Source organism: Protopterus annectens, chromosome 13.part0 (genome assembly GCF_019279795.1).
Source record: "Protopterus annectens isolate FY-2018-M chromosome 13.part0, PAN1.0, whole genome shotgun sequence".
Classification (NCBI taxonomy): Eukaryota; Metazoa; Chordata; order Ceratodontiformes; family Protopteridae; genus Protopterus; species Protopterus annectens.
In genome coordinates this window covers 1298294361-1298366449 of record NC_056747.1, presented here as the reverse complement: position 1 = coordinate 1298366449, position 72089 = coordinate 1298294361, and the positions used below count along the sequence as shown (strand labels likewise).

Genomic DNA, 72089 nt, shown 5'->3' with positions numbered 1-72089 from the left:
GTAAACTATAAAGTATAGTCTGATCGCAGTAAAATGCAAAAATGTCGAATGCAAGTCCCTGACATATATAAGCCAGTTTCAATGTATTTGCAGTAAATGTGAAGAGAATGTATGTGTGTGCGTGTGTGTGTGTGGCGTGTGGTGTGTGTGTGTGTGTGTGTGTGTGTGTGTGTGTGTGTGTGTGAGTAGGTACTTGTATATATGTTTTCTGTAAGAAAATGAAAACAGTTTCAAGTAATACTGGTTTATTAGGAAAAAAACTTTAAAATTCTAGTAATAATAAGACATGGAAGGTAAGTAAAACAGTACAACTACTGTGGGGCTTTCATGCATGCTTAAAATAAAACGATAACAATCTAAAGGAAATCTTATTTTCATCTTGCCAAAGTAAAACTACGAGTTGCTATGAACTTAGGCATAGTGCTATGATTTTGCTCTCAGATTCCATCCTAGATTTTCTGATTTTCTTCATAAAGTTCTACATTTCTAACGACACATATTGGACCAAATTAAGCCGACAGAAGGGGTCCTTATAACTTTTAACTGTATTAGTCTAATAAACGAAGATGATGTGTTTTGAAAAACTGAGAGCACTCCTCTTTCTCAACCTCTGGCATGAATTTTGAAGTCCGGGGCTATGATTTTTTTTAGTATTTGGGAGCACTGAGTCTGAATCATAAAGGAAAATGCAGTCTGATACATATTTTGACAACCTTAAGTCGACTACCATTTAATTCATTACAAAAATCTGTCTGCATACCCCTCAAAATCTTAGCACAAGAAGGGGGACAAAGACCCAAAATAGGAGCAGATATTAAATACAGCTCTTATAAACTTAGAAAGTTGCTAGAATAACAGATTTGTGTTAGCATGTATTTTCTGAATTATATAAAGTATGAAACGTGTAAATGTATGTTATTATTTAGTGATTTCAGTCCTCGTGATTTTCCAGAAAAATACAAGTTTTATGAGGAACAGACCAAAAATATGAGGCAAAAGTCTGGACATTCTGCACAAATCTAGACAATTAAGAGATAGGTGTGTCTGCTACCAAGATAAACACAAGCAGAACTATGAAACATAAACCCGGTGCATATCTGCGCTGGGACGCGAGGGTGCAAGCAGGTTTCTATTCCTTTCCTTGTTCCTTGTTCATCTTCTTCATTTTCATACGACGGTTTTGAAACCATATTTTAACTTGTCTCTCAGTCAAATTCAGTAGCCGAGCCACCTCATTGCGCCGATCCCTAGTGAGGTACATATTAAATAAAAACTCTTTTTCCAGCTCCAACGTTTGGTACTTGGTGTAAGGACACCTCTTCTTTCTGGAAGAACGGGCGTGTAACCAGTTGACTGAAGGGTTATCTGAAGAGAAGAGGAAAATTGTTTTTACTTTAATGCACTGTAGGTATTACTCTCTCATTTGTTTCATATTGTATTAACTGATCGATAGCAGGAGTGTTTCAACGCAAATTGTAGTTTATTTTTTTATATCCGTTTATCCCAAGCACTAGAGTGTTAACACACTTGCATATTCAACACATTTCATGCTTAAATATTCACAATGAAACGCCAGTTATATTTGTTAGATAAATAATGTACTCCACAAACTCTGCAGAGCACATTGCAACAGATTAACAGATGAATGACATATACGTGTGTGTGTGTGTGTGTGTGTGTGTGTGTGTGTGTGTGTGTGTATATATATATATATATATATATATATATATATATATATATATATATATAATGAAACAAACAAAGTTTTTCCTTTCAAAATTTCATCCTGACACATGCATTACATCCTTAACGTGTGTTACACAAGGTATTGTAACTGTATCACGAAAAAGTTCTGGTCTAAAGTAAGATACGTGTGTGTGTGTGTGTGTGTGTGTGTGTGTGTGTGTGTGTGTGTGTATATATATATATCCTATTATAAAGTAGATTTAGCCACAGACCCAAGCCAGAGGCAAATAAATGAATGTCAGTAAACGCTGATCAGCACAGTGAATACTGCATATGTATAATACATTAGTTAAACTAGAGTACACAAAAAAGTATTGGTCAATATCATGTAGCCATAAATGTATAATTTGGACTCAGCTCTAATGTTGTTGCCCCTACCTTCCACCTATCGCTTAAAAATACATTCACCCGTCAAAATGTTGCCCCAGTACACACATTATAAGTAGCAAAAGTTGGACCTAACAGTAACAATACATTAACAGCAGTGCATTTCAACCACACAAACGTATTTTGTATATAGCCTTTAAGGGGAAACATTAATTTACAGAGCCCCAAGCATTTTGTACTGTTGGGGTATAAAGATTACAACAAATTCTCAGAAAAAAATATATACTCATTTGAGTCTATCTACATTCTTGTCATTCGGAAAATGTCACAGCATTAGAGGATATGAATAAATAAAGTGAACCAAACTTAGGTAGTACAACATAAGTATATCTGAAAAGATGCAGAAATAAATAAAATACTTACATTCATAAGGAACCATGGGATAAAAGCTTAAGTATGCATTACTGTGCACTGATGACAGCTGGTAAATATGTGACAATATTTTATTGCTAAAATATTGTGTGAAGAAAACAAGTAACCAGTAACAGTACTAGCTGAATATAGCCTGTTTTACAAAGGAAAAACACACGCAATAAATGGTACAAAACACCTGAGCATTACAGAAAAAAATAAAAATAAACTAGAGGACCACAGAAGCAAGCAGTTGGTGCAAATGCAGTATGTATGTAAAAGTGAAGCTCTGTGTGTGTGTGTGTGTGTGTGTGTGTGTGTGTGTGTGTGTGTGTGCGTGTGCGCGCTTATTTTGCAACTGATTTTAAATCAGTAGTGCATATTCGGTACATACTCGTTGATTGTTGCGCTTTGGTAGGTAGCGTGATTTCTCATTAAATTAATGCTGAATTGTTAACCTAGTATAAATACAAAATGTTCAGACTTAATCAGGTGTCCCTTGAAATAAGCATGGGCATGGACGCTCCCCCCACCATTAGGTAACTATTGACTCAATGTGATATGATTCCCCAGATGCCTGCAAAGTCTGTGTGGCGTTCATACTGTAACACAACGGCATTCCGATTTAAATAGCATGCGATCTTGTGTGTGCGTGCGTGCTAGGTGCCGAGTTGTTATTTCAAATATGTCTATTTTTAATTTGGAGGCCCTTAGTATTTTTATTTCTGATGAACACTCAGTATTTCTCTATGGTTTGAGAGAGAGGTCCACTGTTATAGTGAGTCTGGAAACCTATGCAGGATGGCATGATTATTTAATGTTCAACCAAGCTGTATGGCCCGAAATTGTTCTATAATGAAGCATGTTGTACTTTACGTCGATCAGAAATGTTGCTGTCTATTCTGAAATGCAAGAGTCGTAAACAGTCTGGAGCAGACATGATATATAAAACCATGAACTGCTTGGAAGCACTCTGAAGGTTTTAAAAGAAAGGTTCACAGTAATACTGCATACAGTGGCACTTTGGAACTGCATTAGAGGCATTTGCTTGTATTAATTAATTAGTCCGTGATTTGATCTAATTCTAACCGCACTTTTTATTAATGGTCGGTATAAAAACCTTATTCATCGAAAGCAGATTATCACACATTCAGTTACCCATAATCTAGACTTTAAACCTTTCTGAATAACATTTTGACCACTTGGGGGGGGGGGGGTCTTATCTGAAAACGAGGCACAGTTAAAATGTCAGCGAAACCAACAGTTCAACAAGCAAACGGCAGAATTAAGGAAATTATTTCTTATGGCCTAGATGGCTTTCCTACAACCTTAAAACTTTAGTAAAAACAAATCCTTTACTTATAACAGGATCAGCTCCATACTATGACCGCATCTGCAAGTAATGGTTCTTCTTTTTTGTTAAAAACACTTGGCAGTGTAGTTTGTATGACAGCATAGTTTGTATGTCTAATTGTTTTTTTTACGTTTGATATGTTTCTATTATGTTTGATGAAAGTTGAATGCTTGTATTACTTTAATGCTTCTAATGTATTAGTTTGTTTAATTTTGTGCTTCTCATAATGACATGTACGTTTCATGTACACTTGTACTTTATTGTTATAACCAATATCTTTAGATTTGCTTTTATTGTTTATACTTTTAATTACTACTACTAATATTAATAGTACTGATTTGCGTTTACTCTTCTTTTTTGTCACATATTATTGCTAGATTTTCTCCACCAGTCCTTTTTGTAAATAGCCAGGGCCAGATAGAGGTAGTTCGGTTAAAATGGTTAAAATAAATAAAACATGACCAAGGCAATATATTTAAATAGGATATTTATTAGAGACCCGGGTTTGCTTCTCACAACCTCCACATGGTATTCTGCTCGGAGTAACTCCTGAAAATTGTTCATCCTGGTGGATCTCGCTGGCTATCCACAACTCAGAGAAGAGGAGATGATGTCTAGTTAGGCTGTCTGCCTGCTCACTACATAAACAATGGCACGAGACAAGCTCGTTGAATGCAAATGAATGGAAGCATTGCGCGCAGCTTTGGTCAGTTTCCCTGCTGCAACACAGCAGTAAAAACCAAAAGAAAAACCCAGCCACGCTAGACTTTCCATTGTGTGATTCCTTAAAGCCGCTTGTATTAGGGGTAACATGGGATATATGCAAATGATTGCTTAAGGACGTCAGGTGCTTCAGCTATATGGCAGTTTTGAATGCACATGACTTTATTCCTTTTTCAGTCTGCTACAGACAAACTCAACCCATAAAATCAAACAAATGTTTGGAAGTATGGGTTGTCGTACAAAGAACAAGGTCAGACTGAAAAAACAATCAGTAAAAACTAAAAGAAAAACCCAGCCAAGCTATATTTTCCACTGTGTGATTCCTTAAAACCTCTTGTATTAGAAGTAACATGGGATATACGTTACATACATGGGATATACCTAATGAGGTTCCCCATTGTTTAGCTCTGTTGCAATACAACAGTAAAGCTAGGTTTGAAAACGTACTGCTACTACAGTACATTAATGCAATGAGAAATTTTTAAATACGAAACACGAGCATGATGCTGTGTCCCAGAGTGTGGTTTGCAAAGTATCCTAAATCGCACAAAGTTGAAATAACACAATGTTGTTATTATGAGCCGGTACAGAAAGCTATGTAAATGTGCGTGTAATCACTACACTAGTAATGTGATAGTTCTGCATGTAGCTTCCATTTATATTAATTTCCTAAAAAGAAACCACAGATGAAAATACAGGGAGTAAAAATGCCCTACTAGTATTACATTTTATCTAGTGAATCTTTGGATGAAGAATCGAATAGTACAAGTACAGTACACAGTAATAAATTTAATTATCTTAGATACTTTGTGCGCCATTCATATGGAGTTGTGAAATGAGCAAAAGGTTTAGTCAGTCGCTGCATCAGTTTATCCCCTCCCCATTTAACAAGCAAATAAAAGATGCAAACCATTACTATATCCTCATAACTGACGATATTCCACACAAATATTGTAAATCCAATCATGATTATTTTAACACAGTGCTGTGTCAAAATTCTGTCACAGAAGGCTCTATAACGTTAGTGTAAAATAAATTGCAAAAGCATGCATTTTAAATATCATTATAAATAACCGGTTTGATCCAACAGTTTCATATGATGACACATAACTACTTTAACTGGATTCCCAAAACACATTCTTTATAAAATGTGCAGTCTGCTTGTGTAGCACGATTCCTAATTTAATGACCCTGCAGACTAAGGGATTATTCCGCCTATTTACACTTACTACTTCTCAGTGTGGGCATTTACCTTCTACAGTAACACAATAAGGATTTTGGCTTGGTCTATGAATAGATTGTGTTAGCTATAAGGTTACGTAGACAGTTCTAAACAGTTTGAGCTCTTGGAGTAATATATAGCTGCCAACAAATGCTCAGAAAAAAATGCGGTCATTGAGTACAGAGAGTATATTCAGCGACATCTGTCCACCAGCAAAGAACACGACATAAGATGGTATAAACAAATAAAGCAAATGCATCTGTCTACACAATAAAGTAAAAACGAAGACAAATACATACAAATCTATGCTCATTATATTTAAACCTGTAAAAACTCCAGAGTTCACTAGACATAAGCTGATTAGTAAATTGATAGTTCCAATTATTTAATGGCAATTAACTGTTCACAATCATTGTGTATAACAGCAGGCACACTGAATTTGGGTTTGGTATCAACCGAGTTTATGAGTCCGACACGTATAAGGAAAGGTCCCTAAATATCTTTAAGTAGCTTTGGACTTGTGCAAACTATGGATAAACTGGTAACTGGTAACATGGTTCTGACTGGATCTCTACCTGACCCCATGTGCAAACATGGGAAAAAAGGGACTGTAGATGGGTGGATGGAGGGATGGGTCTCCGCCTGGACCGTTGCTCTTACTGTTTTATTAATCTATGCTAGCTGTTTCAAAAAAGCCTTGGCTTTGCAATTTAGGACAATTAGCTTAAAATTATCCCAGCCCCCACACACGCATAATACCCTGACAAACGCTGAATAAAGATGAAACAGACTGCAAAGTTTTCAACGTGAGCTCCCAGGACTAAACATCACTTGTGTGTGTGTGTGTGTATATATATATATATATATACATATATATATATATATATATATATGTGTGTGTGTGCATATATATATATATATATATATATATATATATATATATATATATATATACAAACAAACACTACTTTTACACCTACGTTCCCATGTATATCAGATTGGTTTGTAACACTTACGAGAATCTCGAACCTTCTAGGGGTTAAGAAAAAGAAGTATCTTTTAGAAACAGGTTTGCTTACGTGTCTGCCGTGTAGTTCTTGGCTTGCCAATATGTAAAACTTTAAGTGTGATGTTAAGTCAACGAAGTTAATGTTCTTAACTAAAGTTTGCAGTATTTAATTAGTATTTTTAAGAAGAAAACACATGCTTTACGTGCAACAAATACAATCGTCATCCTTCTATGTGTTTCCTGACTTACTGTCACCCTATATGTTTTAGTGAGGATACTAAATGCATGGTTCTCCGCCACTGCAGGGTAAGTATTATGTGAGAAATCCGTTATTTATTAAAGACCCAAGCTGTAAAAAAAGAAATAAAGAAAGAAAAAGATTGCCTCACCATTACCACACGCACATTATAAAGGCCTGCCTGAACTACTTCGAAGTGTAAAGCTTTTACAGCCTAATTCTGACTGAAAATAAAACTTTACGACTTTGGAAAATGGCTGAAACTTGAAAGCAAGTGTGGACGTTTCTGAGGTCATTGACGTGGGCACGCAGAGGCTTTTTAGTGCAGGTTTGCCTTACAGATTGTAGGACATAGCTTTCGTTTTATGGCATTCGGAAGCATTTGTTCTGCTTTCTTCCTCACTTTATAACTTACTTTGATCTTGCTTGTCTTTGTCTTCACTTCCTTTGCAAACTATATTGTCCTGGAAGCTGGGCCCCAAGTTCGAACCGATGTGGTCTGTTGCTGCTGACTGGTCTAAGCTGTACTCCTGGCTCCTTGGCTTGGATATGTCTCCTAGGACAGGCTCTGTTTTAACAGCCCCGTGGCCATGTAGGAAAGTCTCTGATCTTGGCACAGGGTCCAACCAGCTCCGCAAGTACCTGTTGTCTGAAGGAGAAATGCTCTGTTGTATATAAGGATGGTAAACTGAAGAAAGCGCACCGACAGAATGGGGGTTTATGGTCGTCCAAGAGGTGCTGAAAACTGGCGATTTCGGCTGAAAACTACAAGAAGGAAAATCTAAATGGTCAGCTTGGACAGGTGGTCTGGGACTAGCATACTGTCCTGACGAAAACTTGGCAGAAGACGTTTCTTCACTCTCATGACTTATAATCGAGTCGACATAATAATTGCTGAGAGCTCCAGAAATGGACATTCTCAGACATCATACAAAGCACGGTTCACTGAAGGGAAAATATATAGGACATATCTAGATTTGTACTCTACCCTTCTCAACTTCCTAGCCAACAAAAGTACAGTCTGGCTGTTGTGTTGTGAGCTTCTTGCAAAATGATTGGTCAAACTTTCTTTCCGTGCGCCTGATAAAGCGTCAGTGAGGCGTAAATCAATGGGCCGAGGGGCTGCGCAATGCTGCCCCCCACCCTTTCCGCTACATTCTGTAACAAGGAGCGGCGGAAAGTGCCCGCAGCATTCCGACTACCCCTCATGGGTACCAAATACAAAAGTGCCCGCAGCATTCTCACTGCCCCTCAGGGGTACCAAATACAAAAGTGCCCGCAGCATTCTCACTGCCCCTCAGGGGTACCAAATACAAAAGTGCCCGCAGCATTCTCACTGCCCCTCAAGGGTACCAAATACAACGTAGCGCTCCTGTCGGTACTGAGTACTGACAGCTTTACTGCTTACCGTGCTCATAAGGACCAGGTAAGCATGTCATTTCTTTATTCTCCTCTTAACAGCAGTTTAATCATTGATATTGGCAAACGCCTCATTTTAGAAACATCATTCGTTTTGATTTTTAATAAACATTTTTATAATGATTTTTTCGTGTAAAGAAATGACATTACGTAACACGATGTTGGTCTACTCGTCAAATGATATATGCATTTACATATTTGCACAACAGATCTATAGAGTTTGACAAAGGAAATCAGTGGATGGGGATACCAGACCTAATGCGCTATCCGTTTTTGAAATACAATCATGTAGTTCCTATACTACTGTGTAGCAGTACTGGTACAATGTCTTAAGCTGAAAAGTGTACCCTTACACACACACGCACACACGCACACACACACACACACACACACACACACACACACACACACACACACACACACTACAGAATGATAGCATGGAGCGTTCGTGGGACGGCATAATATTTTATTATGGAATTAAAAAGTGCACTTTAAGTTCCAAACATCAAAACAACATTGATGAACAATTAATTCCCCTGTCTCTTGCTACGTAGTTTAAACGAATTTTCTATTTACACGGGTTATTTTGCAACTGCTTGCTGATGCTTTACCCCCACCTAAATGCATGCTGCCCCAACATCACTTTAACAGTACCATACTCCTGTTAAAATTGGTGCAAAACTTGGAAACAACAGAAGATAAAAATCAAGGTTAGGAAAGGTGTTCATTTACTTACTTAATCGCAGTGTGTGCGTGTGTGTGTGTGTGTGTGTGTGTCATAAGCTCGAACTCTCAAAAGACTGAAATTCCAAAAGCTCTGAAACGAAAAATCCTGAAAACATATTAATGCGTGGGGCAAGCCCGCCTGCATCCACACCCCATGTTAATCTGTTAGTTACGTTTACCAACTCGGAGATCGCACAACGGTGGAAAAGGGCAAATTCTCATTTTCAGGATTTTGAGTTTTAAAGCTTTTGAGTTTCAGTTTTCTCAGACATCATGCTTATGACTTAGACCATTAAGTGAAGAATGGAGTTTGTTACTTGACAGTTCGTGTCTTCGTATATTTTTGTTTTATATTTTCCAGTAATGTGGTATAATGATGTGTTGTTTCTGTCGGTGTGACACAACACAACACAAACGATTAGCTCTTTCTTTATTTCTCTCTCTTACAGTTAAATAAACAAAGAAGTATATGAATATACCAGGCGGCGCAGTGGTGTAGCAGTAGCCTTGTCGCCTCCCAGCAAGAGGTTCTCTGGTTCGTTTCTTGGCTGGGATGTCTGCGTGTCCTCCCTGCGTTCGTGTGCGTCTGCTCCGGTTTCCTTCCACGTTAGAAAAACATTGATCTGGAGCGGTTATCCCCTGCCTCCACTGAAAATTGGCTTCGTTCCAAGTCGGACTCTCCCGGTTAACAAATGTAAAATAAAAAAGTAATCCATTTTCTGCGAAGAACTAGATTTGTTTGGTGGCTGGGGGCATTTTTGCAAACAAATTGTAGGTTGATGTCCAACACTGGTGACATTGTATGTAATCATTGACGTTTGAAGCAAAATCATGTCCTTCTTTGATAATTAAACCCCGTGATGCAGAGGACAGTAGTTTAAAGTTAGATTCTGAACTTTGACAAATGAACTCAAATTATAATTTGGGGGTACGCAGTCTTGTGAAAGGATAAGCTATGCCACAAAGCTGTGTGCGCACGATGCTGTTCCCGTTTGTAATAGTTTTCTCTTTGAAGGAATTGTTTGAATACACAGAAATCAACACTCTTCAGAACTCTACTTAAGTATTACAAAAACTTATAATCTTTAATCTATACTCAAAACTTTCTCACGTGTCACCTCAAAAAAAAGGAACAACGAATTTTATCGAACAACTTTATATGACTTTTCTTTTATTTTTTATTTTTATTAGATTTTTAAAATTTAGATTTTACCCAATTTTCTATCCCCAGGGGAAAGATAACAAGGGTCAGAAAGCGTGGTTTTGACAATTTTTATAGACTGCCTCTGTCCATAAAACCACACCAGGAGGAAGTTTTACTCAACAGAAGATTTAAACAAAATAACACTCAAGTAAGTATATAATCCTAGAACTCAAAGCGAGTGTGTGTGTTGTACTACACATCTGAAATAACGTCCATTAAAGAAAGTGGTTGTACTGCGAAATCAGTGTATATGAAAATAACAATAGAAATATACTGACAGAAATATTCCACAAAAAAAGAATCGCATGTAATATTTACAGTGCCCTGCCTTAAGAGTGTAGAAGGAATTATATTATTGTGTTGTGATAGGCACTAAGAAAGTAACATTATATATATATATATATATATATATATATATATATATATATATATATATATATACATAAATATACATATACATACACACACACACACACACACACACACACACACACACACATTATATATATATAAATACATATATATATATATATATATATATATATATATATATATATATACATACCTGAGTCACTCCTCTCACGTGTGTGTGTGTGTGCGCGCACGCGTGTGTTTTTGGGGGTGGGGTGGAGATGGAAGATGGAGGAATAACGACCTGTCCTTGCAGATTAACAGTAAAGGAATGTATAGGTATGTCGTACCTCTCAACTGTCCAGAATTTTGCAGAATGTGCAGATTTTTCCTCATTTTTTTGGTTTGTTCCTCATAACATTTGTGGTTCTCTAGCAAATCGTTGAGGTTTGATCTCAGTAAATAATGCTAAATAATTACAGATGTCCGAGTTTCAGACTCCATGTCCTTCAAAAAATACGCAGTAATACAAAACCCGTGAGTCTATCAACTGTCTAAGCTTGTAAGAGCAATTTTTTAAAATCTGTCCCTAATTTGGGACCACCATTGCCCCCCTCCCCCCATTATTTCTGGCTTTGTCCATACTTCTTACGCCGAGAGGGTGGTAGATTGACACACAGATATCAGCCATCTAGCGTTCGACTTGGGGCCATCCTTAGCTGTGCTGTAAATGTTTATCTTCAGGTAGCTGATGTACCTCACGTCTTCAGACTTTCAGTTATGTAATAACTTATTGCCTTCTCTTTTAAAGAAACACTATCTCCATTCATTTACACTCTTTTCACACGAACCTTATCTTATATGAAAAATAATCGGCCATCAATTAGTTTGCCCTGAAGGACCCGGATGCAGAATGGGGGACTTTTTATAGTCGTGCTCCTATCCTTTCTTGTCAAGTAATCAGGAATTCTTGGAGTCTCCGTATTTAGTAATTTCATCTCAACAGGTCGTACACTCGCCATTAGTATTGGCAAGTCATTTGTAGTATGTGGGTTCTATTCTCACACCTGGTAATTTGATTCATTTTTTTTTCCAGTACTGACGCTTCAGTGCAACATAAAAGGGGTGCTGCACCCCTGAAGGGGACATTCTTTGGAGAAGACGTTAAACCGGGGCTACATCTCCTCTAGCTGCTTGTAGCACAGGTAGATGTAAACGATCCTACTGCACTTACCGAAAAATGAGTAGGGTAAGTCCCCAGTGCCCTCGCCGAATTTCCCCAACTCAGTATGAATACCACATCGAGTCTCCACTGAAAAGAGGCATTTAGCCTCATAGCACCCAGTCCTATACTTTAACTGTCCAGATTTCCGCAGTGTCCATATTTTTGCCTCATATTTGAGGTCTTTTCCTCATAAAAATTGTGATATTTCTGGCAAATCACTGGGATTGATTGGAGGGTTGAAGTCACTAAATAATGACATGCATTTAAGTTTCAGACTTCAAACCCTTCAGAAAATACACGTTACACAAACTCTGCTACTCTGTCAACTTTCTAAGTTTCTAAGAGCAGTATTTTAAATCTGTCCCTATTTTTGGGCCTTTGTCCACCTATTTTGTCAGGCTTTGTCCAGATTTCTAGCACCAAGAGGTTGAGACATATGCACACATCATTCACATACATTTAAACACAGGCAAACTTAACCAGTCTAATATAACCACCTTCAATAGCAAAACGGTTTACACTAGTGCGTTGTATAACCTTTTATTTATTTCGTCTTTGCAAGATAAGCTAATTCATTATGCATGCACAGAGTTTTTACGCTAATGCGTCTATTAAAAGTGTAAGTTAGTCCAACACCCATAACTCAATATTTTCCCTTTGACGCTTAAAGCAGTTGTCTCAATTTCATTTATGCATCACAAGTCTGTTAATTATGTTAGCAAATTTATATGGATTTATATATTTATTTATTTTCATTTTTAATCACCTTTCTTATTATTGTCAAAATGCTTGTCAACTTTTTTGATCAATAATTCTGGATGAAGCCAATAATATTGGGATTGAAGGCACAACATCAAAACGGTTTTTAAATATTTTTCTGAACGACTTATAAACATTGTAGAACAATGTGTTTTACATCAACATGCATTTTAACAGTTTTACGAAACTTTAGCCACTGGTTTATGAACTTAACTGTAACCTTCACTGATTTACCGGTAATCAAAGATTGTATGAGGTTCAAGGAAAAAGTATGAGGTAGAAAAGAATCTGAGAAGTCCTTCGAAATCAGGTATGAATAAACATCCCAAGAGCAGTAACTGATCTTTACTTTCACATGCCAGAACAAGTGTATTGAATAAAACAGAATGCTTATTTATAACAAAATATATTAGACCAGAATACCCGAGTCTTGAAATTGTTTGCAAAGTTTATTAATAAGTTCACAGTCATAAAATGCATGAAACATGTTAATTTAATTACCCATTTTAATATTACTTAAGCACTTGTTTCATTAAAGTTTGACGAATCTGTCCGCATTAGAAAGTTCCAATATGATTTGGGTTTTTTTGTTTTATAGGATGCAATTAACAAGTCTGACAGGTTAAATTTAGAAGGCGTACCTTTATATTTCATATTATATTTCACAGCCGTTTCTCTTCCATCCAGTAACTATCCCCTTTATGCCATCGATTGACTAACCCCATTTACTGCTAAGAATATAAAACGTTCAGCTTACATTAGCGTTAAATAAACTCGACTTTATCAGTACTCAATAGTTATAACAAATGCAATAACAAATTCTATTTAAATACATAATTTCCATGCCATATACGTTAATAACTGTATGTAAAAACACATACTAAATTTCCATAGACTGTGAAATGATCGCGTAGATCTCAAAATCACTTCCAATTACTGTCCCAGTAGAAGAAAAAGATAGGCTACAGTTCATCTTTGGCGTTGTTATGTTTTTCCAGTTATGACGATTGATTATACTAACGTCTACTGACACCAACAAGTTTTGGTTAGAGGCAATATTTTTTTTAATGAATGAATGAATGAATGAATAAAGTTAGTTGTGCTAAAATATTGTTAATACAAAAAAGGATGAAAGCAAGCGTATAGATAGATATCAGGGGCTTTTCAGTTAGTGGAGAGCTTGTCCTCATCTTCCTGCAGGGGCATGTTTCTGCAATATTTATATTCGTTTTTGAATAATTACTACAAAGCAGTGTCAAATTTTAAGTAAACTCTTAAAACATTGGCAGATCGATTTAGTTAGTACAGAGTTTTCATATACCGGCCCAAATTTGAAACTAGGATTGCATTTCACAGAATATCCGTAATTAATTGCGTCTAAAAGGTCCCGCATTAATTTACTCCAACAGAAAGGGGCACTAAGGTAAAACATAACATCTAAGTAAATAAATAAATAAGATAGATAGATATATCGATCAGGGTCATACAATCTCAGAAATGGAAGAAATGTGACCTGCAGACATACAATATATAAAAATAAAATATTTTTACAGGTGACAGCTGTGTTTTAGTTACATAAATGTGTATGTTAAATAAACAAATTAGACAGTTATATAAGACTTTTGCAATGTATAACTAGCTTTCCTCTCCTTTATGAGGTATTTTTGCTATCTCTGCCATGCATTCCTTTGCATACCGACTGGCTGCCTTTATGTTTTAAGGGAGCGGGGTCGCGGTGGTGTACATAAAGTTCCTATGTTCTACCTTTATTTGTGAGGGGCGTGTCACAAGTTGTCTCCTGTCATCTCACAGTTGTAGTTCAGTGCTGGACCTGTTCTGGAGAACCTGCTCATCCGCCTGGGATGAAGACACAGTTTTGAAATTTTGTTTTATATTCCAGAGCGTGTGTGTGTGTGTGTGTGTGTGTTGGGAGGGCACTACTCCCAGACTCGGTATTTATTTCTAAAGCTTGGCCCCTTTGGAACATAATTACATTAGGTTACAAGTGCATCACTAAATGGAAGTGTATGGATCCCTTAGGTGTTTTGGGGTCATAATTTCTGCGGGGAAATTACTGCACGATGAAGATTGTTAACTCCCTGGGAATGAAAACCCCTCAGTTGTCCAGATTTTCGCAGAACGTCCACATTTTTGCATCACGTTTTGGTGTGTTCCTCATAAAATGTGTGATTTTCTGGCAAATAACTGAGAATTGAAGCCAATAAATAAACCATATATTTGAGTTTCAGATTTCAACATCTTCAGAAAATGCAGGCTAACACAAATACTGTTGAACCAGCAACTTTCTAAGTTTATGAGAGTAATATTTAAAATCTGTCATTATTTTGGGCCTTTGTCCTCCCATTACTAAAGCTTTGTCCAGATTTCTTGCGCTAAACGGTTGAAAGGTAAGAATGAATCTTTAACAGAACAAAGGGTTCATGAATCACCTTAAAAACCAAGACACTAGAGTCTATATTTTGTGAGATATACAACAAGGCTATCACCTAGGAATATAGATGGTCACAACCCTTACTTTTATTGATAGATGTTTGCATACTCTCCCAATTGCCCAGATTTTCGCAGAATGCCCAGATTTCTGCCTCATATTTTTGGTCTGTTCTTCATAAAATGTTGTGGTTTTATGGCAAATCACTCAGGATTGAGGTCACTAAATAAAACCACACGTTTGAGTTTCAGACTTCATATCCTTCAGAAAAATGTAGACTAACAGAGCTCTTGTTATTCTAGCAACTTTCTAAGGTTATTAGAGCTATGTTTAAAGTCTGTCCCTATTTTTGGGCCATTGCCCCCCCCCCCATTATTTTATGCTTTGTCCAGACTTCTTGTGCTAAGGGGTTGAGAGGTATGCATGTTTGCTTAAAGTATACCCCCGCGCTAGGGTGGAGCTGGCATCTTCTTTTTTGTTCTAGCTTACCCTCTTCTTTTGCTTCCGTCTTTATTGCTTGGTGTTTTAATAAGTAATACCTATAAACAATATTTTGATTCTCCTTATATCTACTTATGGAAATGCTAAGTTTATGCTAACTTTATACACTTTAAATAGCAAAGCAACGTGGTGCGTTTAACAAAAGGGCGAAGCCAGAACACTGCTTTTGGATAGGTTGAACGGCTTTTATAGACATAGATATATAGAGGAAGGGACATAGTAAAACCACCTTAATGTCGCTTTATACTTACCTCCCTGGAGTTTACCTTCTCGTCTAAAATGTACCTATTTTTTCAAACATGTCAGCAAACTCACCGGTGCCACAGGGAGGTTCTGTATAACCTTTAAACACATTTCCATCTGTATAACCAGCATGTAATAACATTTGGCCTTTTATACCTTGTACACACAGTTCTCAAAGGTCCATGATTTTAAAGAATATTCGTCCGTGATTTTGCATATTTTTTGGTTTATGCCTCGTAAATATTTTTTCTGGAAAATCGTTGGGGATTGTTCTCATTATATGACAGACATTTTAGTTCCAGACATGATATACTTCAGAAAATGCATGGTAATACAAAATACGTTATTCTATCAACTTTCTAAATATACAAGCACAATTTCCGAAGGTGTCTCTGGTTTTAATCCTTTATCGATTGTTATTTCTCTCTCTCTCTCTTTTCCCTAATTCGTGTACTAAGGCTCAGAGGTATGCTTGATTATTTTATTGGATAGTTCTACATTTTATATATGCATACTGTTTCTGTACAGTCCATGCAGATAACGTATTTTCAGGTCGGGCCATAACAGGGTAACAAATAACTTTATAAATAAAGTAATTTCAGCACTAAAGATAAGGATAGCTTATTCTAAAATGTAGTTCTGCCTGCTAAATATGTCAGAACAGATGAACTTTGAGGAAAACAGTAAATCCAATTTATACTTTGGTTCAATTAGGACGAATTAATGAAACAATCCAGATAATTTAAACGACATGCGTTATAATAAACCAGTATTACTTAGTCTAATTTTACTCAAAGGTAATTCACTCTAGAAGCCTAGTTTTAATATAGTACATTAACTTAATTCGTGCGATGTGCTAATGCATGAACTTAATTCAGACAATATAATCTTCATGTGAATGTTTGCGGTATTATAAAATGGTCAATGTATGTCATCCAGCATTCTTCCACAAGTCTATGTAAAACAGGCTAAACTGAAACCAACAACTGTTTGGAGATGCGGAATGCGTAACTCAGGCTAGTATTATTGAAACAGAACTGAATAAACTGATATCTCAAGCCGGAACTAAAGTGCTGGACAAAATTAATTGGGTTTTATAAGAAAATTTACCTGATAGGGTTAATAGCGCCTTCTGTGTGCTTGGTTTAAAAATTGAATGCATCATGGACTGTAGTTTGGTGGATAAGGTCAGTGATTGCATTGTTGTTGGTTAACATTTTTTTTTAACTGTAAGAAAAAAAAGTGGGTCGGTCCAGTAACAGAAAACACGAAGACACCGGAACGCAGGTTGTAATACTTTGTATTGGAACAACACACATTTTGCAGTTACTGGAACTTTCGTGCTAGCACGTGCCCTTAAGATGGCCTCGTGCTAGCACAACATATCGTGTAAATTGCAAAACTTATGTTGGCCAAATAAAAGGTATTAATTACATCACATCTCTGTTCCAGTGTCTTTGTGTTAAAAATGCAAAATGATTCAATGCAGAATGCGTTAGGTGCTTAATATTACATGGCAAACAAGTAATATATGGAACCTTTTTGTTTATGAAATTACTTATTTGCAAGACAGGCACATATACATTATTAGGGAAAGTTTAGGTCCGCTTTAAGGCACTTACCAATTGAAATGTAATGATGTACCACCCACCCAACTGTTCCGAATTTTAAGAATATAGAGATTTTTGCCTCACATTTTTTTGTCTGTCCATTGTAAAAATTGTTCTTCCGGCAAATCAACGAGGAGGTCAGTCATTAAATAATGACAGACCATTTGAATTTCAGACTTCCTCTATCCGTCAATCCAACCAATCGCAATTACTTTATCCTTAAAGAAAATATACGCTGAAGTAAAACCTGCTATTCTAGTCATGCCGATCAACTTGTACAGCGTTTTGCAGAATGTCCAGATTTTTATCTCATGTTTTTGATCTGTTTCTCATAATAGTGCGGTTTTCTGGAAAATCACTGACGAATGTTAAGGACTGAAATCAGAAAATAATGGCCCACATTTGAGTTGTATAGACTTCATACCTTTCAGAAGATTCCTACTAAAGCAAAGCATGTTAGTCTATTAACTTTCTAAGTAAGAGCGATATTTAAGCAGTCTCCTTACTTTTGGAACATTTGCCCCCCCCCCCCATTATTTATGGGTTTGTCCAGATTTCTTGCTCTTAGAGGTTGCGACGCATGATTTTAGTAACGCTGTATTTTTGAAAAAGCGATATTTAAACTATGATCGTAATCCCCCCCTATTTTGGCTTTGTACAAAATTCTTGTGCTAAGAGGTTGAGAGATGTGAACCAGTACTGCTTGAGAACCACCCTTTGCTAGAAGAGAGGGCTACAGTATTTATTATGTTTTTGGTGTTGTCGGTTTGCTGACTGGTTGTTGATAAGGTAAGCATGACTGCACATTTCCCAGCAATAACCTAGAGGTTACCAAAGCAATGAGAAGGAAACACTGTAACTGTCTATGCAGTGTGCTGTATTTTGTGTATGCGTGTGCAAAATGCATAGATATAGACTGTCGTATATCCAGCCTTACGCAGGTGACATGCCCTACTCAAAGTGAAGAGGTTGGATACTGCAAGTTCAGAATCTAGAAAAATCGAGTCTGGTGAAATAAGATCAGAAGTGTGAAAATTCAATGGCATCCCAACACAAGGAAAATTCAGTGGTAATCCCACGTACATTGAGGGTACTTTCTCCGCCTTTGTCCAGATTTCTAAAAGTCGGAGGTATGCACTGTTTGGTGCCAAACACTACAGCTTTCATATGCTCAGCTATATCTCATTGTTCTGAAGTCTATATTGTCTGGGTACACGGAGAATACCATAGGTTTTCTTATTGTTGAGGCATGAAACTGCTATTTGAGATCAACAAACGAAATTTAGTAGGAAAACCTAGCACATTGGATGTCTTCAAACATTAATCAATGATTTTACTCTTTTTTCCTTTTTAATTATAGGTATGCTGTATGAAATATGCTGGCTTCCTTACACAGTAACAACAGTATTGCACAATGTAACATGAAAAGGACAAGGTGAAATCTTGGAGCTCCATTTTCTACTCTGGGTGATGATTTTGATGTAACAATCAATGATTTATATGTTGACAATATACTATGCCTGTCCTAGGCTTCAGATTTTGGTGAACTATGTACAATTGTTTTATCTACCTACTTTACTACATCAAATGGCTACTTGTTTAAACATATTGCAGTGTGTTGTTATGCTTTCCAAAGGTATGCTAAAAGACTGCTGCTTCAGTGGTTCAGTAACCTGGGACATTTTCTGTACAATCTCTGACCCCAACATAATGGACAAGATAGGCTGACTTTCTGTGAAGTAGGTGCCTATTGGCTTCCACGTGAATGTTTTTATTTCTTAATCTTATCATTGTCTTATTGCTGTAAATAGACAAACTGTGTTCTATCATGAGATGAAGTTCCTGAAATCTGGATTTTAACATTCTGTCTTGGCAAAATATTGTACACTTTTTAGTGTCCTCTATTTTAAGTGATTAGTTGGGTAATCAGCATTGCTGGGATTAGTTCATAAAGCTTTGTTTCAGTTTTAAACTTTTTAATAAGCACTCTGTATAATTATGCTTTATCTTGCTACATTTCAAAGTGTTGTGGGTCTCCTTATTTTTTTTAAATTGTGTTTATTGATTGTTTATTAAATAAAAGAGAATGACACAACATGACACTGGTCTTAACAATACTGGTCTCTTCTTTATATGATAACACACTTAGAATTTACAGCTTATGTAAAGCACAAAATACCTCCCTCTACAGTTGATGGAAATCAAACCTCTGACATCTTATATTCAGAAATGTCTTAACTATACTATGACTGCAAATGATCACCTTAAATTTGAACTGGGATTCCTTACATCTCATCTCTCTCTCTTGCCCCTTCCATCTGCAGCATAGACTTTTAGTCCATTTACCCTTTTCATTGTTTCACTACTTTATTAGTGTGAGGATGGTTGAAGACAAAGAGAAATTGCTACATGCTGAAATGAGAAGGTGTTACGTCACCTAGAGTTAAACTAGAAACATGGGGAAAGCAGTAAAAAATAGAGGTCCCCATTACTAGCGTAACAGGCCTCATAAGTGGCTTAATACATGCATGCACAAAAATATGGTATATGTATGTCTGTAATCTATCTATCTATCTATCTATCTATCTATCTATCTATCTATCTATCTATCTATCTATCTATCTGTCTATCTGTCTATCTATCTATCTATCTATCTATCTATCTATCTATCTATCTATCTATCTATCCTTTATGACCAATATTACCCAGTTACGCAGTGTTGACCAACATTACTCAGTTACTCAGTGATGACCAACATACTCAGTTACACAGTGATGACCAATATTATCCAGTTACACAGTGTTGACCAACATTACTCAGTTACTCAGTGATGACCAACATTACTCAGTTACTCGGTGATGACCAACATTACACAGTTACGCAGTGATGACCAACATTACTCAAGTCAGTGATGACCAATATTACTCAGTTACTCAGTGATGACCAACATACTCAGCTATGCAGTGATGATGAACATTACTTGGTTACTCAGTGATGAGCAACATTACTCAGTTACGCAGTGATGAGCAACATTACTCAGTTATGCAGTGATGACCAACATTACTCAGTTACTCAGTGATGAGCAACATTACTTAGTTACGCAGTGATGACCAACATTACTCAATTACTCAGTGATGACCAACATTACTCAGTTACACAGTGATGACCAACATTACTCAGTTACACAGTGATGACCAACATTACCAAGTTACGCAGTGATGACCAACATTACTCAGCTACGCAGCGATGACCAGCATTCCTCAGTGATGACCAACATACTCAGTTATGTAACAATGACCATCATTACCCAGTTAGGCAGTGATGACCAGCATTCCTCAGTTACTCAGTGATGACCAACATTACTCAGTTACTCAGTGATGACAAACATACTCAGTTACTCAGTGATGACCAACATTACTCAGTGATGACCAACATTCCTCAGTTATGCAGTAATGACCAACATTACCCTGTTAAGCAGTGATGACCAACATTACTCACTCAGTGATGACCAATATACTCAGTTACACAGTGATGGCCAACATTCCTCAGTTACTCAGTGATGACCAACATACTCAGTTACACATTACTCAGTTACTCAGTGATGACCAACATTACTCAGTTACTCAGTGATGACCAACATTACTCATGACCAACATACTCAGTTACGCAGTGATTGCTAACATTACTCAGTTACGCATGATCAGTTTCACTGGACATAAATTCAATGTACAATAAAAATGAGAAAAATTATAACACAAATAAGAAAAGAAAAGCAGAAACAATGTGTAATGTTTAGGCATACATGAATCAAGGTAACTTTTGTCACACAAAGCGCATTAAAGATGAGATTAACTACAAAATTAACAAAAAGAAAAAGAACTTCACATACTCAGAAGGAATCACCAAATATATTCTTCAGTTTAGGAAAAGCTATGAGATACCTCTGAGCAGGTTTAAGTACTGGATTTAGTGAGCGTTATTCCATAACAAAAGCAATCCAGGTGCAGTCATTGTATTTTGGTAGGGTGGTGGTGAACTGAACTTGAATTAGGGATTCTTTTACCGAGTTAGATGTTCAGTTAGGCTCTTCTACATTTCCAAATGTAATTAATTAATTGTGTCTTACAGCTTCTTTAGTTTCACTGACTGGCACTTCTAGATGTACTTATGCAAGTGTGACTGTGAGCAAGCACGTGTGCAGAGGCAAAATATGGAAAGCACTGCTATTGTGTCTCTATACTGAAATAGAGCAGATAAGTAAACTAAGCTTCCCATTGTAGATTTAGTGCATCAGCTCTGTATAAACAATGTATGGACAGGTGTTGGTTGAATTCAATGTGGTACAAATTCAGAAGGGAGGGGGCAAAGGTGAGGTCTAGCATGGTGACCAGCTGCAAGTCTACCATTCCAATTACTTGTTATAACTTATACTGAAAGTTAATACAGATGGGATGAACATACTTCCCAATTCTTGTCTCTGTACTGCAACTGTGTAAGAAGGACCGCAGTCCTATAAAGACACGTAGAGTTTCTGATTTGTTTAGAGTTAAAAAAAAATGCACTTGAAAGTTTATCAGAAATTAGCCGATTATCAATGGCCAGTCCAAGTAGTTTAATGGCATGAACTGCTTCACTTATGAGGTCATCAAATGATTATGGTCTCGTGTTTGTGATGCAGCAGGATCACTATTCTCACTCACTTATGAGGTCATCAAATGATTATGGTCTTGTGCTTGTGATGCAGCAGGATCACTATTCTCACTCACTTATGAGGTCATCAAATGATTATGGTCTTATGCTTGTGATGCAGCAGGATCACTATTCTCACTCACTTATGAGGTCATCAAATGATTATGGTCTTATGCTTGTGATGCAGCAGGATCACTATTCTCACTCACTTATGAGGTCATCAAATGATTATGGTCTTGTGCTTGTGATGCAGCAGGATCACTATTCTCACTGACTTATGAGGTCATCAAATGATTATGGTCTTTTGCTTGTGATGCAGCAGGATCACTATTCTCACTGACTTATGAGATCATCAAATGATTATGGTTGTGTGTCTGTGATGCAGCAGGATTTTATTTATTTATTTATTTTACATTTGTTGACCGGGACAGCCTGACTGGATACATGTCCATTTTCAGTGGAGGTCTGGGGAGAAAAGCTCCGCAGACTAAGAAGAAACAAGTAGGAGATTTGTACACAGCAAGCAAGTATTCATAGGAAAACACATGCTTTAACAAGATTCCATGGTTTTAAAGTTAAAAAGTACAAAATTCATTGGTAGTCGCAAGTTTTAACAAAATTCCATGGTTCAAGTTAGAGTAAAGTAGTACTTAGAATGTGTTGGTTTCCAGTAATAACATTGATTGAGACAAATGTGAGTAAGAGGGGGTTGGGAGAGGATGTTGGGGTTATTTTTGTGAGAAGTGGTTGGGTGTGAACTTGGAATGTGTATAATTGTGGACTGTTGGCATGGGTTTTTGCAGGTAAGGCACTATACAGAGGAGTCACAATTCTTCTTCAAGGGATAGAAGTGTTTCTCATTCACTTATGAGGTCATCAAATGATTATGGTCTTGTGCTTGTGATGCAGCAGGACCACTGTTCTTATTCACTTATGAGGTCATCAAATGATTATGGTCTTGTGTTTGTGATACAGCAGGACCACTGTTCTTATTCACTTATGAGGTCATCAAATGATTATGGTCTTGTGTTTGTGATACAGCAGGACCAATGTTCTCATTCTTCCATTCTCAAGATGCTTTCAGGCAAAAAAATCATGGTGCTGGTTTTGTTAGTGATGAGTAATACATAAAGCAGGACTGCTGTCTAAATGTTCTGTTGCTTTTGAAAAACTTAAAGGTATTGTTTAGCATTGAGTATGTTTCCTGAAACTTGCATGGCGAGAACTATAGTTAACTAACAAAAACCCGAGCATTAATAATTAATATGTGTGTGTGTGGGGGAGGGGGGAGTCACTACACAGGCAATGAAATAAGATAGTATAGGGGTCACATATATACAAGCAACAACAAGATATATACAACTGAAAATGAGATTTACTTGAGGTCTGTTAACTATGATGGTAGAGTGAACCACACTGACCCATTTCACCCATAACACAGTCCAAAGGAAAACAGTGCCACACTAATTAAAGAAATACGCAAGACAGATTTAAAGAGGAATTTAAAACCATAACAACTGAAAACATGTGGTGTACTGGTGAGTTTACTGTAAACAACAGCAATCAGAACAAAACACAGAAAGCAAATTTCACATATAGCATAAGCTATTCTAGACTTAACTAGAAGGCCACAATTACTTCAGAAATAAATATTATATTCTGACAAAATTATGCTTATTTTTATAATACTGGAGAGTCAACAGGACTTGTTTTTCATTGGAAAGTAGATGTAAAGTACATGTCAAAAGCAGGAGTACTTGTATGAACACAAAGATAATGGTGAGGAACATTGGAATAAATGTTAGTCATTGAATTTATTAACATATTCATAAAGAGTGTGGAATGTGGAGAAAAGTGAAACAAGCATAAGCTGCTATATTTATTAAATTAATAAAAATTAAAAATAATTATGCTACTTAGAAGAATGAAAGTCAGCAGGAGCATGCAGTTAAGCAGCTTACGAAGAAAGTTAAAGAAGGACAACTTGAGGGAAACAAGACCGAGAGAGAGAAAAGGATTTAGAGTGAGACCTAAGAAGGGTAGGAAGCCAATGTATTGAACAACATTAACAAAAGACAATGATCATTGAAATAAAATTAGACAATATAAAAACTTATCTTAAGACAGCTTTCAAAAATATTAGGTTTGCCAGCAAATAAGAAAAGTCTATATAGTAACCAAATAGTGTGGGGAAACAGATGGAACTGTAGATGAAATGCATTTACTACTTGCCTGCATTAGTAGTACACAAAACCAGGGTGTTTATGTAATGGACAAAAACTGTCTAACTTGATAAACTAGTAGGAAGTCCATTTATCAGTTGCTCAGTATGTTATTTACTTATTATTTTAATCCACTTCCATTTATTAACAGCAATATAAATATTTCTGACATCCATTAATATATATTACTATATTCCTCCCCACTGCTCACTTACTATCAAGCTTTACTATTGATGTGTCCTCCTTCATGTGTTTATGGAGGCATCATGCATGCAGCCATTTTGTTTTTCTTTTTGCATAACCCTAATTCCACCCATGACAGTTGATGTGGACACCTGAATCATTTTGGAGATGGTTTATATATTCTCTCTGTGGCATATATATGCTCTCATACATATGCCCCTGAGAGATACATATTGTCATCATAGACTTGACATGACCCAGCCCATGGTCCCAGACCTTATGACCACTGGAAATGTGCAAACTTCCACCTGTATAGGAGTTACTGAATGACTACAACCACCATATCTGCCCCTCTACCCCCTCAATGGGTGAGCCAGCATATGCCTCTTACTACCGTTCTTGTCTGCCCAGCTCTTCCAACATCTGTGTCACTAACTCATCTCTGGTCATCTGAGTTGCAGTCAGGTCATCACAGAACCATATTACTCTTCTTTATTTTGTCCGCAATCTGCTGCATATAAATATCTTTAAAGAACTCTTTTCAACCATAACCACTACTTCATTTTTGTCCTCCAGCACACCGACTTAATTCAACTGTCATAGTTATTGGTATACCCATCATTATTCAGATTGCATAACATCAAAACATGAAAACAGGTCATTAGAAACTATTCTAGATGACGGCAACACTCCAGCACAATGTGGGACATGGCAGAGGCAAGGATGTTGACTCATTAGTGTCTGGTCAGGGGAACCACTAAGACTCCTATTAAAGAAATAGCAAACCGCTACCTTTTCCATCTCAGCCATGCTGTCCTGAAATGTATCAATATGGTCAAGTAACTTAATCCAAAATGGGCATCTCATAGCATGAACTGATCCTGCCATAGTCAGACAGAAAGGGCAATAGACTATGTGGACATTGTACATAGGATTATTTAACTTACACTGAATATATTTCTGAAGCAAGAAAGAAAACCAATTAACTCCATACACAAATATGGATCATGAAAAAAGTAAGCAACAGCAAATTAATTATTTGTTTATTGTGAATTTGGAGGATGACTGTACCTTTACCTCTATCTTTTCATACATGCAAGTCTTTTATGTACTATTATTATTAAACTTTAAGTAAGCTTTAAAGACATATTTGTACTTGAATTTAGAAAATTTGCAATTTTAATACATTTTATACATAGTTATTAATGGCAACATTCGTAAGCATTATATCAAACATTGTGAAGTGATTTAGTGATTTTTCACTCTCTCTCTCTCTCTCTTTCACACACACACACACACACACACACACACACACACACTCATCTTCTAAATGTGGAAGAGTACCTCTCACAATGGGCAAAATGTGGAAGACATACTAATCACTTCAAACAGGAATCATATAGAATCAAAAGTGCAGCCAGGAGTAGTCTTTTTACTCAGGGGGTACATTTTACTTGACTATGTCATAGAAACAGTGTGCTTTCTGAAACATTTCCAGAACTTTCTAAACAAAGTGTGTCAGGTAACTCTGTACATCAGCTGAACTTGCTTAGGGCTCGGAATACTCTAAACAAAGTCTGTGATGCAGTTGTAAGGGGCAAAAGCTGAGAAGTGTGTATGTATTTGTTAAGTAATACTGGTTTATTAAAAAAAAATCAATAGCACATATGGGGCATCTTCTGAAGAAACGTGTACAGTTTTGAATGCACAGCATGCTGGAGAACATCAAAAGGAGATTCTGAGTACAAAGTGACATTTTTACTGAATTCAAATTTAAATAAGTATTAATCAGTGTAATTTACAAGGGTTATTTACTTAAAAATCTTAACAATTGATGTGTGTCGGACCCTTTTAACATGGAACGCTCTAACATAGAGTTTTTTTTTTCAATAATAATTCTTTATTATTTTTCAACTTGTTCTTACAAACATTTGAGGGAGAAAAGAAAAATAGGTAATTTCCAAACAGTGCTTCTAACAACAATTCTACATTATATGTGCACTATTTACATGAATGCTTCCATCGTTTAACAAAAAGCAATAAAGAAGAACATATCTTGTAGTAATTTAATTTCTGATCACATTTGATTTTATAGTATATATGTGCAGGGGTTTACCTGGGCTCGGTACATTAAGCCAGTATAATATTGAAAACCTAACATAGAGGTTTTAAGATTCAAAACATTCCCCATATCTACCTATCTGTCTGTATCCTGAACTCCTTGGATATTTTTAGCCAAGGTCCTGCTGTTTGACTTCTTTCTTTTCTTGGAATTTTATTCCGCTCATATTTTTGGCTAGCTTTCTTGTGTCCTTGTTTGCAATAGAATAAATCGTCCCATACTTAATTTGTTAATGGTTGCTCATAATAAACTGTGTTTGTCAATCCCTGATTGAGCTTTTTTTCGTTTTTAGATGGCATGTAATTCCTATGATTATGCCAGTACCAAGTATTTATAACTACCTCTGGTACGCTACGGCTGTCGGAAATTGCAAACTATGTTCAAAGAAATCTAAACATTGCCGCAACGAAATTCAATGTATGCTGGTTCTCAATAATCGTTTTTGAATATACTTTTTTAAATTAAATTTTCTAAGACCGCACATCCCACAGACACACGCAGTTTAAACCGACAGTTCATCAGTATAAATAACATAACATTAAAGCACCATCCTAACCAACGTGAGTTATGGACAAGTGACCCGAAAAGGACGGGTGTAGTTCAGCCACCACACCTGGCCAAGAAACAAATTAATCAAAAATATTGCATGTGAAAAAGTCAGTAGATGATTAAAAATAAGAACGAACTTGGTTAACACTGACAAACAGGAATGCATTTTTTCTGAGCCAGAATTAGATAATCAACAAACTTTTGTTGATTGTAGGAAGTTACTAGTCTCATTAAGATTTAGTTTCACATCACAGTTTCACCTTGGAGAGGCTCCGAGATCTGCTGTTATTTAAAATATAACTTCAACAGCATCCAAGACTCGACAAATATCATGTAAGTTCTGTGCAGAAAAACAGAGTGACCACAAATTCAACACAATACCCCAGTCTGACCAGTAACACGGGCAGGGAAGGGATGACAGATTTTGTATGCAAGGAAGCAGACTTTGTGTACAGCATTTATAATGAAGAGTGGATGTCAACTGTTACACTAAATGCAGCTGAATAAGATGAGATTGACAGGCAAAAGCCAACACCGGCGTGTATGTAAGAATTTGAACAGTACTTGTTTTTTTTTCTCTACCTGAAACATGTGCGGCTGACCAAGTCCCTTCCACACGCCACGCCATTCCTTTAGGAAGGCATAAACGCCAAATGGGCGTCATCTAATAACCAAAAAAAAAAAAAAAACAGATACACATATTCAATGTACACATAACATTTCAGAATAAACAAACAAGGGCTACGCAGTAGAACCTGTAAAAACAATTGTTACTCAACTGAAAATCCATAATATTCATGATCATCACACTACCTAAGTTTAGACATCTAGTATCATCAGAGATAAAAATTGGAATAAATAAAGACAGATTCCTGTTCCTGCGAGTCAAACTAAGCCCAACACCAAGAAACCACCTAAACCCGCGGCTGTTCTTGTTCACATTTGGGTCAAAGCCCAACTAAGGCAGTAAGAAAGGTCCCGGCGGCCATTTTGTATGACATCACGACCCTCCTTACCATAAAATGGTCGTCATAAAAAAATAGTTCCAGTGTGTAAAATAAAAGAAAAAACACAGTTAGTCTAGCACTTAGATGCACGGAATAATAATAATATGCTATGTTGAACTTAATCTGACAAAATGTATTTACCTCTAAATTGTGTAATTTCTATAATGGTAGTTTTAAATTAAAGGCAAATTAGAACAGGAAAAATAAATGCGAACAATTTACGGTTTTGAATGCATTTACTATTTTGCCATATCTACGTATGTATTTGTTTTTATTCTAGCCATTACTTAATTCTTGAAATTGATTGCTGTCTGTACCGATCAAAGTTGCGTTGTTTCCTCTCTTTAAAATATATATTATTTATCACAAAAAGTTACATTTACACCTGATTGGAGTCCTAGCCATCAGTGATGACAAGGGTACATAAAAGCAGATTGTTCATTTTCTTACAGTTCGATTGTGCAGTTTACTGCCTTGCGTGGCCGTGGGATACGTTTTAATAAGGACAGTTGTGCTTAAAATCGTTTGTGCTAAGTTTTATAAAGGGAGCAACACACCCATGGCAACAATAACAAAACACAACCTTCCGAAGAACTAATATGCAAGTGTTCTTGTGTAGCTTCAGTACGACTGCTGTAAGGAATTATTGAGGCCAGTTTTTTTACCTCTTTAGCACCATTTACAGAAAAGAAAAACAGAGCTTTGGAAGAATGCAAGCTGTACCCCCAATAAATTGTAACCTAGTAACTCACAAGCGGTGGGAAAGTAGAAGTATACACACTCCTGAACATGTACACTTGGTTTGTAGCAATAACGTGGTGAAGGAAGAAGCAACACTTTTGTCTGTCCAGTTGCTATTTGCTTTCTGTCACTCCGAAGGTGTTTACAACAACTGGGGTAAAAGCAGGGCCTGCCATCAGCACAACTGCCTGGCAATCTATCTTGTTGCTGTGCAGAAGCTGGGACGGTTTTATTTATATACAGCAGATGGTAATACAGTAAAATGGACCACAAAGTACTTGTTACCAAGAGACACACATAGGTTATGGTCAGCATAATAAACACGCTGAAAATCTCTGGTGATACGTAAATACAACCTACACATCATTTCCAAAATATTTGCCTAGCAATTTTTAAAGTTCTACCTCTAAATCAAAAATCAAATGAGTTGTATAGCATTTACAGTGGCAATTAAATGACATTATTATTTGAGTATCCGAAGGCCAATCCTTGCACAGCGGAAACAGTATCAACATTTATGCAGCCCAAAACTAAGCGATGTTGAAAAAAATACGTTTAAGACCATGCTTTATGGTTCAACTGCCTTAACATCGGGCAGACTTGCATGCTTGACCCAGGTTCAATATCTTTTGGGATATAAAAGTGCATTCAAATAAAATATCCGAAACAGACATCTGAAATAATCTTGTGAAAAAGTGAAATACTTCTTTGTAAATTAAACGAAGCTTCTGTTTGGAAATACTATGTATAAAGTATAGATTAACGATTAAAACTTAGGATACTATTTGAATAAATTAATCTGTACACGAGATGTGCTATTACGCACCAGCAGCAGTTATTATTTTTAGGAATTAAGGAGGCTTGATTCTGTCTACAAATCAGTGCAATTCTAATTGGTAAAATGTGCTAAACACCCAGTTGAAATGTGAGATACAGACAGTTGGCACTCCTCAGAACACAATCTGATCACAATATATTGTGACTCAACAAGGGCAGAGACTTCTGTGAACCAACAACCATCAGCTACGCCAATAACTCCCTACTGCACAATACAAAACGCAACAGCACAACACAATATTTGCTTTGTTCTTAATTGCTTTTCTTGGTACTTAAAGGCTCTAGTTTACGATTTTGACACATAATCAAGCTGACGTTAGCATAGGCAGTATCGACTGAAGAACAATAAATAAATATTTGCAAATGTTAATAAATTGAACTGTACGCCAGTAAAAAAAGACAAACTTTTGACTAACATAAAATTGAACTCTGTTATACAGTATAAAATAATGTCCAGTACTTTACATCAGGCCTTCTTAAAATAACAGTAACATTGACTACAATGAAAGGCAGACAATTTACCTTTTACATCATATAATTGTGCTGTATGAGGCTCTGCGCCATAAGACGTTATCAGCGGAAGATAAAACATTTATTTAACTGCAGATAGCATATACAATGTGTTTTATGATTGTGTAAATGACCACACTAAGTCGAGGAGAGAGGTTGTATTGTGCGCTCGACACCTTGGCTGATGGTGACTTTTCTTCACCACTTTTGGGAGCAGTTTGAGCAGAACTGCCAGACTCATTGCCCAGACCTAAACACCACTACAATCCACAACATTATGGACACGAATTCCACATACTCAAAATTATCCTGAAAACGAAGCGGTCATTTGTCCAACTCGGTTCTCACGGGTCAGTTTTTTTAACTTCATTCTTCGATTCTGAAACCATATTTTGACCTGTCTGTCCGTAAGGTTGACGCTCCTACTAATTTCTAAACGGCGTTCTCTTGTCAAATACATATTAAAAAGGAATTCTTTTTCCAGTTCCAGTGTCTGGTATTTGGTGTAGGGACTTCGTTTTTTCCTTCCAGCTTTCGCTGTCAGCCAGTTGCTTGTTACCTGTTCATCCTTTGTATCCCCTGCCATACAAAGAAAAACACATTTATTTTACTATCACCAAATAGCACACACACACACACACACACACACACACACACACACACACACACACACACACACACACACACACACACGGGTTTGGGGCAATAAAATAAGTTATTATCGTTTCCTCTGCAACATTTTTTTCATGCAGTGTCTTCCAATTGTTCTACAGTATGCTTACTGATATATTTAAAATGGGATTTTAGCTATAAAGGAGCCGATAATCCTTTTACTTTTTGTGGTTCATAAACAGTCTTACTCCAGCCGCTTTGATCAGTTTCCTGCTCTCGGGGCTTCCTCATGGACATCTGAACACCCATAACCTGCATAGGGGGTCCACATTGTTCGAATTGTTAAATTTAGTGTTTTACGCAGTGTTAAACCATACTAGTGTTTACACTGGGCGCTTCTGTTTCGGTGCAGTTGTTTATTTACTTCTGGACTTATTCATTCCCAAGTAGAAATAAATAAGTGCCTGCATATTAACAAATTAAAATGTTTTTAATTATGAGCGCCGATGATATTTTTGAAAAAAAAAAAAAAAACACAGGGTTAGAAAAAGATTCATAAAAATCAGATGACAATATGCACTGGATTCTAATTGTTTATGTTGTTTTTGTCAATTTAATACAAAACATCTAGAAGATAATTGTTAGATTACTACTCAAACGTATTTTGTAAGGTCAATAATCTATGTTTTGTATTTACTTGCAATGCAGATGGTCACGGCCACAAACAATTGTACAGTACTTTTTACTGTATAATGCAAATAACAAGAAAGTCACCCTGCATGCACGTACAGTCCAGGACCTAGGGAACCCCCTGCAAAGCAGCTTTTCTGTCTGTTTTAGCGAAACTTATTTGCTTAACTGGACTTTTGCTTTGACTGGAAGATGATGTTGCTGGAATAATTTCTAGTTTGCACTCTGTTTTACTGTTTTATGCGCGTATGTCGCTTATATTGGTTTTATGAACACAATATTATTATTATTGTTTTTGTTATTGAAACAATATATCATTTTATATTATTATTACATTATTTATTCCTAAAAAGTCTGTAAACTTCAAAATATCAGTACTAACCTAAACGTGCACGGTTTATGCGAGTAAAACCCGGTAAACAACTGTAAACAAGTATAAATTATACGGCTATTCTTGTTGTAAAGTATCCTCCTAAAGTATTTGTCAAAACCGAAATTATAACAATAACCACTAGTGTTATAAATGCTATTATGTTATTATCGTTGTTTATTGATTGCACGGTTTAGGCTGGAATACTTGATAAATTTTAATCATTGTTTTCGGGTTATTCAAATTAAAGCTGCAGTCTGTTTTCATGGTGGCTGCTTATTAAGTTAAAAAACGAAACTTTTGGCTACTGTTTGCCTTTTCTTCTCTCGGATCGATATGCGTTAGAGTTGCAACATTTTGAATACACGAAACTTGTCGTAGTGCCTATTAGAGGACTGAACCTTTTGAATTTATTAACACTTTATTTAATTGGTATAAATGTCCTTCGTTTTGGCTTTTTAATGTTTTAATGTATAACATAACATGAAAGAGATTCCTCATGTGAAGTAACATTATATTTAATTTCTTTTAAGTCTTCATAAAGCATGCATCATCTTGTACACGGCCGGTGTTCTCTTGTAATGAAAAATGTTTTTAATACTAATACCTTATTGAGATTTCCAAACGACAATAAACAAAGCTGGACACACAGATCCTAGGCAGAAACTATAGATTTGATTAAAAGAGGCCAACGAATAGAAATACCTGCTGTAGTAATTCATAGCTTGAGGTGGCCGTTTTCATATAAACTTGCTACTATATTCTAAATCAGAAGCCACCATTGCCACTGAAAAGGGGTATTATGATGATGATGACACTTGGCACCCCCCCCCCCCATATTGTCACTCATGGACTTCTGGATTAAAGTAGGCTCTGCAGTCTGCGGCATGCAATCATAGACTCAATGTTCTGCTACGGGACTTGGGACTTCAGAATGCCGAGGAACCGCACGCGCGCGCACACACGCACGCACGCACGCACACAATCAGGACATGATGATGGTTCAAGAATATATCTGATCAGGTGGAATACAAAGACTAACACTGTGAAGTAATATAGGGCAACGAGGAAGTGCTGTGGGGCGGGTGTCATTGATTTACTAGAAGTCAAGATAAAAGACGCTGGCGAAGGCAGGCTGAGGTGTTTCGGGTAGGTGGAGGCTAGTGAAGGGGGAGGAGATATATGAAATTAGTAGAGGTGTTGTTTTGTAAAGGATTGCAGGTCATGACTGAAAATATGTTGAAGAGTTGATTTTTGCAGGCGAAGGGGTGGAAGCACTGGAAGGACGTATTAGACAATTTGGGAGGTGCATGATCTTCATACCGGTCAATTGCCTGTTATTTTTAGGGATGTCCCTTATTTGGCTTGAGATTTTGCTCTGCCTTACTAGAAACAATAAAACATAACAGGTTTATTAAATCAAAGGTAAATAAATAATCTTCAAAAGCAGAGCTGACTTTGGCCAAACAATGGGAGGATTACTTGGACTTTGTGGGCAAATTAGTAGAATACTGACATACTGGCTGAAGGTTAGAAGACCTGACAGGGCTTTATTCTCAGCCTTAAACAATTAGGCAATTCACTTTAGTGACCCCAGTTACCTCAGTTATCTAAAATCCTTTCCTCTCTTTATGTACCACTTGGTACACTTAATCTGCCAAGTTGCAAGAGAAATATAGCATTAGTGTGGGTTTTCTTAGGGACCTCTCCTTTTGTCACTATGGATTCTGGATTATTTAGATGAATTCTACCTCTTGACAACATTATATCCAGTTGGAGTCTGCAGGGTAACAATGCCCCCAAGTAGAATTGGGCTACTAAATGACTTTTACTAGCCAACTTCACAACCAGTGAGAGGTCCCCTTATCAGCAATTATACCACTGTGTTTCAAAAGTTAATCATCTGCCAACTATTTATCCAAAACTGGCCTGGAGAAACATCTACTCCAAACTTGTATGGATTCATAGAGAAGTACTCAACTAGCCCTTGTGTTCCATTTTACGTTTTGGCAGTTTTCCTCAAAGGTGAGACTCAAACCCTGTACCCTGTATCTGTGAAGTAAACACCTTAACTATTATGCCAACCACCTCCCTCATCCTGTCTTTTTGTTAAATTCATACACAGAACTTTCATCTAAGATATTAGCAGCCACAATAACACAAGTCTTCTCACAGACCATCTCCACAGCACAGGCCAGCCTCCTAAAACGAAGAAGATCAGGTGACATTTGGTGACATCTGCATTCTGTGATCCATTATGTCCAGTGTGCTTTTCAACTGGCATAGCCCTGCTGTTGGATATTAAAGGGGTACTCTGTGGTGCTATTGCTTATTCTTGTGGTTGAAACATGGCAGTTTTAGCACAGGTTTGAGACATGGCTCTGCGGTATTTAGAGTTCCACTTTAGCCATTAAAGATTAAATTAGGCTTTGAGATCCTTGCTTGCAACTATGAGGGGCACCAATCGGAGGTACCCTCTCTTCATTTCCTGTTTATGTTTGCATTGAACTCTTACCTCTCCACCTACAAGACTTTCAGAAATGCCACAAAGTAATCTCTGATACCTCCTTAAGCATGTAGATGCTGGTTCATAGTAGTCTGAGATCTCAAGTAAGATTTTGTTGGGCAGCATTTGATGAAGTTTGTGTCATACAATTAATTAAAAAAGCATTTATCCTCAGACATAAGTCCATTCCACTGGAGGGAACATTTAAGTTTGGGCAGTTGACAGTAATCAGAAATGGCCGATACTAATCAGAAATAGCCGAGCTTTCTAACAGACATAATATGCATGAGTTTCTCTGGGTTACTTAATTATTTTTATGTATTATTTATTTATTTATTTGACATTTGATTATCAGGAAAGTTCAATTGGGCATAAATACCATTTTCAGCAGAGGCCTGGGGAGAAAAGTTCCATAAGACTTAATACAAATTGTACCTATATGATCTTGGAAACATACAAGCAGTAAAACAAGTTACAATTAATTATACAAATGTGATTAACAGAAGAAGAAAAAAAAGCACAATTGCATCACAGACAGGCAAAAGGCATACATATGTATATATAATTAAGGGTATCTGAATATCATTTAGAAGTAAGAAGTAATAAGGTACACAGAAACACAAACTTGATATTAAGAAGAATATTACTGGCAATGAAAGGTAAAAAAAAAGTGGAAGAGAAGAGGGTAAAAAGATTTAAAGATGATGATACAGAAGGAAATAAAAGAAAAATGAGTGTAGGAACTAACAGCAGTAAGAGGTAGGTGTACAGTGGATTGTAAGGATGAAGGAAAATGCAAATGAAAGAAACTGGGAGTCTCTCTCGCTCTCTCTTTCGGTTTTTCCTGGTTAGGGGTCGCCACAGCGGATCACCTTGTCTGCTCATGATCGGCAGTGGAGTTTTACGGTGTCGAGTTGCCAGCCCGGCGCCCAACCTTCCACGGAAGGCACACACATGCATGCACTCACGCCTAGGGCCAATTTTAGCATGTCCAGTCCAGTTGCAGCATGTCTTTGGGGATGTGGGAGGAAACCGGAGCTGGAAGAATATGTATGAGAAAGAATATGGGGGGGGGGGTAAATGGGTTAGTTTATTCTGGAGAAAGGCAAATTTGGGGCCTGAAATTGAAAAGGTATTTTTTTATGGTATACTTACAATTACTGAGCCCTAGATGTCCAAATAATACTCCTGTATGCATTATATGGCAAATTAAACCTGCCCTTTTCATTGAGTGGTGCCACCCTTAATGTGATGGCTGGGTCACTGATACTGCATTTCTTTATCCTCAGAAGTATTGAATTTGGTAGTTTGGTTGCAACTAGACTATTTTATGAACATTTTATGGGAAAGAAAGTGACTTAGAGTTAATAAGGTTAAATCATACTCAAGGATGAGACAGATTAAGTGGGAAGTTTTGAACCTGTAATGTACATTTTAGCAGCCAACATTTCCCTCTTGTTAACAAATGTAGCATCATCTACACTTACTTGGCTTGTAAGTCTGTTATATAAATATAAAACAAAAGCTGCTACAGAAATTTACAGAAATGCTTAGATTCAGAAAACAAAGGAATTGACTAATTTGTAAGGATTTTCTCTTTCTGTTTCTTCTGTTCATAGGATCACAGGTTCATAGGAGGTTACTAGGTTAACTGCCATAGAGTCCTTACAATCCAAGCCATATTTATCCTGACTAGCCCCAATTGACTGTGGTTAGGTGAGTGAAGTTAGCAGAGGTAAGGGTCTATGGTAGTTAATACTAACTTCCTTTGTCCAAGAGGGACATGAGTACCATCGCAGGAGTGAATTTGCAGTCACCATCCATTGATCTAGGTTGCATTTGAAGAGGGTCGGTATGGGGCTTTGTTTCATTTGAACTGGAAGCTTGTTCCAACACAGCGGCAGTCTCTGGGAGAGGTATTTATCTCTCCAGTTTGACCTGTTCTTGTCAGAGGCTACGTTAAGAGCAGTGGAGCAAGTGACCCTCCAGTAGTGTGATTTACAAATGTGTAGCATTTCCATTAGGGCCAGGTCAGAGACTGCCCTGTAGGCCAGGCACAGGTCACCCCTTAGCAACCTGTAGGAGACAGAATACAGTGACAGGGCTTTCAGCCTTTCTGTGTAAGACTTGTTTTGTGTACCCTGTAATTTCTTGATGAGAAACCTCTGTGGTCTCTCTGATTGTTGCAGGTATCTGATGAGGTACATGCAAAAGGGAGCATTGTACTCAATTACTGGTCTAATTAGGGATGACTATAAAGGAATTGTAACACCCTTAGATCTAGATGTGAGGCCTGTTGAAAGTGTGCTCCCTGTAAAGCACTGCGAGATGTTTGGGGTAAATTTGTTCCACTGGGAAAATTGATTCCTTTGACTCTATAGTTAAATAAGTGGACCCCTCACAAATGCTTTCCACCTTTCTTAAGGACATTTTGGATGATAACGACATCTCAGCTCCTTTTTTACCCTTTGTGAGTATTTCCTCCAGCAGGCATTATCATGCTGGGATACATAACTCTTTCCAGGGATTTCAATTAGGATTCACTTTAGATAAAGCAATATCATAAGACTTCACTTAGTTTCTTTTTTGGATATGAAAGTTGCATAAAGACATCCTGGAAGCCTCTCCTAGAGTGAATCAAAGCTCAGTATCTAGCTGGAGTCAGGAGCTCTGAGTGGAGGAGGGTAGAGCTGTTTACTAGCCAATGGAAAGAGACTTACAAGTCATTTAAATTGGTCAGTGATTGTGGTGCACTTAAAGCAATTTTCGAACATATTATCTGATGCTTAAACTACACACCAGCATAATTAAAGAAACTAATTCATGGCAATTCCTCATTGTACTGGAGATATGGATCTCCTAAAGCTAATCATTTTTATGTGTATTTCAACATTATGGCTTTTAAGCCTGTTACATGCATAACAAGTCGGGTTATTCCGTCCCTCTTCTCCTCAACTTCTATTATTTAGTTGCCCAATGCTTCCTGTCAGTACCCCTGAAATCATAGGATTAGAGGAACTACAAGGTGATTGAGTCACAAGACCATTTATACCTTGCCAATACTCACCTTAATGATGCCCCCCCTTTTAAGAAAGGCATAGTAGGTCCATCCCAGAGCAATTAATGGGTACCCATCCATATCATCCAGACTTAAATCGAAAGATGCTAAGGTATCACATTGTTAAGTTTGCGGGGAAGTTTGTTCCAAAAGTTGGGTGGGCACACAGTAATAAATTTATCACTCCAGCACTTTTTTTTGCTTGTGGACCTTTGAGTCCCATGCATCTTCCAAAGATGATGGGAGTGCATAATGGCATGGGATACAAGGCATAGATCACCATGCAAACATTTATAAGAAGAAGAATTAAGGGATAGCACTTTAAGTCTTTATTGGTAGTGCAGGGACTTTAGGGTAGCAATCTTCTTGGTTAGGAACATATGGGCCTTCCCATGTACTCCAGTCACTTTATTTGATGGTCACATACCCAAATATCTGTTTTAAGAAGCTGGAAACACCATGCTGTGGAAGGGGGCTCTGAAATAAATCAGGAAATCTATTATATACAATCTGTAGGCAGAACACAGTCTTCCTAACAGTTTGGCTGTAAGTATTTGTTTTAAAATTAAAGAATGATGGTCTGTGAAAGGCAAAACCCAGCCTGTAAATAAAACTTCTATTATCACCTACTTTGAACACTGCCATAACCTCCTGTTTGGTATCTACTTCACTGAAGTCCAGGCCAACACGAAGGGACTCTGGCTGACAAAGTTCAAAGACAATTGCAAGTTGGGAGCTATTATTAACTCCTCAAGTGATGTTGACATCCTACAGAATGGTCTCACTGAGACCAACGACTGGTGTCAGAACCATGGCCTTAAGCTCAATGCCAAAAATTGTGTCGTCGTCCCCTTTGGCAAAAAAATGGTTCCCATGAATTACCACATTGATGGTAGTCCACTGAACACAGAAAGCATTATAAGAGATCTGGGAACACAGGTTGACAGCAACCTCTCTTTTGATCACCACACTGCCACTGTGGTCAGAAAGTCCTTCTATGTAGCCCATCTCATTACTAAGGGTTTTGCATCCAGGAAGAAAGAGGTCATTGTCTCCCTCTACTCTTCCCTCATTAGGCCAGTCATGAAGTACAATGCCCCATTTGGTGTGTATCTCACTAGACACCTGCAACAACAGCCCACAAAAGTACCTCACAAGGAGGATCCTAGGCCTTAAACACTTGTCCTATATGGACAGACTCAAAAAACTCCAACTATTCTCTGTCTCATATTCCCTACTTAGAGGCGATCTCTGCTTGACTTACAAAGCCATGTCTGACCCATCTCTGTTAGAAATGCTACATCTAAAGAAATTCTTCCATACCACATGCTCCAGATACCTCAACCTCAGCACCACAATTAACAGAACATGCTGGAAGGACAGGTTCATAACCCAGAGACTGCCCATGCTATGGAACAGACTTCCCATACATGTCAAGCAGAGCACCTCGCTGACCCTCTTCAAGAGAAATCTTGATGAGTAGATGGGAAACAGAAAATTCACCCCAGGGGTAACTCCAGTGGCTCTCCTCGATAGAGGCACTGGGAACTAAGGTCAGGTGGCACTATGTCAGGGTAATCCTATGGCTAGGCTTGTAAACGCCCCAGGGCCATTACCCTAGTACACACCTATGAACTTATGAACCTATGAATATGAGTGTCTTAGGCTGGTCTTGAAATTAGTTTTCCCTTTTCCTTGCCAAACTAGGGTTTAGAGAAGAAACAATTTGTGTTCATACCCAAGTTGACTTGTTTGTAAAATAGTCATGAATTCTTGAAATCTATTTTTAATTAGTTCATAGTTGTTTCACTAGTTTATTTTCACTTGTTAAATTACACTTTTAGTATTAAGAATACAAGCTTCATAGACTACTATTGTACTGTGTTGTACTTATTTGTTTATCATTGTCTTAGTATTTGTTGCTTGCTGATTGAAATGAACATTTGATTAATGGATGTACACAGCAAAATTTCAAATGAATACCTGATTAACAGATGTATGTTGCAATAAATAATAATAATAAAAAATAAAACAATAATATATATATATATATATATATATATATATATATATATATATATATATATATATTTTTTTTTTTTTTTTAAGAAAATGTCATGGATTACAGTTGACTGGCCTCCTCCATGCATGGTCAAGTTTTACTAGCCCACATTAATGTCAAATAGTCAAACTGGAGCAGTCTTATAATACATTCACAAAGATTTCAAATAACCACACAAACCAAGTATGTCCCTGTCTGCCATTTTGATCCCTTAACTAGTTTCAGATAACTCACCTGATGACCTGCACTTAGTTTAAGAATGTGTACAAAATCCTCTACCCCCCCCCCCCAACCGGCCTTCGACTAACCAGTTATTAAACTGTTATGCATCCCACAGAGTACTGCAATTACTGGGCCAACACCAAGTATTCACTCAAAAATCCAAAAACCATAATGGTGACTGTATATACGCTGTGAACATTGCTAAACTCTGGAACTCACTCTCAGGAAAAAATGGAGTAATTGCATCCATTCTACAAAAATTTCAGTGGGAATACTCCTATCATGAAATGCGGAATGTTCTACAGATGTGTGCAGTTCTCCAAGCTTTCACTGAACATTCCCATTTTCCAGCCATATTTACCCCTACACATGATGCACCTATTTTTGGAGGTATGCCCCTATTTTCAGGTTTTATTTGCCATTTCACAAAATCTTTTGAATCCTACCTTATCACAGGTAATTTTTGAAGCTATCTAGCATGCAGAAATCCTTATTACATGACCAGCATACAAGTGGCACCAATAATCTAAATGAAGATAGTACACATCTTACACCTCTCCTTTATTCAGAAGCAAAAATAAATTACCTTGTGTGGTAGAATTTCACAATTCACATCATTAAAGTCTGCATATTTTACACTGTCTGCTTGATAACATTCTTATATTTTTCCATCACACAAGTTTCTGACTAGTAGCTCACATTCTTACTTTAAATGGAAAGTGTTACTTACTCTTTAGCATTCAATTTTATACTTATATGTTTAGATTTGTGGCTGTAAGTACTTGCTTTTTATAGGCCTATGTACCTATTTTCACCTTCTCCAGTTGGACAAGTATGGATGTGTGTGTGAGCCTACCATGTTATATGAACCATGTAGTCTACATTAATAATGACATATACCTTAATAACAAGATGGCGTCTTCTGCGTGGAGACATGCGTGAATGGGCGTACCTTTGTTGAAGGTTGTGCGTCAGGTCAGGCCTGGCAAGCCGGTACGTAAAAATCAACTGCAAATCATTAGCGGACCGGAGTTCCGCTGTGGCGACCCCTAACCGGGAAATGCTGAAAGACACAAACAAACAAACCTTAATAACAAGATGGCATGTTTTGTTTTGCATTTTCATGGATTCTTGATCTGTTGGTCCATTTGGCCTGTTCAAGTGTGCAGTTGATTATAGCAGTGATGTCCGTGGTGTCCTTGTTGAATTTTTGCTTTGTTTTTGGGAACAATGAACACATGGAAGTTTGGGCCTTCAGTTGGGGTTCAGCGAGTTGGGCTGGAGGCGGAATGCGGGAAGCAGAGGCCATAACCTTTGTTTGCCAGGTGTGATTTAAAGGGACCAGATTTGTTTTCATTGGGTCTGTGGAAACCAGACTGGATTTGGGATGCTGCTGATGGTATCGGAGATAGAACTGGTGACAGTAATGGTATGGATAAAAGTTAATTTAACTGGTTGTGGCTGTTTGGCCTTGCAGGTAGCAGTGGTTGTGAGGGTCTGCGGTGAGGTCATAAAGAAAGACTGGGACTTGGATGCTGCTGGTGATGGAGTGCGAGATGGCAGCAGTGTAGAGGAGTGAGTGCTGTAGTCCATGAAATTGTGCTTGGTTTTGAAGCTTCTGTACCTTCTGTGCCTTCGGTTGTTTCATTGACTGTTACTGTATATGTGTATTTTTGTTTCTGTGTTGCTGTATTTCTGTTTGTGCATGAGCGTGGAGAAAAGAAATGTTGTTCTGCTGTATACTTGTGTATGGGTTGAATGACAATAAAGTTACTTTTTGCCTTTGACTTTGAGATACCTTCATGTTAAATTGTACATTTTTACTGATAATGCCAGCTAACTGCCTACATAAGTACATACACTGTGGTTCATTTCTCCCTGGGCCTCCACAGAAATAAGAGCTTGGCCATGCCACACTTTTTGGTAATGAAATGCAAATCAAATTAATCCAATAAATAAATCCAGCCCTTGAAGTTATAAACTTCTTCTTCATCAGGCATCGAGTGTCAAGTTGTGTTCTCTTATTTATTTAACTTTCTAATTCAATAGAACCAATATTTAAAAACTGGCCCTAATTTGAGTCCTTTAGCCCCTGATTCTAGAAATCAAAGATTGAGACCAAACGGGGTCCTAACTGTGAAAGGTGGGTAGAGGATGGTCTTTACATGATTTTTTTTGTCACAAAGAGAGGGAAAGGAGACATCAGAAGAGTGAGAATTGGGTGTGATAGTAGGATTTTAATGTGACTTTGAAAGAGGATTGTACCTAAAGGTTGTCAGGGAAGAACAGCACAAGACAGTGAGGCCACATTCATTTATTTATTTTATTTGTTATTTTTTTTTATTTAATTAAGGGAGGGAATGGAGCATGAAATGTGGCTGTATGGCAGAGGGTTAAAAAGGGGAAGAAGGAGTTAGAGTTTTTCAAAGTATGTGGCTGAGTAGGGTCGTAGGGGAAGGTGGACGGATATTTAGGAAGAAAGGGGTTGGGAGACTGGATTGTATATAACTGACTGGGACAGATACTTTTGATAATGCTCCACTGAGATTGAAGCTTGAGGCCAGGGGGTCAAATGGGAAAACTGATACATGGAATGCAAAGCAGGAAGTGGTGGGAAAGAATGTAGCTGTTGAGGAGACTAGTGGAGTAGCCTTGTGCTGTCAAGGAGATAGAGAAAAGCAGTCTGGGAATGAACAGGTGGGATGGGTTAAAAGCAGAGATGAAGAGTGGTGACAGATGCAAACACAAAGAACAAGAAGCAGGAGGCAGAAATAAGGGGTAAGAATAGGGTTTAAGGAGGAGGATCATAAGGGAGCATAGTTATGTATGAAGGATGGTTGAAGAAGATGAAACATCAACGTGTCTTTTCAGAGCAATCAATGTTGCACACTAGTGTGGTGATGACAAAGAGAATGAATTTCTGGCATGGGCAGTGTGGTGAGGTCTGGAGATAAGGTGCACTGAAATTGACATAGGAAATGTGGGGGAATATTACTGGGAACCTGAAGGAGAGGGTCAGATGATGGGAATATATAAGGGAGGTGGCTCAGTTTTATTATGAATTTATAGGATTATGATGCCAAGGGTGGAGGATGGGGTGAGAGTTTCTAGAAAGGTAAAATTCTAAGTGATGAAGAAGACAAACAGAGGTTTTACAAAGGACACCTGAAGTGGAATGGTGGCTAGAGCAGACAAACTTAGGAATTTTCTTTACAAGACAGTAAAAGCAGTTGGTTAGTGACAGGAAGCAGGAAGATTGGAACTGAAAGGGAGGAAAAGGGATGTTGGCAGCATCAGTGACAGAGACCATACACGTTTTGCTGCTGAAGGGTGATGGAGAACCCTCTACATCAAAATAATTTCTAGTTGATCTCTTTACTCAGTAGAATGAAGCCAACATGTTGGTGAAACTGGATCTAAGATGTGCAAGGTGCTGCAATTTGGGACAAAATGGGGGTATGGATGCTATTACTTGATATCCAAGGGGTTCATATGAGATGGAGGCTTATTTTCAGCATTGAGAGACTGGGGCTGGTAGATAGCTTTCATGATAGGTTAAGGATCTGCACTAGAAAGCAGGGATTTATTGATTTTAATTTAAGAAGGGTAAAGGTAATGGAGATATAAGGTACAATGCTTTCTGTCACCATTGTTTTTTTTATTACTGATGGGGGGTTTGACTAAGGGGATAAGGTATTTGGGGGAAAGAAATGGAGGATTAGAAAAGGAACATCATTTCATCTTTTCACTGATGATTGTATGATAGCAGCTGATGAACTGAAGGCTGTGGTACTAGTGCTTTACAGCTTTATAGGTGTTTATTAGGCTAATGACCACAAGGGCCTTTGTAAGCCTAGCCATGCATCCTAAATCTCTGGCAAGTTCTGATACCCTTAATATATCTAAGCAGGGATGTGGGAGATTAAACTTTTACAAGCAGGGGCCTGGGAGATGAACCATTTACAGGTTTTAGAAGACTTTGAACACTTTGAGGATTAATCAGGACATGGGTGTAATAAACACAAAACAATGATGGTTAGGGTAGAAATAAGAATAGCACGGTGCTGAAGTATAAGTGAGAGTAATGTGTGAAGTATTTGAGGGTTACAGGTAAGGGAGACTTAAAGGAAATGGAAAACAATTATAATGTGAAGGTAGAGATGCTAAAAAGGATCTGAATAACTGGGTAGGAAAAGAGAGTACATCCTGAAGAAGTACATGACTGTTGTAGATACAAACTGAAAAAAGGAATATTTCATTATGTCCTCAACTTCTACACAAACTTCCATTAGCGCATTTGCTATTTACTACCAGTTTAATTATTTTCCAACCCTGAATGGTGTGGGGCATGAAGCCACAATCTTATATTCTTGGAAAGCTACTTCTTGCACAGAATGCAATGTGAGGGCAAAGCTAATGAGATTAGAGGGCCATAGTCCATGTTGTCAAATCACAGACCCATTCTTGTAGAATACAAGTATTGACAGATACAGTCAAGTTTGAGTATTCTCAGTAATAAAGTCTGTGGTGTTAGTTTGCAGTGACTCTTTTATATTTGTTTCTTATTTATGTACTGCACTATCTGTAAAATGTTTTTGCAGAAGGGTAAATAGTTATGATAATATAGCCCTTTTACCAAGTGATATTTTGTGAGTTTCAAGCCTTTCCTCCCTTGTACCTTCCTTCCCTGAGTTATCTGGAGTGTTATATTTCCTGACTTGCAAAGCTTAGTTAATTAGTGAAGTTGTTCTCAGTAGTTATCATGTTAATTGACCTTCAGGTTACAAAAGGATCAATAGGACTGTGGTCTTAAGGAAGGGGAAAAGTGCAGCTTCATATGACAGTACATAGACAAAAAGCTGTACGTTTTAAGCCTTGGTGATGCTATGACCTTAGTGGATGTGAAGTAACAAAAAAGAGCTACAAATATTTTACTGTGTGTACTTTCTTTAGGAAAAAACAAGTACAGAAATTAAGTAATGCAAAAAAAAGGGAGACAAATTCTTAAATGAAGTTCTTTGAGACCTGATTCAGCTATAACATGGTGTACAGTTTAAATGCTGACTAGAATACAATACAATGAAGGGGAATGAACTTCTAAGATACGTTTGATTATTTTAGTATGTGAGTATATTGGAATCGTTCTCTAGTAAGGAAAATACAATCTTGGGAAAGGAAATGTTTAGGGTATCATCCCCCTTAAGAAACTCGTTCACTTACACCATTGTTTTCATCATGTGCTTCCAGTCTCAAGACTCCCTTGTTTTCCACTGTCTGCTTGTTACACCCTAATTAGTTATCTTTTTGATATTACTAGGAGGAATCAGGCAGAGCCAAATGGCGTTCAGTCATTTCTGGGTTGCACTAGGGTGAGTAGGCACTGCCCCAGAATGAAACAACATGTTGACAGAAGAGCACCTGTTTTCAAGAGGTAACTTAGCTATCAAAATGATCAAACTCCAACTTTAGGTGTGCCATATACCTCCATGGCCTTGAATGTAGTCCTATTTATGAAACAAATACCAGATCAGCACAATATCTTATGTCCAACACTTTTATGGGCTTACCAAGGAGACCTGGCTTGATGAGAACTTTGGACTCAAACTTGCAATGCCCATTTCTCTTAGTAGCCATGTTACTGAGAGCCACAGGTAAGGCAACATTCGCACAGGGACTGACATTGCTTTTAAAACACAGCTTGAACTGACAAAGGTTAATTGAAAATGTGCCGTTTTTTGAATATGTCCTTACTGCAAGACTAAATTACAAATTTCCCTTGGTATAAACTTCAACCAGTATTTCTTTTTTCACATCATGTATGATCAAGACAAAACATCCTGGATGGTTTAAAGCCTAGATCTGTGACATAGTTATCAAAATCACCATAGAGCTCTCCTGTAGTATGGTGGGCCTAGACTTCACTCAGGTTGTTTGATGCCATCCGCTGGACTTGGTCTGCCACCTTGGTCTGATTACCTTGAGCCTTGTAGTAATGCATACATTATGGGCGAAGCATATACTGGTTCACTTCAGTTTGTGACTCTCACCAGGTTTGTCACCTGACACTGAGCTTAGACCTTTACAAAGATCTGGGAAACACCCCTGGTACAACTTGAACAACTTTAGTGGACCAGGTCCCACTGGACATCAATGTCACCATTCAGATATAGTGGTAGCAGTGGTGGTATAAAATAAAAGTCTCACCAGAGTTTAGGATCATGTTATCCCAGAATACGTACATCCCGTGTCCTTTTGAAATCCCAAGCCATGACTTTATCAAAAACGTCAAAAGCTGCACAGGCAGAGAAACAGATTGAAACGAGGAAGAGGAAAATCGTATCTGAACGAGGACAATCTTATGCAGGAGGACCGCTCTATAGGCTACCGCTGAGAAATATCATATAAGAAGACAGCGCTCTTGTCTCGTGAGATTCCCACAGCTGAAAATCACTCATCTGTGTTTTTTAAATCATTGACAGGCTGTGCAGCTAAGGATATCTGTCTGCTCATATTGTCTTTTTGTCCTCAGGTTTTGAGGAAGCTGCATGATTATTTTGCTGATAAAACTGCCAAGCTCATCATTCCTTTCAGGACTCATCTCCCATCATTCCTTTCAGGACTCATCTCCCATCATTCCTTTCAGGACTCATCTCCCAGCATTCCTTTCAGGACTCATCTAGCACAGGATAGTACTTCATTTATGGAGTGCCCTGAGTTTTGTTGGGCTCTTGTAATAAGTTTAACAAAGTTGTGGAGATTGTTTTTGTACCATATTCAGTTCTCTGAAGTTTGCACCCTGGCCCAATAAAGCTTATTAAATCTTGTCTTACTTCATCAAGTCAACTGATGTTCACAACAAATGTTTCTATTATTTTATCATCTAGTTTTAAAGAGGCCTTAATTACCCTGTTGAAAAAAGTCTTTTTATACCCATCCAATCTGGTTTCCTCCAGATTACCCTTTTTATAATCATGATTACTGAGTTGAATACGTATAATTTCACTCATTTCTTTAATGCTCACATTTCTGAGACCCCTATCTATCTGCTTATAAATCTTAACATGGTACTTAAGATGTCCTTGTTGGAGTGATTAATGACCACTTTATGGTGACAGATCGAAGGTGATCTTCATTCTACCCTCTCCTTGACCTCTGAGCCACCTTTCACACCACAGATAATAAGTTCACTATCAGTAACTGTGGCAGCCGTGGACATACTCAATAGTACACTTAGGTGGTATGGCTCTTAACTCTTAAATCACTCTCAGGGCATATGATGTCCACTGTTAAATAATCCATGGGTGACTTACTTTCTTGTACAGTACTGTAGTGCTCAATCCTTGCACCTTTATTATTCACAGTGTACATGCTACCCTTAAAACTGTTATAAAAGTTAGATGCATATCATCGCTATGACAACAATACTCAGTTATACATCTTTGTTTTCAGGAACTTGTGTGCCTGACTTATCCTCCTAAAAGAATGAGGGGTTGAGTTTAATCTAAGTGTCTTTCATCCAAGTTTGTATCATATCCTCATGAAGGCTGAGGCATTACTTGTGTGCGCGGCTATATGCTGAGTCTTGACTTCTCTCTTTTCTTGTCTCTGGGAATGATACGTGACATTTTGCTGACAATGAACAAATAAGTGCTAGTTGTTGCTAAAGCATTCCGTCATCCTGTAAAGGCTACACCCCAGACTACGCATCGAGTTCCACCTCAGACTACGCCTCGGTGATATGTGCACTATTTCTCCATGTTGATTACTGCAGTGCTCTTTACCGTGGACTTAATGATGGTGGCCTTGTCCTCCTCCTGACAGTACTGAGGATGCAGATTTCCACACCTGGGACCTCACGGATGCTTCTAGAACAAGCCATATTAACCTTGTGTTGCTGTATCTGCACTGGTTAACCATTGTAGAGAGATCACTCTTTAAATTTTTACTTCTAACTTACTGTACGATGTATGATCTGGGATACACTCATTTTCTTTCACTCCTGTCTGATATAATCATCAAACAAGTCTTATTATCAAGTGATGGACTGGCTGTTAGTCATAACCAGGACTCAGCTAAAGACATCCAATAGATGGTCATTTACCTGCTCCTTGCTTTTCGTATAGAATTAGCTGTCTTCCCTGATTTAGGTGTGTAAGAGCAAGGTCTCATTTCAGAGGTCCAATAAATTCCAGTTAGTCCAAAAAGTCTGAGAACACACTACTCTAAGCTACTACTATATTAACTTCAGAGTCTGCTTTTTTTTTCTTAAACAGTTTTGACCTAGACCTTGCTGTGGCTTTACTTACCATATATGCATTTTCTTATTGTTCAGTTTTTGGATTAAGTACACTCAAATAATCATTAAAGACTGAAAATTCAGAGAAGGAAAATTAGAATTTAGGGCAGATTGGAAGTTGGCAGGAAGACGAGAAAGTATTTTGAGTTTTCATTAAATGAAGAAGGAATCTGCACAAGAGAGTATGATCTTTTGCAGGATATGTAACTGCAGGACAAAGTGAGACAGTGTGTGTGGAACATGAGGAGCCAAAGACAGAAAGGTGAAATAGCCTGACTAAATGGAGTGGCAAAAGTAAGGCAGTGGGGGATTGTACAGGTTCTTGACTAAAGTACCAAATGGAACACCAGCATGGAGTACCAGGGGATAATTGTGATGGCAGGACAGACAGATGGAGACTGTGCACATGCTCCGGAGGTGCAAGTGGGTTAAAGTGATGAGGAGTATTTGAATGGATGGAGTCGTTTAAGATGAAGCTGAAAGATCTGTGGGAATGTTTCTCGGTCATTTTTGAGACTGGGAATACTGGCATTATAAGAAGGGTGCTGCACATACCTCTCAAGTGTACCTCATTATGAGGAACATACCTCATTTTGGGTCTTAAAACATTCATGTTCCTCGAAGTTCCTCAAAGTTCCACATTGAGTCTGTCACACATTCTGTGTTAGGAATTTTTTAAAGGGAAATCCATGGTAAATAGAAATTAATCATATTAATTCATTAAAGGATCTTCTTTATAAGTAAAACCAGCATACTTTAACCATCCTATGACCTTCCTAGTTGAAGTTGTTAGTAAGCCATTAGTATGTGTTCCACATTTTGCCCATTTGTTCCATATTATGAAGGCGAGTGTTCCCCATTTTGGAGATTGAAGGTTGAGAGCTATGGTGCTGCAGGATTGAGTTTGTCAGTCTAGGAAAGAAAAAAAAAAAACGTTATTTGTATGAAGTGGAAGATGAATGTGAAGATGAAGGTAGATGGGAGACAGGGTGGGCACGCACGCATAAAACAAACGCAGAAAAATATTTCTTACCGGCAGCATTTATAGCCTAACACAGTTTCTCTCATGTTTGCTGTTCCAAAAGCCTACTCTATAACAACTGATTTTTTTTTCATTAAAATATGTTACACGACTTCAAATACAGGAAACACTTCCACTTTGATGACACATGTCAGGACTTGTTCTGGAGACTAGAATGCATGCATTCCTAGACAGGATTTGAAAACACCAGGGTACTGGGGGTCCCCGATTATCAAATCTTAAAACTGAATACATAAATGACATAAACCGCTAAACTATCCTAACATGGCATTTTATGATTTTACAATCAGTAAAAGAAAATCAATTATGCAATCTCAACACACAAAGTAAGTTGAGTTTTTGCCAGTCATCTGTAACAAATAACACAATCTTAGCAGAGAATGAAGTCTAGATTTAATGAGAACAATGTTACTGTCACGAATAAGGACGTTTACTACATTCGTCTGAGCAGTAATCTTTCCATGGTGTTTGGAGATGTTTAAAATCTGCTACACCCGAAGTCTGACGCAAAAAGTTCGATTCTCTGCGACTTAAAGGTGTCTTGAGGTATTTGTTTTGTACATTTTATGTAGAACAGTTATGAAAAATGACAACATAAATAACGATTACTGTTCTAATTTCTACAGAGAAATTTTAGCTCTGCCAGCAGAAGTCATGTAGTTCTGTCTATTATGTAAATAGCTGAAGCAAACTGTGCATTCTACCCACATATTTTTTAAGATAGAAATGCACACATAATTAAGATAAACAGATAAATAAACTAATACTACTAGTATTGCTATGTAAAACACTAGTAGTACTACTATTACTAATAGTACTACTACTAATAAAACGTATTATTAATTATTACTATTATTATTATTATTATAAGCTTTAACACAGACTTGACTCAGTCTAAGGTAACTGGTCCATTGATGTTTTGCTTTGCTTGGGATATTCAAACTAGGCTAAAAGGAAGATACTCAAGAAAGACAAAATACATTTGTAAACTGGGGTTGTTGCGCTTCTTCTCTCAGAAATGTTGCTGTAAACTGCAGAACTGCATCCATACCTAACCTATATCTATGTATACATATATATATATATATATATATATATATATATTTAGAGAGAGAGAGAGAGGGGGGGGGCTTTTTGTGTGTATGCCCATCTGTCCACATGCCTAGCTGCTATAATTATGACACACACGTGCATATTACATTAAAACATTTGAGTATATATCACACTTGGAACAGTTTAATGTGAAACGTACCTAATATTTATCATATACCCATTTTATTGTGTTATTTGTATAATGCAGTAGAAACTGTTTAATGTGAAGCATAATATTTTATATGTACTTGTTTATTACTTATACGTTGGGAATGTATATTTAAAAAACGGAAACCTAATTCCTGAAGTAGTAAAACATACATTTGTTGTCAGATTTAACATTGCATAATAATGACAACAGCTTAGGATACACACACGCAAAGCTATTTTATTTTTTAATGTACTACTAAAATCCGCTTTATAACTATTGTCTCCTGTTTTACTTTCGGAGATTAACATCATATTCTGTCAGGTGAAAATGCCTGGACATTTTGTACCTTTTTGGATTACTCGGAAAACATGGTGAACATCCAGATCTTAACATTATATTGCATTTTTAATTCAAAATGCTTTTCGTCCATGTACTTAGGCTGAATAGCAGCTAAAAGCTTAAAACAAGTTTAATAAAAATTCAGACACAAAGAAACGATAAAAGAGTGCATATGCTACAGAAGAGAAATGTAAGGGATATTATTTGACTTAAAGTCGGCTTACATGTCGAATGAATACGTATATTGAACTGACTAAAGTTTGTTTCATTTCAGTGGAATGTGTAGACTTTAAATGTAATACAACATTTTATTAAAAAACTACAATACAAAAAATAGAATGCCGTTAAACTGAAATTTAAAGAATTTAGTTTTGTTTGCCTAGGAAATCATTGTTTGGTTCAGACAGTTCTTTTTTCCCCAAAAATCCATTGATTTAATGAATCCAGAAGGACGGGTGATTAAAATAACCAGATTCAAGTAAATGGCTACCTATTCTGTGTTTCAGCACATTATATTTGACACACTGGATGCAGGTTTACATTTTAAGGCCCTGCAAGTCTATGGAGTTTATTGTCACAATCAGAACTCCTTTACCAGACTTATGACTTTAAAGTGGTGTTTTATTTCTAGTTTTATTAGACGCTGACATTAAAACATTAGCGTAGGACATTTTGTTTTTACATTTGCATCGTACAGTAATTCTATTTATAGATAACATGTCTCATGCAAGGATGGAAATATCGCTACAGACAGCCTATTCTTGTTTGGAATGGTTGCAACAGCTCCCTACCCCCACAACAAAGTAAACTTCCTGAAAAATCTTCCAAAACTCCTGAAGATTGCAGCAATTCTGCTTTTTTACGATGGGCTAGTGCGCTGTAAAATAATTTTGGGAGGTAGACTCCTTTGAGCTTAAGACACCCCCTGGTGTAAACAGCCCGGTTATAGTGGCCCTGTCTCCGCTCAAAGCAGGTTGTTTTCCTGTGCTGATTTCCTCGGTTGTTGTTTGCATTCCTTTGATTTTAAAGGCTTTTAGTACCCACCTTGTACTCCTTTGTTTGAAGATGCTTTGTCATCTACAGGAAACTGTAAACTTGATGTTTTCGGATGAATAACTGTTTTTTCTTCATGATTCCCTTCCTCTAACATGCAAACCGATTCCCTTATGACAGTGAGCCTGCAGTCTCCTTTACCTGTTTCAGGACATGTGAGGGAGCAGACAGAGTCCAGAGAACTACCAGACCTGTGAGTAAAAACTGGACTGATTGTAGACAGCTGGTTACATTCAAAAGGTTTGCTGGCTGTTGGTGAGTAAGACTCATCTGGAAGAAAATATTCCTGGATATGTCCAGTCCCGGTGGTCGTCGTGCAGGCGGTGTCTGACACCAGCCTTGGGAAGGAGGGGACGTCTGCATGAGGTTTTGCACAATTTGCTGAATCGAAGAGTAAACAAAAACTTTCATCTTTATTGCTAGATGAATATGAACACGTGTTTATCTGCTCTGAGAGACTAGGTCGTGTTTGATCCACCCACTCGACCATGTCCGGGTAGAACTGGTGTGGAAGCACCCTCATCTCTTGATCTTTGTTCATTTCGCCTTATTAATTTGTGAAATCGCAACCCTCCAATGCCACACCTGGACCACTGGCAATAGTTTCCACAAGTGGTTCTTGAATAATTCCACTTAACAACGAGCGGAGTAATAGTATGCAAGGGAGGTGATCTGTCAGAACAAGACATTGCTACTGAAACATATTTTGGGTGAAGGAAAGGACGGGGGGTGCACAAAAATGCGCGAGATATCAACTTCCGGTGCGCCCGCCAATTAAAGATCGATTTTGATGCAGGTACCGCCTTCTGCGGCACAAGTTTTCATACAATAACTGTCTTCCTTTGTAAAAATACAGAAATGAAAGATTCATATATTGGTAACATCGTTTATTAAGCATCTTAAACTTACAGAGTTCTTCACAAAACGACGTCTTTCAGGGAATTAAGAAATCAATTGCAACGCTGGAAAGCATATTTCAAGGAAATTGGACACTCGTTCTATTTTGCATGTATTATTTCCGTTATGTACAACATGGTCCATGTATACAAAAGTTCTACACAAGCCATACCAGAATGTACAAATACTAACAAAATCTCTCTCTCTCACACACACACTGCTATGCATTCCCCACGTCATAAAATCCCTCTCCTTAAAAATTATCATTACTTGTCATTAGGCTATATTATTTCTATTACCCTTTTTAAAGTTCCATAACTGGATAGTTGTCTGGTAAGTCCAATGGAGACTTTTCAAGCAGGACTAGACAGAGAAGAACTATTACTTTTACAGGTAAAGGATCAGTCATCCATTAATTCATTCATGCATTCATTCATATTCTAATCGTATCCATTTATAATTTCAATTTCAGATGAATTTTGACCTATCAATAAAACAATCCCGCCTTTGTACCAACTGTTTTTATGCAGCCTAATCAAATATCATAAAATCTTCACACTTCATCTCCTGTTTACATGTCTCAAGTAAATAAATGTTTGGATAAAATATGCATATCCCTCACCAGTTATCTGTCTACTAAAATTCAATGTGACTATATGCATACATTGCATAATAACGTTGAGTGTCCCACAGATGTGTGAGACGTTAAGATACTCTAAATGTCATATAGTCAACATTAAGCTGTAGTGTTGCATAATTTTTACCGTTATTTCATGCTAATCCATTTTTGCAAATGTATGCATAGCTCTCAAATGAATTAGAACAAAACTGAACAGAATTAGGGACAAATCCAGAAATAATCAGACACAACCAGGGGCACTTTTTTAAAACATAAGTACCATTATCTTGAGACATTGACGGATGATGAGGATATCATTTTTTATTAAGTATAACTCACCACCCTTTTCTCTAAAAGTCACAAGTTTTAGGAGGGACTAAGACAGACAGAACTAAAATTTGAGTCAAAATCAGGTATGTCCTTGAAAATCAAAGGCAGATGACAGGTATGTGTAATGTGGAGCTGTTCACCATTGGTATCCAATAACGGGCTTAACCTGTTCTTGATTGACGTACTGTGGAGGAAGTAAATCTGGGAGTAATTCTAACTTTCTACTCAACACTCATTAGACAGATTATGGAGTACAATGCCCCTTTTGGTAGGTACCTGTACAAACATGTCTTACACCACTCCACATAAATTGCTCTCTTGTTCTAATCAAATGTAATTTGAACGATTGGATGTATAATTGCACTTTCATCCCGGGTTTAGCATCCCTGCCCCTCATAGACAGATTGGCTGAACAAGTGGGGAACTGTATTAGGATGCATATTCACTAGTTATATACCCCTCGACCTCTTAGTACAGGAAATATGGACAAATAATGGAGGGAGGGTCAAAGGCCCCAAAATGGGAACACATTTTAAATATTGCTCTTGCAAACGTAGAAAGTTGATAGACTAACCGGATTTATGTCAGCATGCATTTTTCGAAGGCTATGAAGTCTGATATTATTTAGTAACTTTAGTCCTCAGTGATTTGTCAGAAACACAACAGTTTTTTTTTTACAAGGAACCGTATTGTTTTATTTCTGTTTTTGTTTTACAGATAAGTAACAGTTTGTTACAGTTACAGGTAACAACAATTAACACGTGCAGCAGCCACTTAAAGTGTGGAAACAGTGCCACAGCAGTGACTTAAAAATTACAGTTCTAATTTTGTTGATGTAGTAAGTAGGTCTGACGGTAGTACACCTAGGGGAGGTTCTGTAACATTGCAGTATTTTGGCTGCAGGATAAGTAATTATCCATAATAAAATAAATTAGAACATGCAATGAATTTAGATGAGTTTACTCCAGCAGTTGCGTGGTGTTATTTTTTGATAGTCGTCATGCCTGCATTTAAGGAAGTTTACAGAGAAAATCAAAACTACCAGTATGGAAGGACCATCTTGGTTGTGCAATATGTGCATGTATTCATACGCACATTTGTAAGGGAATGGAGGAAACTAATACAGTAATTTTATCAACTAGTCTTCTTTAGTAATGAGTACATCGAATAAATTAATTAGCAGGAAAGCTGTCCCTCAGTGGCAAAAACCACGAACCCATAACCATACCACTAGACTATGAAGAGTTCAGCTGACACGATTTTGGTGTAGCACTGCGAAGACTTTGAAATTGTTTATGCCAAGATGTATTTATTTATTTAATTTTGATACGAAAAAAATACAACTGAATAGATATTTATAACAATTACATTAATTAATAACATACCCATCAACTATGTGCAAATGGCAACACTACTGTTATTTACAAGATTGACTGAAACAGCAGATTTAATAAGACAACTAAGGACATTGCAAGTTAAAAAGAGTGTTGCTCGGCCATTACAATATATATGTGCATATATATATATATATATATATATATATATATATATATATATATATATATATATATATATATATATATATATATGCATATGCATAAAACAACCGTTTTTTTTTCAAAATGCAGAAGAACTAGATAAATATAAATATAAAGCATAAACTTCTTACTGAAAAAAATAAAAACAATAACCCTCAAAGTAGATCAAGCTTTTGTCCTTTATTGTGTAGGAACTTCTGAAGAAGTTCCTACACAATAAAGGACGAAGGCTTATAGTTTTTATTTTTTCACTAAGAAGTTTATGCTTTATATATATATATATATATATATATATATATATATATATATATATATATACACATACTATATGTACACACACGCAAACGAAGAGATGAAAAGGTACTTATGATAAAAACCCATCAGCAAAATTCCAACACTGTGAGGTCTTCTACTGATAATCTATGTGACAGAGTTCGTATCTGCATAGCTGTGAATATCCTGCATAGCAGAATTGCTCCTACAAGGTGCAGGTATCTGCAAGAGAAGTTGACAAAATGGACGTATTACACAAGTCTAGAGCTGAGCACATTTAAAAAATGACATATATTCAGCAATAATAATAACAATAACCATTTTGTTTGCACCTTCTAAAATGTCTAAATTAATATGATAAGTACGTGAGGAAATCATTCAGTTGTGTAGAGATTAACACTAATCAATTAGATCTGAGTGAATTCATCGCGTATTGGGACAGTTTGTTTGTTTGGTTGATTGGTTGGTTGGTTAGTTTAGTATGGAACTAAGCTTGGCAATAATTAATACACATAGAGAGTCTGCGTTTCCTGAGAGTAGTGACTATGTTGCCGGGATAAATTATGTTTTATGGATAGTGCTTTGATGCTGCAGATAATACTACTGTTTTTATGTAAAGGGCGGATGATGCAGGAAGGATGTAGACTAAGTTAGAAGACAAAGGGCGTAAACTTTAGAATTTTTACAGGGCAGCGTCTGGAGGGGGCGGCTAAGGGAAGAGGAGTGGGGTGTAACTGTGGGTTACATGCAGAAAAGGGTGAGGTAAGTTGGGTTATGTGGACCATTGTAAGAATAAAGTACTAGTCTTATGGGAAGAGGAAAACGAGCAAGAATGCGCATTAGGAAAAAAGAGCAGACGGTACAGCTGGTACTGTTCGCGACCGTTACCACCTCTACCTCTTTACGCAGGATAGGGTTGCCACCTTTTCAAATGCCCAAAGTGGTACATTTTTGGTACAAATGTCAGATTTTGCAGGGTGAAATATACCCACGGCCAGTACAAAGGACAAAACTTAACTTTTTTGCCTAAATAAAAGCTTACACTTGTAGTATTTTAGTTGCTTATTCTATTTCTTATAATATTTAGGTGTTTCAGATACAGAATAATTGTTTTATGCAACTATTACATAAAATATAGGAAATAATTTTGTCCTAAAATCTCAGGACATTTGACATTTTTACAATTTTTTTGCAGGACACAACTGCCCACAGAGTGACTGTCCCTCGCAAAGTGGGGCGGGTGGTACCCCTAACGCAGGATCGTCCTTATGTGGGTAGTTGTGGCTTCAAAAATATAAAAAACTGACAAATGTCCTGTGATTTAAGGGAAAAATATGTCAAGTTCCCACTAATAGTTGCAAATAGGACATGTTTTTGTTAGTAACACCTTAATATATAAAACAACAGAAGCAACTCAAAGTGTACAAACGAGAGCTATTACTTTGGGAAAAAAAGATGTGAAATCTAATCTTTTGCTTTGGTTGCAAGTCTGGTTTGTCCTGCAAAATTTTGCGTTTCCATAAAAATGTCCCACTTTGGGCATTTGAAAAGGTGGCAACGCTAAGTGTAACTGGAACCAAAGCGGTGCCAGAAGGCGTAGGAAAGTCAGTTGCAATCTGATGTTGATAACATGCACAGTATGATGCGGTGTTGACAGCTGTCAGTGTATATTTGAAAGGTGTGCTCCCCGTGTGTTTCTGACTTCAGCAGCATAGAGTTGTTTCCACACACTCTGTGTTTACCACAACTAGCATGCCTATCAAGAACAAAGTTAAGGTTTAAGTGGCCTTTTTAAAATGACGTCGGAGGACGTACACAGTATCAGGACAAGTGCATATTTATGGACTAATGAGCTCTGTCACCGCATTGGCTTTTAATTAATTAATGAAACAGTTGAAACTTATTAGCTGGATTTCTGGCTTAGCCCAGTAAAACGAATACACAAATGAAGTTGTGTAACAATATTTTTGGTACTACGTTTCAAAGAAGGACTATATCATATTGTCAGGTTTCATTGTTACACTTGCAAATTTTGAGTATTAATGTAAACTGGGAGCATTGATTCTGCAGTACAAAGAGTTCTGACTGAATTGTATACAGAATAGCTTTGCTGGTCAGGATAAATATGAGTAAGTGAAGGGGTGTAAGGGATACAGGAAGTGTGAGTGCAGTGCGGAGGGGCAGGGGAATTAGGGGGCTAAACAGATCATACATTCAGAAAGAAATGTGTTCAGGGTAGAGTGCAAGAGTATCTTTTCTTGTTTTACTGCAAGTATTTTTAACATCATTTGCTTATTAAAGGATTAAACAAGACTGACAGGTGGTTTACATAAACACTTTCAATTTATAACATCAGTCTGACAACACAGTATAATGTATTAAATGAGCAAAAGCAAATTTGTTCCAGTAATCATTATTCAAAACGACATTCCTAAAAGTTCCTGACATCAGTCTTTCACCATGAAATATTAAGTGTTCAACCTAACCTACTCCGAATATTTTGCAATTTAAAAAATGTTAATTAGCAACAATGCAATCACAAACATTACACACCGATCCACTGTTTTACTAATATTTCGTTGTGTTGATTTTTTTACCAAGCAATAATAAAACTGCTATTATCGGCCAAATATCATCCTAAATTCCAGTTACTGTTGCCTGTCACTTTATTCCATGCGGGTGTCACTTCATGTATCAGTGGAAAGTAGCTTGTTATGTATTCCACATCTCCAACAGTTGACGGGGCTACTCTAACTACTTTTATATAGTCTTGCTCGAGGTGATTTTTTTCTAAATCATTTTTACTCTGGAAACAACCAATGATATGAAATTATTATGTACCTTTGATACCTGTATACCCGGGTTAAACCTTAACAAGGATCCGGAGGATCAACATGTTAATTTAACTGGGTTAGCCCCACCACTCGGTTAACAGCCTCTTTTGGGGGGAAGACTCGAGTTGGCATTTATACTACTGGGGAAATTTAGCCAGGGATTCTGGGAACTTCCTCTCCTCTTTAAGGTAGTACAGGATCGTTTATATCCAACTAAGTTTTCCCCCAACTCAGGCAATGAGGCCTCGGTTTAACATCTTTTCTGAAGGGTAACGCACAAGTCTGCTTGGTGTGAGAAGAGAACCCACAGCCCTCTACACCAAAGGCAAACATGCTACGTGTTGCACCACTGCCGCATAGTGTTGTACATCGGGTAACAATAACATCAATCGTTTTGAATCATAGGCAACTAGACAACTAAAATGTATGTAACTCAAACGTGGTCATATGTCTGATGGTAATGACAATGCTTAAGTATAACACTTAGAAAAAGGGTACCTCGATAAGGTTGGGGTTGGCATGATGGGTAAGGTGCTTGCCTCACAGACAGAAAATATAACCTTTGGAATTTGGATAGGCTTAAAATGGCCTTCAAAGGCTGCCTGTAAAGTAAAATACAAAATGCATTATTTGGGATTTGTGAAATATTATATCTTTGGTTGTGGTATTTTGGATATAGTCAATTTACTTCAGTGTGTTGCAGAATGTTGAAACATTCACCCTTATACACAAACAGAAAGATAAATACGGAGGCAAAGTATTTGGATTTAGCTTATTTATTATCTTACATCATGCTTCTGAAATGAATTGGTTTTGAATACAATCAGACCATTTACTACCCACGTCATCTAAATTAGATATATTTGTATAATTAATTCCTGGTAACTGTGCTTGATACTAAATGGGTTATTTTGCCCTCTACTTCTTGGTCTTAGCTGAATGTGTTCGGTGAACTATATAGCTCTTGCAATTGTTATTATTGTTATTATTTTCGTATAAAATAACAATTGAACACGTACTTACCTATAAAGGAAAAAAAAACGACTATCGTTTGTTCAGAGACACTCATGCCTTATAAGCATAGATCAGTGGTCCAGTCATACCGCTCAACCTCTTAGTGCAAGAAATCTGGACAAATCCTAAAATAATGGAAGGATAAAGGCCCAAAAACAGGGACAGATTTTATGTACTGCTCTTGCACACGTAGAAGATTAATAGTATAACAAGATTTGTGTTAGTACGCATTTTCCAAATGATAAAAAGTCTAAAACGCAACTACTTGCCATTATTTAGTAGCTTCAGTCCTCAGTAATGTACCAGAAAACCACATATTCTATGTAGAACAGGCCAAAATATGAAGCAAAAATCTGGGCATTCTACGAAAATCTGGACAGTTGAGGGGTACACAGTCCAAGTCCAACATAGGCAAACATGAACAATAAAATTAAATAAAACTTCTACGTATCCTCGTCAAGAAAAAAAAGTAATACAAACAATGGCGTGCAGCGAGTTGATTTTATTTTAAAATGCGCTTTTGTAAATAGCTTCAGAAGGCGAAAGCAAATATACACAAAGGACAACGACGCACATTTGTTGTTACTACATTCTCACTACATTGCTATTTTTAAAGAAAAGAAGCGCAGTTGTCATAGATAAGAATACTTTTCCTATCTCTTATGATGTAAAATATGGCATGCAGCAACGACGTAAAGGTAAAGTATATGGCACTCTTCAATTAATGTGCTTGTGTGTGCATGTGTGGTTTGGGTATACAAGTTGGATACATCTGGCTTAAAAATCTGAATACAAAACTGTTTCAGAGATACTGGCAACTGATGTTGTAGTACTTTCAGTAAATGTATCAAACCAATTGTGAAACAGGGATATGTTTAGGCAACTGGATTGTGCAGCTAATATATTAATAGAATTGGCCACATTTCTGGAAGAAATTTAATAATGAAGACAGTGACCTAAAAGGGGTGTCGCACGCACACACACGTGCACCGAACGTAGCTTCTGCATCTCCAGCACTGTCTTTTTGTCCTCCTTGTTTGTTTACTTTTTAGTGTCTTCATGTGAATTGTATTTATTTATTCACCAATGGGTTTGGTCATTCCCATCTTCTGTCTAAGGTAATAGTGGAAGTATGTAACGTATCAGATAGTAGAACATTGTTCATCAAGCAAGATGTACATTTCTAGAAGGAGGTTAACTTACATTGCTTGTAGTAAGAATTGCATATGCCGTTGTAAAGGTAATTCAGTTTGGTTATGTCGTATCTTCTTGATAATATATTTCAATAATATGAGTGAAGTGAAAAAAAAACAATGAAAGTTGCCAGAGAGGTCCAGGGCAAACTGGTAGGCAACCGACGTGAAAAAAATATGGGTGCACAATACTTTGAGGCTGGAAATGTTCTGGCTATACAGTGGTAATCATATCTAAGAACATTTTTGAATATCTAAAAAGAATATTTGAACCTGGCAGATCTAGGCTTGATGTTAACATGGTTGTTCTTATGATAAATCAATAAACAAAAAAAATTAAACATACACAAACAAATAAATAAATAAATAACTACATTAGAAAGCAAACATATGCTGTTTAGTCTGTATTCCCATACATGTCCACTTGGCTGTCTGTTCCATGTCAAAGAAACCTAGTGGTGTAGGGCACAGGGTTGGGACTGGGTCTGAAGTACACAGCCTATCTCATCTTCAAGCTAGATGTGAAACAGCTCCTTGCTTTGGTGCTTCTGCAGAACCCTTCTGTAGCAGCCTGTATCAGGAGAGACCATGCCTCTTTATTGGTGGATCCTCAAGAATTACTTATGTGGATGCTCATGCAGACATGACACTCATGTGGGCCTAACATACTAGCTGGACACATCACTACTAGCCATGTTCTGCTGAGTGGCCAGGCTGTTGGCAGTCTCCCACTCATATGCAAAAAAAAAAAAAACAGAGTGGAATGATGCAGCTATATTGCATTTACCAGAATAGCCCTGTTAACCTACATGAGCTCCTGTAGGTTATCTGCCAGCAACAAAAGAGCAAGGATAACCTTTCATCAGCCCATCTTTCATGGACACACCCCTTCCCCAAAAAGACCACCAATGGATTATGTGGCATGGTGGTCTGCAAGGTGTTAGGAAACAGAGCAAAGTAATGTGACATGCTGGCATGTATCTACGCCATTGTATACTCACTCAGTTTGTGAAAAACATGACAGCTCTGAGTCCTGCATATACCCTTGTCTGCTGGCATGCATCCATGTCATTGTATACTACCTTAGTTTGTGAGAAACATGACAGCTCTGGGTCCTGCATATGTCCCTGTCTCCTGACATGTATCTGTGTCTTTTTATACTACCTCAGTTTGTGAAAAATGTGACAGCTCTGGGTCTTGCATATGCCCCTGTTGTCTTTTCTTCCGCCCTTATCATACCATAGCCCCTCCCATGCAAACTGAATATTGTATGAACCTTCTGTTGATTCCTTTTATTTATGGAGGTTACTTCACTACCTGTATGGCACCCTATGATGCTGGTGTTCTGCTGTTGCCATCTGCACTGCAGACTGATAGACCATCTCTTTGGTATAGACTCTCTGCCTTTTCCTACCAGGAAGGTTTGGCTATGTCATGCTGCATTTGTTTGTGTCTTGTACCGCTTTTTCTCAGGGTATGATTTTGGAAGGGTCTTTTATCTGCTGGTATAAAAATATTACATTTGAGTTGAACCCCTGCTTATCTTGCTGAGCTCCATTTGTGCCTGACAGAGAGTGCTTCTTAAACAATCTGAATTACAGAGCTACATAAGTATATTTTTCACACTTTATCTAATTGTTCAGTGTTTCTTATCAGCACTGCACTGGTTGTATTTATTTCCTTATCAGTAATGCATTTTTTATTTATTTGTGTAACAGTTATACACTAGTTTATTGCACTGGTTTTATTTATTTGTTTGACTGAATTATTTACTTTTCTGTGTTTCCATTTATATAATTGCTGATCAGTGGTTGAATTTTTTCTCTCACCCTCCCACCCAGTTGCTGTTGTGCTCTTATAGTTAGTGGCTTTTGCTGTTGCCCACCCCTACTGTAAATTTGATAAGGGACACTCCTCCCAGTCCCATCTCATTACCTCATTCTACCTAATACAGAGGACATTTGAGAAGGTCAGACCCCTTAGTTCCTTAACCTTGAATTTCCTTCTGTTCCTCCTCTCTCCCTTTCCCCTTTATTAAAAAAAAAAAACTTATTCAGCTTCATTTACTGTATTTGTGTTTCCTCCTCTGGCTCCATTACTTCATCTTGCTTTTTCTGCTACTCGCTGCAGCTTGTTCTCTAAAGTGTTCAGTTGCATCTTTTCTGTTGCACTTGTTACTGCTTGTTTATAGCCTGTTTAAATTGTAAGTGTTATTGTTAGCCTCTTAGTTTTGGTTTAAGCACTTGGGCTTTAGGCCAACCCCTTAGCTCTCCCTGGCCTTCTCTCTCAGATTCTGAAAAATATGGATGGACAATTTCCTACAGTTTCTCCTGCCAGTCTGGTTGATATGGGCATCCTGAGACAGTGTAGCGACTGCCTTATGTACACAGACAAGCACCTACTACTACCACCTAGGAACACAATTTGTGAGAGATGCAATTATATTAGGAACCTAGAGTCCATGCTCTCTCCCTCACAAGCCAGAATATCTGGCACTGAGAAGATTGTCAACACAATCACTACACCTCAAACACCACCCACACCTACACATACCTGCATATGTGGAGGTACTCAACAAAAACATACCCAAACAAAGGAGACTTCCGAGGCGAAAACCTCCAAGGCAAAAACACATGCAATCTCCACAGCCCTTCACACAACATACCATGCATAGTTCACACACCTGTGTCTCACAGCCACTAAGGCTTAACCATAAACCCAACATATTAGTTATAGGAGACTTCATTGTGAGACACACAGATGTGCTTCTCACCAGGCTGGATAAGGAGAAAGTCAAGTTTCTGTCAGGGGCCAGAATTCTCCATATCACACACGCACTCAAGTCTCTCAAAAAAGGTACTGTTATGACTATGTCATAGTCTATGTTGGTGTGAATGACTTGAGACATACCTCCCTGGACTATATGAAGAGAGACATGATTTAACTCGCTGAATATGTGTCCTAGGCAGGTATGTCCCTAGCCTTAAGCTGCATTCTACCATCACCCAGAATGATGCCTGAATACAAACAGAAAATGATTAACTTTAACAACTGGCTTGGTTTCTGATGTCATTAAAGGGGGATCCAGTACCTGACAATTTGGGAAGATATGATCAACAGACCATGATGCTTTGCCAGAGATGGCCTGCATCTGTCTCATCTGGGCTTCAGAATTCTGGCAAAGGCTCTTGCCACCCCTATAGTGCCTTTTTTAGGAAAAGTGATGAGGTTAAAACTACCAACATAAAAATTTCAACAAAACACAAATTAAAGGTCATGCTGCTAAATGCTAGGCATCTACACATGAAACCGCACTCATTGCAAGCATTCTTAACCCTGGAAAATGCTGACATCTGTGCAGTCACAGTACCCTGGTTCAAAGCTGTGGAGAGCACCCCAGCCTTACCTAGTTACTCAGCCTATCATACATTCAGACCCCAAACTGTGGGTAGTAAAGCGAAAAAAGGAGGGACTTTCAATATATATTAAATACATATACACCTTCAGGCTGGTCAAACAGTATGATGTACAGTAGACACTCCAGGTGCAGTTAACTATTGACAAGACCCTATACAAATCATAAGTTAGCTAACGGTCCCCAAATCTGACTCAAGATGCCTAAATTGCCTATCTAGACCTCTTCGAATCTATCAAGATTCAACCTTTTACCCTGATCCTGGGTGACTTTAACTACCCAAACATAGACCGGAAGAACTACTCTTGCCAGAACACAAATGCCAAGAGATTCCTTGGTTTTGTCAATGCAAATGTTTTGGAACAGCTAGTTGATACCCCCACAAGAGGTGATACTATCTTGGACTTGGTATTAACCAACATGAGTAAGCACTGCAGCATCCTTGCAGTATCATCCTCCCTTGTAAGACCATGAAGCCATCACATGCAAAGTCACCATCTTTCCCGACACCCCCTCCCAAGCTAGGGTCAATCAAAAAATCTTCTCCAAAGCTGATTACAGCCTCCTAAGTGATGGAATAAACAGTTACACAGACCCCCCCTCTCTAAGAACTAGCCCCAGTATCCATAACTATGCCAAATTACTATACAAACATTTATATAGATGCATGGAACCAGGAATACCTGACAGGACTAAATCATCCTCCGCAAGGAAGAGTAAACCTGTCTGGTGGACATATGCAATAAACTGTATAACAAAAGAAAAAAAATTGCTGTCCAGGACCAAGAAGGAGCAGGTGCCCAATTGGAAGCAATCTCTCCTTAACCTAAACAAACAAATAAGAGCACTAGTGAAATCCTCCAAAGCAAACTTCGAGTCCAAATTGGCCACATCTACTAGAGACAATCATAAGGCCTTCTTCACGTATGTCCGTAATTTCATAGGAAGCACCCAGATCTGTTCAGAATTGATGGTCAAGGACACCACATATACAAATGCTGTGGATATAGCAAACTTGCTGGCTGACAGATTCAGCGAAAAGTTCACCCCTCAGTAAATCAGAATATTCCCAGTACCTGCCCCCTTCCCCTTATATCTAGGGAATAGGTCATCACTGCTCTTTCAAAGGCAAAAAATGCAGCCTCCATGGGACCTGATAACATCCCAGACTGCATCCTACATGAACTCGGGCAGGAACTTGCAGCACCATTAGGCATCCTATTTAACCAAAGCCCGAGTACCAGCTTTGTCCCAGCTGAGTGGAAGACAGCCACTGTCATCCCTTTACACAAAGGTGGAGCATCCACTGTTCCAGGAAATTATAGATCTATCAGCCTAACTAGCCTTATCTGCAAGGCCATGGAATGGATTATCATGAACCTCATTAACAAGGACATTGGCAACCTCCGAACACTTGATCCCACACAGTTTGGCTTCATCAAGGGCAGGTCATGTCTGATAAATTTGGTTGACATTTTTGAGACAGTCACCAAAGCCATGGATGAGGGGAAGACAGTGCACACCGCCTACCTTGACCTGGCCAAAGCTTCAACACTATTCCCCACTTGGGCATAATAGATAAACTCTCTCAACTAGGCATCAATCCATATGTTACTAGATGGGTAACCAAATGGCCCACTGATAGAACCCACCTAGTCAAAATAGGGGAAGCCACCTCAAGCAATAGACCCATATCTAGTGGCGTACCCATATCTAGGGTTCGGTCTTGGGGCCTCTGTTATTTGGGATATACTTTTCTGAGGAACAGGCTAAAACCAGTGGGCTATGGCTGACCAAGTTTCCAGATGACTGCAAGTTGGTAGCTGTCATCAATTCTCATAGTGACGTGGACATCCTTCAAGAGGGTCTCACCCAAACAAATGATTGGTGCCAGAAACATGACCTCAAGCTGAATACAAAAAAATGCATCATCATTCCCTTTGGGGAGAGAGATGTCCCCACAAATTATCACATTAATAAGTGTTCTAAGCACACAGTCAGTCATGAGGGATTTGGCCACCCAGATTGATAGCAGCCTGACTTTTGACCACCATGTTGCTTCCATTGTACGGAAAGCTTTCTACATGGTCCACCGTATAAGTAAGGGTATCTCATCCAGGGACAAGGAGGTCATAACATCCCTGTATTCTTCCCTTATAAGGCCCATTTTTGAGTACAATGCCCCATTCGGCATGTACCTCACAAAGCACATGCAGCAGCTGGAAAGACCACAGAGGTTCTTCACCAGGATAACCCAGGGCCTCAAAATCTACCATACACAGATAGGTTAAAAGCCCTATTCCTCTAGGCTGTTTCATACAGACATCTCAGAGGTGACCTCTGTTTGGCATACAAGGTGATCTTAGACTCCGCCTTGATGGGACTGCTGCATATCTGCAAATCAAGCTCCACTAGAGGAACCCACACAAGCAGCCTCAACCTGGTCTGTGACATCAGTAGGACTTGCTGGCGGGATAGATTTGTGTCCCAGAGACTCCCCCATCTGTGGAATAGACTCCCTCTCCTTGACAAGCAGAGTACCTCTTTACCCCTTTTTAAAAACAATCTGGACAACTGGATGGGAAACAGAAAATACATCCGTGGGATTCCACTCGTGTCCCTGCTGGACAGGGGCATCAGGTGCTGATTTGTCTATGCATGGGCTAAACTCCTGGCTAAACTTATATGGGCCTCAGAGCCAATAGCCTAGTAACTTCCTTTGATCCTATGTACTGTTATGACTACATTTGCCAGGTTTTGCCCATCTATTAAGTGCCTTGTGCATATGGGAGTGTGTGTTTTATGACAGGCACTTTCTGTGTTGGCTCTGTACCTTGTTGGGCTCCCTGTCTGAGTGTGAATTCACCTGTGCATACTGTGTGGACTTTGGACATTGTGTACCCCAGGTGGATCACTGCTCTGCCATAGTGTCTGTGTTCCTCCACCACTGCTACTGTTCTGCATGCCTGCCTCCTTATGTGCCACTGGCATCATACCCCCTGTGACAATTACAGCAGTGTACATTAGAAGCCCTGGCTATGTTTTGCCACATGAACACTCCCTGTACATTTCTGGGAGTTGTCTGTAGACTTGCTTCATATGTGTCTTCCTGGGTGTCTGTGAGTGCCTGTGCAATTACTTGCATGATATGATGGGATATGCCAAAACATACTAGTTCCCATGTGTACCCTGTGCTCCTTTTTGTGTGCCAAACAGCTTTGAATGTGGTTTGCAAAACCTGCCCTCCTGGACTGTTGGTATGGGTATCTTTAAGGCATAGATCATCTGCCAGGACTGTTCTGTAATTTGCTACCTGCAAGGACTTCTGTGCATGCTACTGGATCTGTGCTGGACCTTACTGTTACTTTCCACGTGTGTTTCCATTTTATTTTCTGCCCTTCTCTTTGGATTGTGTTGGGTTGTGGTCAGCTGCCTACCTGCAGCCACATGGGAAGTGCTGTAAGGCCTGCATGCTGATTTTTTGGAAGATGATATGCACTTTTGCCTGATCTGCCTGCTTTGGAATGTAACTTACAGCCTGTTGCAACAGGAGAAGTTCTGTGGACATACATTTTTTTACATCATGTACATTTTGATCAGGTGCCTGATGTGGAAAGTATCTTAGCTCATGATACAACCGGAGATATACTGTTGGAACTACATTGTGTTTTTCTTTCTTTTTATGAATATTCATTGCTTTCTGTGTGACTGCATTGCTCATAGGTGGTTGCACTGCCTGTAATGATGGGGGACATTTGACTGGACTTTCTATGTTTTTGAATACGGAACATATTTGTGTTCTGCTATCTGAAATGTTTTGTGGTATACTGTTTGCAATTACCAGTGTTACCATGTGGGAACTACTATAGTGCTATGTTTTTGTGTTAATTTTTTATTTTATTTGTTTGTTCTTATTTGCATGTAAAGTAAATTCAAACTGGCATTTTCAGTAGTGTGAGTTCCACACTGTCCAATGTTTAGGTCCATTTTTTATAAGCTCATTTTGGCCAGTTTGATGACCTAACTGTGTATGCATGAGTCTTCAGTAATCTCCTTCCACCAGTCCAAGGGTCATATCATAGATTGATTTTTCCATACCTTCTTTTTTGTCTAGTCATAATTCAGTAAGCCCCATTTAAATCAGCTTCACTACTTGGCAGAATGGAAGCTCGGTCACTGAGTTCTCAGCTGTTAGGAGTAAGCAAAGCTTTCCGCCATCCTCTGCTTCAAAAACATGTACGTCAGAAGCTAACTCCACGACACTGCTAGGACTTATGTTTAAAACAAGATTCCCACAAACTCTTCCTTCAGGAGCGTTAACAGCAATCAAATACTCATCCCCCCCTTGGCACCCTTAATGCACCCAAACCACTAATCAGACAGGAATGCTAGAGGTGAATATGGACAGCTTTCTTCTGGGCTAAACATTTCATGAATTTATGAACCTTTTCTCTGAGGAATGGAAATACTGAAGATGAATAAAAGTACCAAATATTTGGAGGATTACTCCCACTGCACAAAACACTTATTTTGGGTAAATAGTTTCAGAGTTTCTGATCACCGTTTTTATGCACTGGAGGTGGAACCATTTCTATTTTTGAAAGCCCTACTAAAGATATGACTGAAGTGGAAGGAAAGCAAAGATAATATGACAGTGTTAATGATCTGTAGATGTGGGGGGAAGAAACAAAGAAAAAGGAGGTATTACAGACTGAAATACAGAGATGAGTTAAGCTATAGCTAAAAACAGAATATGCTTCACAATAGTGAATTCAGATGAAATATTGAATAAACCAACAGAAAGAGAGAGGAAAAATAAGAAATCATTACATAGGTAAAAGATTGGGCTGAAAAAATGATCTAGCAAAATCTGTAGGATGCAAAATATGCCAGTGCAGTACTAAAAACATTTTGTCACTTATTGTAGTTTGGTTTGCCAAAGTAAGTGTGTTTGCTTAAGAAAACTGTATTTACTAAGTTTATAAAAAAAATGAGAAACACGGTAAAAAAACCCAAAAACACAACAACTAGCTGCCATGTACCATGGAAGGGATGGGGTCTGCTCAGACTTAGAGCTTATAATGCTCACTGGTTCAACAAGCAGCGTACTCACATTTGATACTGGGAAGATAGGGCTATTAGGTTCTATTCCCACACCAGATATTTGGATTTATGTCCCAGTGTTGACAGTGTCGTGCAGTTGGGGGGGGGTACTGAAATTCCACGCATCAGATGAGATATTAAACCAAGGCTCTATTTGCCTGCATTAGTAGCAACTCACAGTAAGACGTTGTCCTATTCAATTCTCAGCTAGAGCGTCTTCTGTGTGGAGACATGCGTGAATGGACGTACCTTCGTTGAAGGTTGTGCGTCAGGGCCGGCAACTCGGCACGTAAAAATCTAGTGCCAATCATTAGCAGACCAGAGTTCTGCTGTGGCGACCCCTAACCAGAAAAAGCCAAAAGACGCAACAACAACAAGTAGCAACTCAGCGGGATGTGAAGAAGGATGAGGTATGTAGGGAAGTAACAAAGAGGAGCAACGGAATGTGAAGAAGGATGAGGTATGTAGGGAAGTAACAAAGAGGAGCAACGGAATGTGAAGAAGGATGAGGTATGCAGGGAAGTAATAAAGAGGAGCAACGGAATGTGAAGGATGAGGTATGCAGGGAAGTAACAAAAAGGAGCAACGGAATGTGAAGAAGGATGAGGTATGTAGGGAAGTAACAAAGGAGCAACGGAATGTGAAGAAGGATGAGGTATGTAGGGAAGTAACAAAGAGGAGCAACAGAATTTGAAGAAGGATGAGGTATGTAGGGAAGTAACAAAGAGGAGCAACGGAATGTGAAGAAGGATGAGGTATGTAGGGAAGTAACAAAGAGGAGAAACGGAATGTGAAGAAGGATGAGGTATGCAGGGAAGTAACAAAAAAGAGCAACGGAATGTGAAGAAGGATGAGGAATGTAGGGATGTAACAAAGAGGAGCAACGGAATGTGAAGAAGGATGAAGTATATAGGGAAGTAACAAAGAGGAGCAACGGAATGTGAAGAAGGATGAGGTATGTAGGGAAGTAACAAAGAGGAGCAACAGAATTTGAAGAAGGATGAGGTATGTAGGGAAGTAACAAAGAGGAGCAACGGAATGTGAAGAAGGATGAGGTATATAGGGAAGTAACAAAGAGGAGCAACGGAATGAGAAGAAGGATGAGGTACGCAGGGAAGTAACAAAGAGGAGCAACGGAATGTGAAGAAGGATGAGGTACGTAGGGAAGTAACAAAGGGGAGCAACGGAATGTGAAGAAGGATGAGGTATGTAGGGAAGTAACAAAGAGGAGCAACGGAATGTGAAGAAGGATGAGGTATGTAGGGAAGTAACAAAGAGGAGCAACGGAATGTGAAGAAGGATGAGGTATGTAGGGAAGTAACAAAGAGGAGCAACGGAATGAGAAGAAGGATGAGGTACGCAGGGAAGTAACAAAGAGGAGCAACGGAATGTGAAGAAGGATGAGGTACGTAGGGAAGTAACAAAGAGGAGCAACGGAATGTGAAGAAGGATGAGGTATGTAGGGAAGTAACAAAGAGGAGCAACGGAATGTGAAGAAGGATGAGGTATGTAGGGAAGTAACAAAGAGGAGCAACAGAATGTGAAGAAGGATGAGGTATGTAGGGAAGTAACAAAGAGGAGCAATGGAATGTGAAGAAGTATGAGGTATGTAGGGAAGTAACAAAGAGGTGCAACAGAATGTGAAGAAGGATGAGGTATGTAGGGAAGTAACAAAGAGGAGCAATGGAATGTGAAGAAGTATGAGGTATGTAGGGAAGTAACAAAGAGGAGCAACAGAAGGAAACAGGGTAAAGGTACTTGGGAGAGAATGTGAAGAAATTGTTTTAAGATTGGGGGAATAGAGAATGAAGAATCACAAAGGAAAGGGGTGTTTCATATGAAACAGTTCTGGGGCCAAGTGCAGTCTGGAATGTGAATATACATACAATGTTCAGTGTATTTTTCTCATATTACTGTTGTCTAATGCATTCTTCATTGAGTGACCATTTCATCCTTGATATCTGCTACAAAGGGGCTATACATATTAAGACTGACATCATACTCAGCTGTAAGAAACCATCAAAAAGAACAAAAGAAACAAACAAACAAAGTCAGACTTTGAAACAGGTAAGGGAATTTTGGACAAGCAGCTGCACTTTTGGAAGTATTTACAAAGCAAGAATGTGGTGGTGGTGCTACTAATGAGGGGGTGTTGGGATAGAAAGAGAGTGGAAAAGATGCCTAATGGTAGAGTCAATTATGAAGAAGGGGAAATGGGGGAGCGGGAATCTGTAACATTTAATAGTGATCAAGAAAGGGAAAAACAATAATGAAATTATTACCAAGCCACAAGCTGCCAATCCTCAAAAGAGCCACAGAAGTTGGGGTGAGGGGGTCTACAGGAAATGATGAAAGGGTTATGATTCTCATTAAAGGTTCATTGGCTATATATGAGGTTACTGGAAAGATAGCACCTCTTACTTAAGGGGAACTGTGTTGGGGGATTGGGGAGATATGGGTTCAAACAGTGGTAAAGAGTTGGGTTGTTTAATTTGGAAATTCCAAATGTAAATAAAATAAAGAAGAAAGCATTGCAGCAGTGCGATAAAGAAGAGAGACAGAGAGAATAATAACGATTTTGGGAGTTTTAGCCTAAACTGGCCGGAGAAAGAGATATCAGAAAGATTAGACTAAGTTATACGGGTACTACTTAATGACTGACTAGAAATACAGTAAAGGGAGGAGAACATGCTCCAGGTTATGATGTCATGGAGGTCTGTGGGGAAAAGTGAAAGAGAACTGACAGTGGATAAAGTTTTGAAAACAATCAAGACATTTTGGAAAGATAATTGTCATGGGAAATGGGTCGTGCAACATCTGTGTAGAAAAAAGAGGCAGTGCAATGTAGGCGGCTGTGGAGAAGGCCAGAAAATGTGTAAAATAAAGTTAAGACATCAACAGTATTGGAATAACTTCATGTATACAATATTTACACAGCAAAAATTGTACTTTGGTACAGTATTATAATATATGATCCAAGTAAAAATTGAATGTGAGCAATGC

The 72089-nt window shown here is 38.0% G+C and overlaps 2 protein-coding genes across 2 annotated transcripts in view; both read right to left on the bottom strand.

Moving 5' to 3' along the window:
• Positions 1-8039, bottom strand: part of HOXB9 (homeobox B9) — an 8942-nt gene extending 903 nt beyond the window's left edge. Inside the window, exons 1-2 of the mRNA XM_044055321.1 lie at positions 7446-8039; positions 1-1365 (exon numbers count right to left, since the gene is read on the bottom strand). The exon at positions 1-1365 is cut by the window's left edge and continues 903 nt beyond it. Of these exons, the coding sequence (XP_043911256.1) occupies positions 1130-1365; positions 7446-7947 (738 nt within the window). The 5' untranslated portion in view covers positions 7948-8039 and the 3' untranslated portion in view covers positions 1-1129. The remainder of the gene's footprint in view (positions 1366-7445) is intronic.
• Positions 8040-30455: 22416 nt separating this feature from the next.
• Positions 30456-52588, bottom strand: LOC122788259 (homeobox protein Hox-A10-like). Its single transcript, XM_044055320.1, has 2 exons — positions 51862-52588; positions 30456-30956 (listed from the first exon to the last, which is right to left on the bottom strand). Exons 1-2 carry the CDS (start codon positions 52409-52411, stop codon positions 30682-30684), a joined length of 825 nt encoding a protein of 274 aa, XP_043911255.1. The 5' UTR covers positions 52412-52588; the 3' UTR covers positions 30456-30681.
• Between the last annotated feature and the right edge of the window lie 19501 nt (positions 52589-72089).

Coding starts and splice junctions, on each gene's coding strand:
- LOC122788259 (XM_044055320.1), bottom strand. CDS start 52,411: ATGAACAAAGATCAAGAGATGAGGGTGCTTCCACACCAGTTCTACCCG. Junction 30,957..51,861: donor TTCAAACAAAGGAGTACAAG/GTGGGTACTAAA, acceptor TTTGTATGGCAG/GGGATACAAAGGATGAACAG.